The sequence below is a fragment of the Lynx canadensis genome, chromosome B3, assembly GCF_007474595.2.
Source record: "Lynx canadensis isolate LIC74 chromosome B3, mLynCan4.pri.v2, whole genome shotgun sequence".
Taxonomy (NCBI): Eukaryota; Metazoa; Chordata; class Mammalia; order Carnivora; family Felidae; genus Lynx; species Lynx canadensis.
The window spans coordinates 78,793,739-78,865,827 of NC_044308.2; positions in this window are offsets into that span (position 1 = coordinate 78,793,739).

The following is a 72,089-nucleotide window of genomic DNA, read 5'->3' on the forward strand; positions in this document are numbered from 1 at the left end:
ATGTGGTCTCTGTAGCCCAAATAGGCTTAGAAAATATGACAATAAAGCATTATTCGTGAACACTGAAATAAGAATTGCATACAATTTTCACATATCATGAAATATTACTTTTTTTCTCAAACTATTTAGAAATGTACGCACCATTCTTGGCTCTCAGACAATATTTAAAAAGGTGGCAGGCTGGATTTGGCCCATAGGCTGAGGTTTGCTGACTCCTGCTCTTAGTGATAGATCTAGAGAGGGTGAGGGGGAGGCATCAATGTTTCATACAAAGACAAACACCTAGGGCTAGGCCAATACTCTTCTGAGTATTGCCCTATACTCTTCTGAGACAGGGCAAGTCTGTGTATATGTGTGTGTATTGTGTGTGAATGTAGGTGTACATATGGTGAGCGTGCATGTGTACATGTTTTAAGAGTGGGCAAATGTAGGCATGTATATGTGTTCATGTCTACGTGTGTGGGTGTTTATATGCACAGGTGCAGAAGTGTTTTTATGCATGTTTGTGTGTTTATGTACCATTGAGTAAGAACTCATAAACAAATCTTACCTTCTTCCCACAAGGTATATGAACAAATGGTTGTATGTTGATAATTTTAAAATGGCATATACGACTTCTATCTTGATTTGAGGATCTAGTTCAAAATTATACTTTGCTATCTTCTTTCAAAAGAGTCTAGATATGCCCCTTTCAATAGCACTGCTCTTTTGACCAGCTAGCCAGAAACTGAGTTGTCACATACATATCCAGACAACTACACCACGTTTAGTGCCAAAATTTAAATGTCTGCACCTCCAAGTCATGTCTCTATTTATTCCCAGCTTTAAATAAATCTTATCTTAAAAGATATGTCTTCCTAGGAGTTATGCAACTTAATGTCTTCTGGTTACAATTTTTGTTGTCTCTTTCAAATATGTTATTTAACTTTCTGAAGTGTTTGGAGGCGCTCTGAATAAATGAGGGAAAATATCAAGTGAAAAAGTTTTTTTTCATCCTGTATGACTATATGCAGGGAGTGACAGGTCAGCACACATTTTCTTGCCAATTCCATATGTGAAATTCATGGGATACTCAGAAATAGTGCGCGCCTCCATCTACTCAGCTGGAAAGTTGGATTTTAAAAAATGGCGTGCAGAGTGAATATGGAAGGTATGGGGTCTGGCAATTGAAGGTGTCTGTAGGAGATTCCCAACACATTATATGTCTCAAATGATGAGCACTCCAAGTAATCTAACAAGGAGAGAAAGGTTATTATCAAATACAGCCTTAGTCAACAAGAGGATTTCCTGCTGTCTGTGGACACAGAGGGACGAGAAAACATGAAGTCACGGTGAGTACTGTTTGCTCTAAGATATTTAGAAGTAATTTTATCATAAAATTTACTTCTATACTGTAAGCTGCCAGAAACCTTGGAAAGGAAACAAAGGTTCCTTTGGGTGAAGGAACAGTCCCTGGATCCATCATGTATAAATCTCTCCTAATAATATATATTTTTTATTCAACATCTAATTATTTCAGGTTTGTGGGCTGGCTTTTTTGGGTGGTAAAGGGGAATTTTTGATCTCTTTTTATATAAAAATATTATCTTCTTTTATTTCTGAGATATTCTGATAATTGCCTTTTACCCTTTTTTGAAATTATAGCATTTTTTCTTACGTTATGCTTCTAGTAATACATGACAAAACAGGAAATCAACTTGATAAATAATGTATCAAAATTTTCACCTGCACAAGTGACTTGCCTGGCTCAAAGAGGACAGATTTGTACCTATAATTAAAGGTAAAAGAAACTGCTGGCTCCCAAATACATGTATGCGCCTATGCTTCCTGAAGACAAGAAAAAAAAAAGTCAACCTGATAAATTAAAACAACAAGAATGAATATACCAATCATTATTTGTAACTCTAAGTATAGAGAACACAACATTCCCATATATGGGAAAGGTGTAAAGTCCTACAGTTATGATATTGGTGAATGATCTTTATTTTTTAAAGCTTATTTATTTTGAGAGGGAGGGAGAGAGAGAGAGAGACAGCCTGCACACATGGGGGAGCGGCACAGAGAGAGAGAATCCCAAGCAGGCTCCTCACTGTCAGTGTAGAGCCTGGCACAAGGCTCAAACTCACGAAATGTGAGATCATGTCCTGAGCGGAAATCAAGAGTTGAACGCTGAACCCACTGAACCACCCTGGCGCCCCTGGTGAATGAGCTTTAAATGCACAATTTCTGCTCGCTGGAATTGTTTCTAGGTTAAAATTACCAGTAATAGGGGTTTTCAGAATCTGCAGAAAATAGATTCTGAATTGCAACTGAAGGTGAGTGTTTACTTCCATTCTTATTTAGATCTGAAAGCCAGTTCTGTTACAGGTCAGGTGTGCAAAGCTAAATAAAGTTAATACACGCCCCTCCTCCCCAACCAAACTGCTCAAATACCAACTCTGCGTGTTTGGCATCCTTGAGAAGGTAAAGAAGTGAAAGCAGGAGATCTAGAGAAAAATCTACATTACACTACATTACACTTAATTAGCTCACAGATTGATCAGACACTGATCTCTTGAGTTAACTGTGGGTGACTTATCCTACCTATCCCCAGATTGGGCCTATGTAATCAGCCACTATTTCAGAAACGCCCACACCCCATGAGTGTGTCTGTCTCTTTAAATGTCTCAGTTTGATATGAAAAAGAATTAGAGTTTACAACAAAAATTAAATATATAAAAATTTAATGCTTGATCTTAGCTGAACCTGTAAGTTTTCCTTCTGTTTACAGATAAGGACGTTTTCTCCTAAACTGTTAGATTTTATCATCTATATGAAATACATCTTTTCATCTCTATACTATGAAAACATCCATATGGATATGCATCATTGCTTTTCAGGTGTCAAAATTTGTTGATAAATATATAGTTCATAAGAAGCATATAAGTGGCAAGTAAACAACTGTGACTAGTAAACTAATATGAAATTCAAATAAAAATGCATGTGTGGTCTAACAAAGCTGATGGCCCAAGTTCAAAGTTAGGAATGAACTAGTTCTGTGGGTAGAGCTCTTTTACCTAGACATGCCTGTAGGACAGTAAGAAAAAAAGCAAGAACTTATTGCACATTACAAATTAAGTCTGGGTTCTTGATAAATCAGTCAACATCCTTTGTACTGAAATTCTCTCTCTCAACACATGATTGTTTCCAGTTCATGTTATGCTTACAGAGGATAGATTTTCATCACATCGAATGGTTTAATTTGATTAATTGTGTTTCTTTTTCATTATACCATCTGTTTGAGTCAGGGTTGGAGATAACTGAACTACTCTGGTTATTTTAAGCAGAACAGGATTTAATGCAAGAATTAAGTTTGTACAAACTTATTGGAAAACCTGAAAGGCAGGCTCCACTACTATAGAAGTAATCCACCAGGTGAATCTCTTCCTCTATTATATTAAGAATTTAGGGCACTGTCATTGCAAACATAGGATCCAGGAATGTATTATTATAGCTGTTGCAATCCCTAAATTATAAAACCATGCATGTTGACTCTAGAGTCACATTATTCCTATATATTGACAAACATGGATACCCTGAGTTTTCTTAATGTTCACAAATTAATTATGGGGCACCGGGATCTCTGCAAATGGTGTTACAGAAAAATCCAGGGCCTCTTTGAGTAGGATGACAAAAAAAAATGGCAGAAATGGTAGACCTGTGGCCTCCCCATTTCTTCCCCTTCCTTAGATATGAATGTCGCCCAACTGTCGAAATCTAAACCACATTCTGAGCCCCGTTTTCAAAAGAGATTTACAAATGCAGGGTTTAGCTTCTCAACCTCAGAAGTGAAGGAAAGAATACTAGGAAACCGGTGGGTGGATAATGAGCAGTGTCCCCTGACCATTCAGGTTTCTCTTTCCATACATAAATTTCCAAACAACAGTAGCAGCAACAACTGATTTTCATTCAACACAACTATTCCCCCGTATACATGAAAACATATTATCCTGCCCCCAAGAGAATAAATTCAAGCTTCTATTAGTCATAGAATCCTTCTCTAGATGATGTTCCTTCCTCCTCTGGTTCACTAGCTTTCCCATCTACATACCCTACAAACTTATCAAAGAACAATATATAATATAAAATGAGGAAACTGAGTGGCAGAAAGGAAATATACTTACATAGACATAAATACATAAAGAACAAGAGGCTCTTCCAGCTTTAATTTCTTCACATGGTCATAAGATCATGTTTGCTATTTAAAGCATGATTTTACACACTCTGAACCCATGTTCCCTCAGCTGTTTGAAGTTAAATGATGGTTGGGTTAAAGGAAACCTTCATTCCTGATAGCCTGGGGCATTAGTGGTCCTGCCTGTTTTGGATTGCTGGGATTGTACCAGAATTTATACCTGAGGACATGGTAATATCAAGACACATCCCTAAATACCCCTCCCATTCCACATACTCACATGCTACTGCCCCTGACACATCTTAACAGCAGCTCTATGTCTCTATAGAAGCAATATTAATCTTCTTATCCAACAAGAGAAACCACTTTTTTTTCCTCCTGTTACTTTAAGGTCATAAGGAGTCCACAAATGGCCTTGTGGCAGACTCTTCTTCCAGTTCTAGAAACCAATGTGTCATCTGGCAGAACCATTACTTTCCTGGAGATTACAGCCCCTAAACCAGTATAGGTAAAAATTGTGAGAAGAACAAGGAAATTTTTGCAAGAGGATACACCCTCCAATCCCACATTATAGGGGCACCTGGGTGGCTCGGTCCATTAAGCGTCCGACTTTGGCTCAGGTCATAATCTCGCAGTTTTGAGTTCTAGCCCCACATCGGGTTCTGTGCTGACAGCTGGGAGCCTGAAGCCTGCATCAGATTCTGTGTCTCCCTTTCTCTCTGCCCCTCCCCCGCTCTTGCCCTGCCTCTCTCTCTCTCTCTTTCTCAAAAATAAACATTAAAAGAATTTTTTTGAAATTCCACATTATAAATTTGCATATAGAAGATGCACCCAAATGAATGTCGGACACTTTACTTCTCCACAACTATGAAGTTGAGAACACTGGGACCAATGCTGCCACAGTAAAGTCCAATGTCACCATGACCATGCTTGCCACCAAAACAGCAGAAGTAACGGAAGCATAGCTTCACTTTTCTTCTACCTTCCAATGTCATATGAGTCCCTCTGATTCTCTTACCCTAGATGACATCCAGACTCTACCTGCAGGGGAGTCTGGAAAACACAACACACTGGAAGGAAGGTGGAATGATCTTGAGTATCAGCCCATTCTGCCCACCACCTTATTTAATTTTACCACTACAATATTCGTTTTAATTCAGGTCATGGGTCACCCAATTCTAAATTTTTTTTAAATGTTTATTTATTTTTGAGACAGAGGGAGACAGAGCACGAGTGGGGGAGGGGCAGAAAGAGGGACACACAGAATCCAAAACAGGCTCCAGGCTCTGAACTGTCAGCACAGAACCCGATGCAGGGCTCCAACCCACGAACCATGAGATCACGACGTGAGCTGAAGTCGACGCTTAACCGACTGAGCCACCCAGGTGCCCTGTGGGTCATCCAATTCTAAAAGCCAAAGGTCATGAATTAGTTTTCTGTTTATCATTCAAAATGGCAAAAAAATCCTTTTTCTCAATGGGCTCCCCAATTATTCAGCTGCTTTTATTTATTGCTTTACCTTAGATACTAATTTTGCTTCTGCCAGGCAAGCCTTCTTGTCCAATTTGAATTTCTTCACTTGGCAACCAAGATTTGAATATCATATTATGTTTGCAATGGGCCACCTCAGCTTATCTTGCTCCCAAGCTCTTATTTGTATCTCCTTATTGTCTTTTGCTTGTCTCTTTTTAAATAATTTCCCAAATGAAGTTTTCCTGTGCCTGCTCATCCAGATACCAGCTACCTAATTCCACAGACAACACTAGGTATCACTAATTATCTTTAGCCAAATACTGCATATAGATGTATTATTAAATAGTTTTGAAATTTTTACTCTTGAATGTTTCATTTATATAGTCTCCTTTATATAAGTATAAAAACTTTTTCTTTTTTTCATTCAACAAATGTTTACTCAGTGCTATCATGTGCAGAATGAATTAATTGTGTCCATGGCGATAGGAAAATGTACAGCCTGATAAATATGAAACAGCACTGTATACATGCAATTTTCTGAGTAATTAGGATTCATTATATTACCTAAAAAGTTACAGTAGAATGATGGTCACAGAGACACCAATCATATAAATCTAACTCATGCATTTATAAAGTTAAACATCACACTTCAGATTGAAATCTAAATGTAAAGAAATGAAGTTTAATGGGTTCAAATATTTTTTACTTTGCTATCCAAGTATTTAATCTTATAAATGGAAATAAACACTACATAGGTAGGTATTAAAAAAATTCACCTACTAACAACATTATTCTACTTTATATTGCCAGTTTCATTGTTTAGTTCTTTTGAATTGAAGGATTATTCCACAAAGGAAAATTTATTTTTTTAAAGATTTTTTTAAAGAATAGTTTGGCAGTAATTGATTCTTTTATTTCTCCTTTCTGCTTAGTGGGCTTCAGGAAGTCAAGTCTCTTCATAAAAAGGAGATAAAAACATATCATAATATTACCTTGTTCCTAACACTGCTTTTAAAATATCTAGTAATATTTATTCCAAAATAATTTGAGTGCATTTTCTTTATGTCTTGGTTGGTGTTTGGGGCCAATTTGGCTCAAGATTTGAAGAAAGAAACTTAACTGTCCATATAAGATTATAAGATCTACAAAATGATGTAAAATGATCAATGACTATTATATTTATATGTCTATATTCAGATATTCACATTCAGATAAAAGTGATCAATAAGACTATATATATATATATATATACATATATATATATATATACACATACATATACCTATATGTCTATATAGCCACACACACACATGCATTAAAATATGTTATTTGGGGAAAATGCTTTAGAATATACCAGGTGACTCCTTAATTTCTGCCCCCATCTATCCAGTTCTTAAAAGGAGAAATTGCCAGTAACTTCCTTTCTCCCAGAAATTAAATGAATAATTATGTGCCTACTAAACTGATTTTCTTACTTCTCTTATTTACTCATTTAACTTATTCAGACTGTAGAAATTTTAACTTCTTCAAGGAGACACAGTTAGCCTATAGCTAAATACAGCATATGTGTTAGGAAAAGAATAGTAGCTGTAGATTCAAGCTTACTTTAAAATATTTTAGGTCATAAACAGGAAATATTCAAGTCCAATCTTAAAAATTTTTTTTTAATGTTTATTTATTTTTGAGAGAGAGAGAGCACAAACAGGGGAGGGGCAGAGAGTCAATCTCACTAGAAATCATAAAACACAATCAGGATTGTGTTAGCCTATTCACATATAAATCAGTTAACAATGTAGAACTGTAGACTCATATCTTTATGTCTCTGTAATTGTCAACTACTAGTACAGGCATCAGGGTGTAATTGGACTGTTTCATAGTGTGAAGTGGTGAGGTCTTCTTTTTAGGTCCTTGTACCTGTAAATCAGAGCAGGTAACACGTCTTAAAACTGAGGTGGCAGGACTGACGCATGCGTTCACACACACTTGGTGTAAGTGTTCACACTACGTCCTACAGAGTGCTGTAATATCTGTCAATTAATATCACTGATACTTAAAAGCTTTAAGCATATTTAATTTCCTCAAAATTGCTTGGAAAAGTTTAGAATCACAGACAAGAGTCACTTCTTGAGTCTTGGTCCATTACTGGATTTTAAAACTAGTTTCAGGTAGGCCCAAGTAACTTAGTAGATGGAGAAGGGTCAAGTCTCATGAGAATTCTGAGCTCTCTTGTGCCTTTCTGCAGCTCTTCTCATTAGTCTGTTGTGGAACTTGAGCAACGGGACCAAACTGCAGGTTAGTCTTCCAAGGAACTGAACAAATTATGATTCATCTGCACATATTCACAAAATGGATTCATTCCAGTAAAAAGCTATTTATTTTCTAGAGCTTTAGAATATTTCTTGATGTGTTGAGCATTAATCAGCTGCACTGGTGTTATAGGACTCATTGGTAAAATGCAGCTCCTGTACCTTACCCACAGATTAGTGTATTAGACCTTCTAACAGAAGAAGAAAGAAGTGGTTCTTTTATACTCCACAGTTTAATTACTAACAGAAAAATGAGAAGCAGTTAAGGTTTACATTATAGAGCACTTTTAGATAGTGGGTAGACATCAGTATGAAGAGTTTGCTATTCACATTCTCTTGGATCTGGGCCCTGGGCCCAACTGATGTTTACCAGTGACACAGTGCTCTTTGGTTTCCACAGTCTAGAGGTTATGGAACAGCCCAGGAATTACAAAATGGGAGCCTCAATAAGCAAGTCCTATTGTGATATAGACACCAATATCTGATAGTTGGGCTATGTTATTGAATTAAGATTAGAGTCAGGAAAAAGTTAAGCAATATGTTGACTAATCATGTTTGCAAAGAAAATGGAACCAAAATAAAGAACGGATTAGGAAGAATAGTGAATATACTGAATTTTATGCTTTTAAATTGGTAATCATAAAATGGAGATGAATTATATATAGGATTTAATTTTAAGAGTACCTCTAAGTCATACTGAAAATATCACTGGAGAAGATAATTCTATTCTCTAACGAAGTATAAATTAACTAAATGTATTCCAGGGAGAAAAAGATGATGCTCCTCCCCAAAAGCAAACTATTTCCTCTCTCCTTATAGCATCAAAATTAAATTAATCATGAAATTTTGGTTCTTGTTGATGATAGAATGGTCAGATTGTTAAATCATTTTTAAAAGTGTAAAAATACTTTAGTATCTATATTAACCAGCAAAAATAATCAAGACATTAATTTATAGAAAAGGTCTTCAAAGTGTAAATGGACTTCTCTTTGGTAGATAAATTACTGAGCACGGATGTCACTTTGAGACATTTATGGCCTGAATATAGAATTACAATGGCATTTTATTTTAATGCTGTGGTAATTAATGCTAAGTTATGATGATAAAAGTACAAATAGCAATGAATAGCAAATGAGCTAATACAATAAATAGCAAATGAATCAGTCCTGACACAGAACTTATCAGACTGATAAAGTTACAATTTTTTTAGTTACTTGGACATATTCTTTGAAACAAAAAATTTTTACAACAAGCTATAGCTTTTGATAGTATAATTGTTACTTCTTTCGAAGGGATTATATTTTATAGTGTCTTTCTTTTTTTATGTTTGTTTATTTTGAAAGAGTAAGAGAGAGAGGGAAAGAGCAAGGGAGAAAGAGAGAAGGGGCAAAGAGAGAGACAGAGAGAGACAGAGAGAGAGAGAGATAGAGAGAGAGAGAGAGGGAGGGAGAGAGAAAGAGAGGGAGAGAGAGAATCCCAAGCAGGCTCCATGCTCACCGTGGAGCCAGACGCGAGGAGTGATTGTCCCGACCACGAGATCATGGTCTGAGCTGAAATCAAGAGTCGGATGCTTAACCAACTGTGCCACCCAGAAGACCCTTATAGTATATTTCTGAGTGATGATTGACCTAAGAGTACCTAAGGATTTCAGCCTTTCAGAGTGCACCAGGTAAATAAAAGTTAATCTGTTCACAGGATTAAAAACAACAGTATGCCACATCCATTTTATAACCAGTTCTGTATCTTGACTCCTAAAACATATCCTAAGTAGCATTTTTATGGGAATAGAGTCATGTTGTTAGCCCTTTTTCTCTGCAGAACTTTTCCCCATTTGCCTATATGACATTTGTAGGTAGTTGTAGCACATTTCTTCTCTATTAGGAAGGTATGGACCTGAGTCACCAAAAACTCCTCAGCCTCTAATCAAGTACCCACCAGGTACTCAGACAACGCCCCTGAGACAGCCCTCTACTTTAATCACAGCCCACTACAGAGGGGTCTATGCCCTGAGCGCTACATGCATTTGTGTGTTCCTCTCTATCGTCCTAAAAAAGACCGTTTAGGACCAAGTTGAGGAACGAGTGAAGTGGCTTGGGGTGAGGAGGGACTATGAGGAGGAATTGAAGGGATGAGAAGGGATACAACCACTCCTTTTGCCTATGAAGAGAGTTCATAAACTCACCTGATAGACTGGAAATTATGCTCTTCAAGGGGCTGAGATCTAATGTGTAACCTTAAAAGAACTGAAGGGTGGAGAAACCAGGGAAGCCAATGGTGAGAAATAATGGGAAAGAGAAGTGGGACACAGTGTAAAGAAATCCTGATGCCAAAAACCGGAATGCTTTCTCACATTGTCCCTCTGTGGCTGTGCCAGTGTGTGATAGACTTACTAAAATATTATACACACACACACACACACACACACACACACATATATATATATATATATGTAAATAAAAGTTTCTCAACGGCCATGATTTTACACATTTCATTGGGGTCTATAACACAACTTTAAAAATTGCATGTTCTACTACTGTTATTAATAAAACTTCGTTACATCTTCTCCCTTTCTATCTCTTGGCTGCAAAAGATTTGAGTATACAATTAACAAGAAAAATTCTAGCCAATAAAGACATGTATTGATTCAGTCTATTTCAATATGGCAATTTCCACACTCTTTCCAGATTAAAGAGAATTTTGTTACACTTGCATGAGTGGGAAACACAGAATTGCAAAAAGCTGCAAATTGGTAAGACATTTCCCATTTTATTACCAGCATTTTCATTAAAGGAAAACATTAAATGCCTGCTCCTTTTTGAATAATTCATATTCGTTTTGTATTATTAAACTTTTGCTTCTCAGATTGATCTTCATTCACAAAAGCAAATTTATATAATGGCTTGGTTGGTGATATATAGCAATTTCAAAACCACTTTTCATAAGACTTTAAAAAGAGTTAACTAACTTCCCTTTCAAAATACATTTCTCCATGTATAGACTATATTGACATTAAATGAACATGATAGGGCAGTTTTTGATGTAATACAGCAGTACTAGACAAAACAGTGTTTTATGAATTAGTGCTATATATTAATAACTGCTCCTCATGATGTATCTTTCTGTTATTAGTGTCATTGCAAGAGCAGTTTAGACAAGGTTAAAAATCCACAAGATGACATCAGTTAATACAGTGAAGACAGCTGAAAATGTAGAGCATTCATACAGGAGACAATGTATTGTAATGGAGATTTCCGTTTCGTCTCTCAGCAGAGAGCAGCCACTGTCTTTGTGTTTAGACAGACATATGGATATATGAAAAATTATAGAATAGGATAGAGGACATGGTAATCTAATGAGTGTTCTGACCGAATGTTCTAACCTATGAAATTATCAGTCCATAACTACACGTTCAGAACTTATGAGCAACATTATCCTGCATTATATCAGTAAGCACATTAAAGGAAATAGCTGAAGAATAAAATTAAGAAAAGTAAAAAAGACTTTTACTTAAAAAAGCTTCTTTTCAGGAATGGTAGGAGTTTTTCCCCAAACCATCTTAATTTTAAAGTGGCTTTAAGAACCCAGAGAGTGGTTCTAAAAGTAACTAAAAGTCTCTTAAGAGGTACTCACTGTTCAAAGCTATTGCTGAGATTCAAGTTAAATTAAGTGTGCGCAAAGAAAAATGTGTAGAAAGTTATTTTAATAACCTTGACTACTTGCTCTGATTTAGACCCTTAGACTTCTTTTTTTCTCTTCCGAAGTCCACATTAATGAAATGTTAAATCTTAAATCAAGAAGCATGGAAAGGAACACATATATCACGGACTGTAAACTTCATTCCTATTAAGAAAAACATTAAGTCCCAGTATATACTGTAAGGACTCGGTTTTGTTTTGTAGAATGGCTTTGGTAAATAGAAGTTGCTTTTTTTTAGGGGCTTAGAGGTGGGTGTCACATCATTGATTGCTGGGTAATGGAGAGAATATTAGTTACTTGACAGTGTTTGTTGCTTCAGCATAATTACGAGTATGTAGTTGTGTTATACCACACTCACTTGGTGGATGTTCTGTTCAACTCAGCAGGAAATGTTACCAAAAATACACGAATGTAAAATTAGTGGGTAGAAGTTATGTAAATTAAACTATATCATTTAAAAAAATATTCTTTAATCCTTTTAATTCACTATCCACTCAAACCACACAGAAGCTGGATTTATCTAATGCTTTAGAATAGCCATGCACATGACAAGCAACAAAGGTGAAATACTTTTTCCACACCTGAATAGAGGAGTTGGAAGCCTATACTGTTCTAACTCCTGTGTAAGGATTAACCTACAAACAATATACTTTCTATTTGTTTTCTTTTGCACATTTACTTTCAAGTGTTGTCATTTTTAAAATTATGCATTGATTCATTCAATAATCAGCTATAGCTGGAACCTCACATGCCAGGCATGGGGTGAGATACTGAGGGGTCAGATACTGAGGGTCCCCACCAGAACTTCCATTCTGATCAGACAAGGCCAGCAAAACAAATAAAGACCTAAAGAGAATTTCAGAGAAGACAAGATATAAGCCAGACACAGAAAAAAAAAATACTGCACAGCATCATATGAAGAATGTAAAGTAGTCAAATTCACAGAAGCAGAGAATACAAGAGAAGGGGAAGCAGGGAAAATGAGATGTTGGCCAAAGAGCACAAAGCTGCAATTATTTAGAAGGAATAAGTTCCAAAGATCAAAGGTACAACACGGTGACTATAGATAATACTCTATTATATACTGGAAATTTACTAAGAGAGTAGATCTTAAGTGTTCTCATCACACACACACACACACACACACAGTAACTATGTGAGGAGATGGACAGGTTAATTAGACTGTAATAATAATTTCACTAGGCATATATACTGAAAATGTCATGTTCTGGATGTTAAATATACACAATTTTTATTTCAAACCAGTTATAAATGATAGAAAAACTTGGGGGACTTTGATGAAATATTGAGGACTAAAATAGGAGATCAACAGCTTTTGAAATCATGGACTCATTTTGTATGGTGAGGGAATAACTTTTAACTATATTTACTCCTATGACTTCATGTGATGTGAATCTACCGAAACTGTTCCAGGAATACCTTAATTTGGAACTGATTTTTAAAGTTTATGTGTTAGAAAATGCTTGGTTTAGGGCAAGAGGTGCTGTGGGAGCAGCACCTTCAGATTAGATGGTAAGGGAAGGCCTTTCTGAGAGGACATTTGAGCTAAGAACTAACGATGAGAAAAGGCCAAGCATGGGAAAGCCAAGGGGAAGGATAACCCCAGCAGAAAGAACTGGAGGAACAGAGGCAGAGGACAGCAAGGGGGAGGAGCCGTTCAGGAAGTGAAACAGGTCAATGAGGCTGGGGTCAAGAGTGCTAACTGGAAAAGGTGTAAAAAGGTAAGAGAAGCAGGCAGCTGACACATTATCAGCAACTTTGTAACCCATGATAAAAGTCATGGATTCTATTTTAAAGCAGTGGGAAGCTATTATATAATTATAGGTGGTAGAGTGAGGTCGTCTGAACTATGAGGGTTTCTACTTTGTTAATGAAGGGAGTGAGTTGAGGAGGAGTGCAGATGATTTGAGAAGAAAAGATGCAAAACCGCTGTTTAGAAAACCAGAAAAGAACATGCTCAAGCAATAATGGGGTCTAGTTGAGATCCGTAGGGACAGGATCAGACCACTGTTATTTCATGTAGAACGAATCAGCCTGTAAAGAGTGACAGTCTTTATCCCTCTCTGCTGACTCTTCTTTTCTGTATCAATGACTTGTTCTACTTCACGTTAAAATTTGTTAATGCATTCAACGATGCTTCCCCAATTTTTATAAGTTCCTTGAGGACACAGATGATGTCTTGTACTTTATCGTATGCTCTGCTGTCCCTAACAATACCTTTAAAATAGCAAAACACTCAATGTTCTCAAATGAGAACAACTTGTAGTTCAACTGACCTAGCCTCTGTATATAACATGTTGCATCTAAGAGATGAACAAGATCGGTGCCAAAATACAAATTTCTTTTAGTGCCACCTGCAATATTTTCCGAAAGAAATTGATGAATATGTATGCACAGATTGAAATGCTGGTCTTCAACGGAGTATTTGTCATTACATTTTCAAATGAATCCATAGCAAATGATCTCAGGAGGATCTTCCTCTTTGACAAACTCAGCTTATTAACACACGTTTTGTGTTCAGACCGGAAGCTTTAAAACTCCATTGCTCAATAAAGACACTTAACTTTATTCCTTTCAGATTTTAATATGACCAATTACTGGACAGAAGAGATGTTAACTAACATAAGCTCAAAGAGCATGTGTAGCTCCAGGAGATTCTTTAATTCCTGTTCTAACTTTGACACCTTTTTTTTTTCCTCCCATATTTCACTCAGAGGAGGAAAAAAAGGGAGGGGTGGGTTGTCTTTGTGTTTGAGAGTAATCATGGTTTCCTTCAATTGTCAGCCATTATTGACACGATGTTGCTCTTTCAAAGAGTGCAGCAAACCATTTTCCTGGACAGTATTTTAGTGAAACTTGATATGATGTCACAGCATCATTGAAAACTTAGGGCAGAAAGGGCCCCTGTTAAGTCAACTGCGTGCATCAGCTCCTGCTGAATGCTGATGGATTCCAGTGTGTACATAATAGACCTAATTGGTCTTAAAAACTACAAATTGAAAATTTTAAATGTTTTTTTCCCTTTCACATATAGCCAAGGCTTTGTTTTCTGTGGTTGACCTTTCTGTTCAAGCGTTTTCTACTACGTAAACTGGTATTCTACAACAACTCAAATCCAGTCTTTCTGATGATCTCATCGCCAGAGAACAAAAATAATTCCCCTCCATCTGAGAAACGTTATTTTATGTATTTTATGCTAACATTACATCCATCCCTCTTCCTCTTCAAATCATCTAGGCTGCATATTTAGTTGCCATGCATTCTTACATTTTATTTCCTTTCTGTTTGTCATCGTCTTTGTTTACTGATTGGGTTATACAGCTGCACCTATTAGCATTCTGGGCCCAATTATGACTTTAATTTCATAATACTCTGTTGCTTTAGTGGGAAAATAAAATCACTGGCTTCTGATATCACATTAGGACTTGTGTGGCAAGCTTCTTTCCAACAATTTTACATCTGCCATATTTGTAAATCCTAAAACACATTTCTGGTATAGGACTTTTTTCCCTCCACAGCCCTACTCCTCCCACCGTATTATAGATGGATAACAAGAGGAGTGAAAAGGAGAGTGAGGTTAATGGAAGATGTGAAACAGCTCCCCAACCCTAAGATGGCCATTTATGGAATAGTGGTCAAGGGGGTGGGCTCTGGAAGATGACAGACCTGAATCTAACCTTTGGTTCTGCTATTTACTTCTGCCACCATGGCAAGTGACTAAGTTTTGAAGATATCAGTTTTCTTATTTATAAAATGTCTGCCCACTGATTATAAGTTAACATAGAGCTCTTTCTGATATCTCTTAAGTGTGTGCTGTCTGCTCACCTCCCCAGGATCACCTTTCTTTCCTGTTTTCTTCGTTATATTCCACGATACCTTTCTGATGATACAGTGCTGATTGATGTTTCCATGCATTACTTCATCCATTTCCTCTGCCTGGTTTCCCCATCTTTTTTGTTCATGTCGTCTCCTTTAAGACTCAAGTCGAACATCATATGCTTAAAAATAACTTCCCTCTCTGATGCCTCTCTAGATGGACTAATTTTCCTTCTTTTATGTTCCCCTTGCACCCAATGCCTCTCTCTATAATTGCACTTAACAGGTAGTGCTGTAATTCCATGATTATCTGTCTGTTGCTCTCCTGAACCGTAAGCTTAGAGGACACAGGCCAAATTCTGCTCATGTTTGTGTATCTAGTGCCAAGCTTCAAGTGACCTCTTTACTTTTGCTAACATTAGGGAAGTCAATAGAAATGCCACTGCCATTGAGTGGCAAACACATTAATATCAAGTCCTTCAGAGATCTCCTCAAACTATTTTGACCTCTTAGAGTGAATAATGTCTCTGCACCTCCACACACTTGAGAGGGAAACCTGTGTTGACCCAATAATGAGATATTCCGAAAGAACTGTGGGAAAGGCCTTTGAGGATGTGGGTAACTGCTCTTTCTCCCTGGACTGCACAACCCCCTTTGCTCATTCGGTTAAATCTCTTCAAAACCTACTAATTCTGACTTTTCATTAGCTGCCCATGATTAGCTGTTCCCTGCTCTGTGCTTCTAAGAAACTTTGTTTATCCATTTAGTTTAGTCTTTACCACATAACATTGTAATGATCTGTACATGTCTATCTCCTCCTCTGGGACATAGGTTTCCTAAGAGCACGCAGGGCAGGTCTTCCTCATTTACACTTTGCAACTGTTATCAGGCCCAGCACATCATAAGCACTCAAATACCAAATAGACGATTCAATTCTGCCAAGCGCCGTGCTTGGGTGAGTTGATTCAATATTACCTGCTGGTCAGGAGGAATAAGAGTATATCAAGATGCATTTCAGAGAGCAAATAGAAGACTAGCTTCTCAGTATGCTGAGTGTTTTCAGTGCCTTCTTAAATGTCAAAGGGTAAATCCAGATCATGATGTTCCCAAGAATTTAGAGCAGGAAAAAAAAAATTATATGTATGCCTTAGATATTCCAGGACTCTTATATTTCCGATTTTGAATGGAACTTTTCTGTATAGTAAAGAGACTCTACTCATCTGGATATAAGGGAATTTTCTGAATATACTGGATCCTCAAGTTGCTGGTTGTGATTTTCTTACGATTGTGGTGCTTGCTTCCAGGTTCTTCCTGTTCTCACTTGTAGTGTGTTTTTTGTTGTTGTTGTTTTCTTTAAAGTAGAATTCACCTGAAGCCAGTTTTCACACTGCAGAGCTAATTTCTATGCAAAAGTGAATGATGTCTCACATTAAATATTCCTTAGAGCATAAAGCTGACATCGAATGTATAATTTTAAGCAGCTCAAGCAGTATTCACGGAAGGGCTGACACAAGAACCAGGATCACAGGAAAATGTAGGTGAGAAGAGAAAGGATGCACACGCTAAGGCTTTTCCCCTCATCTCAGCACTGTCATGCCCTCATTTATCTCGCTTTATACATGGGGTTCAATTCTTATTTTTTAGAGCTGGGTCATATCCCTTAGGGAGAGCTAGAGCTTTGCACAAAGATTAGGGGTCTTGAGATTCGTTAACTCTTTGAGGCCACCGGGAAGATGATGTTGCAAAAAAGGGCAGTAGCACAGTTTACCTTATAACATCTTAATTGTCTGAAATCCAAATGAAAATTTTTCATTACCAAGACTTGAAAGGCAAAGCAACCACCTCATGTTGAAGGTACAGTTGTTGACATGTCTAATTCCTACATGGACATGTTGGTGAAGAGACCTGCTTCACACAGCGGACTCACAAGTGAGTAATTCTAATAATTCAGAGCTGGCGGAAATTCCACATTTTATGGCATAAAAGAGTTAGATACCCTGTACCTAGGACAATTTTGGATTTAGTTCTAGCAAAGGCATTAGTGACTTAAATAATTGGAGACTACTGACCTTTTGCAAAGTGTATTAACTGAAGGGAAGAGTGTGCCTTTGGTTAATTTCATACGCGGCCAGTTACGAAAAAACTATGAATCCTTTTAAATTCATATGTAACACAATGTATCCATCTAGATTGCCCTTTGTATTTGAAGGTGACGCTGCTGTTATCGTCTCTGCTATTTTCTGTGTGTTCAGATCTGGCTGTTTGATTGGCAATTCCTACTGTGTACCGTCTGTGTATGTGTCAACTAACAAGTGCAGCCATTGCCTAGAGGGCTTGATTGCTGGGTTGTTCAATATTTATTAAGCACCCAAGAAGTGCTAGGTGCTGTATTGAACAGTGCAAGTGTCTAACTGACACTTCCCTCTAAAAATTCTATTCCAAGGTGACTAGTGGAACGCACATGCTTCTTGGTTTTCTTGTGTGAATTCACTGAAACTATGTAATTAGAAAACAGAACACTATTTACCAGCTGTTGTCCTGAGAGAGGTGGCTAATGTCTTTCCTATTCACTTGAAGTGTTCGGGTTAGAAGTCCATGTTTGAAAGAACCTACTCTAATGGTCTATGCCATGTGAAGACCAAGGAAGGGTGATGTGAAAATCTGTTATCGTTAGGGCAGAGTAAGATTTGGAAAGAACTGTGAAACAGGGGAACTTTGTTTAGAGAAAAATGGAGAAAAGAATACAGTAATGTTTTCAAGGTTTGGTCATAGTAAGCTTCTGGGTCAAATTGAGCCACCCCACCTTTGGCCACTGCTCACACTGAATTCTGATCTCACTTCCGTATATTTTAATCCTAATATTTATGTTGGTCATGAGATTTTATAAGATAATAATGGAAACCAGTGGACTCAAATGACAGTATTTGTTTTTTTAAGTTTGGGTGCACTCCTAGATTTCCTCAAGTATTTGACACCAAATCATAAAGTTTCCCCTTAGTGACAATTGAATTTAAAAATAATTAAACAGGAGTTAATAAATAGGATAGAGGTTTAAGAAACTGGTTCAAGACTATGCAGTGCTGTTTACAGTCAATGTTAACCCAAGCATGTCATTAAAAGACAAAAAGGTACTTCAATGTATACATAAAATTGCTCTATTTTTCATTTTTTTCATGCTTATTCATTTTGAGAGAGAGCACACACGTGAGCAGGGTAGAGAAGAGAGAAAGGGAGAGAGAATCCCAAGCAGGTTCCACACTGTCAGCACAGAGCTCAACTCAGGGCTTGATCTTACAAACTGTGAGATCTTAACCTGAGCTGAAATCCAGATCTGGATGCTAAACCAACTGAGTCACCCAGGTGTGCCAAATTATTATATTTTTAAATGTACTTCTCTTAACTCAAGCCTGAGCGTAGTTATACTCAATTGAGTTATTTACAAGTTGTTTACTAAATATACTCAGAAATATATTTAGCCAATATATTAGACTTTGAAGTGTTTTTGTAGAAAACATGACGAATGATTTTGTATAGATTTGAAAAATGTGTTGCACTTTCATTGCAATTGAAGGAGAGCATATTTAAGTTTAAAGTTTAGAAATTTTTGTTTTGATACTTTTCAAATGACAAAGATGTCACCTACATAATCAAAATAACTCTTATTTTTACATTCAAGCAATTTAAAGGCACTTAGTTCAAAATACCCTTAATAAGAGCTGATAAAGAGTGCTAATGCAATGTCTTTTCTTCAGTCATAATTATTACAAAGTGAATGTTACACAAAGAAGCCTTGGTCAGGACATGAGGAATGATGTAGTATTGACAGCCAGACTGCACTCTCTTCATATTCTGGGATTTAAGGAAAGTGTAAGAATGCCGACACCCATTTTGCAGCTACTAATCTAAAAGCTACTCATCTAATGGGTTATGCATTAATTCTTTTAACTGACTTAAATATTATCCACATTTTAGTGTAATTATATGGCCATAACTTCTCCTGTAACTATGGGAGCAGAATTAAGAAAAATCCAGAAACCAGTTAGAGCTTTGATACATGAGCTGAATAGTTGCAAAGGTAAAATGAAGAAAGTGAAGGTGACAGACGGAAGAGGAGGTGACTTGAGAGGGTGTGAGTCAGTGGAGAGAAGATGGCATGAAGGAACTGGTAAAACAAAAAACAAACAAAAACAAAAACAAAAATTTGAATACAACATGGAATCTTAAAATGTTTTCTCTTCAGATGTAGGGGGGTTCTAAGTCTATGTAAATAAAACACTATTGTTTCAGTACAGTTATTTTTTGTATGTTTTGCCTCATTTTATCGGCACATTTTTTTCTCATACATCATGAATGTAAGTCTTAGTTCAGAGAGGCATGGGTAATCTCCATTTCAGAAACCTGTTAGTAGAGAACAAAGTATTTTTCTCGCTCTCCTAATCTTTCTCCCATTAATGAAGGCTCTAATCAAAATTCTATGCCTTTACTGAAATAATCAAAGAGATCAAGGGCCCTGACTCCAGTAATCATGGTAACACTATCTTTTTGGAGGCTATTTGATAAGATTTTCATCACACACAAGAGGAAATAAATTATATGAGGCTGCCAAAACTCTATGGGTAATAAATGTAGGACCCAGAGCCAGAACCGAGGAACTGAGGTCTGTTGCCATCTTGAAGAAACGGGTTTCTAAACAGTCATTGACAGAGCTGTGGGATTCTCAGACTCCTTTTAGTAACAGTCAGGATGTAACACAGAGAGAGAGGTAACTGGATCAAAGAGGTGTTCTCCACATGGCTCACTTCCCTAAGAGCAAAAGCACTTTGATTCGTCAGATATGCTGGAGCTTCCCTGGTTTTATTTTTTGAAGAAAAAATAGCAGGACTAAATAAACTGGTCCAAAGTATTTAGGTACTTTTTTGCAACTTTCTGCCGATCTGAAACTGAACCAATACATCATATAGTACATCTAGGAGTTAAATATAGTTAAGATTTTCATGAGTTCAGTTTTGCAGATAAGGTAACAGTGGCACCGAGAAATAAAGTGCCTTTCCCGGAGTCTCAAAGAGAGTCAGAGTCCTGGATGAATACAATTTCCGAAGCCAGGCATCTCTAGTTCCGTGTTCTAGCCACTAGACAACACTACCTCTTTGCTTTTACAGTTGTTTATATTTGGTTTAACAGCAGTTTCCATTAATGCCTCTTAAATGATTGAAATATAGTTTTAAAAACCTGAATTGTTACAACTGCATTGTTACCTTTGTCTTTATTAGTAAAACAATCTTTTTCTTGTTTACTCTGTTAAGTGCTAATGTAAATAACAGCTTTTATTTAGCATAGTTTTGCTGACTGTTTTTACACTTTTTTGCTACCTCTAGCCTAACCATATTTGTCTCATTCTTTTGCAAATCTTCTAATTCTAAATTAAATGAAGCTAGGGTTTATTCTAAAAGGAATGGTACAACAGTGCTCCTGTTTTCCAATTCCAATTAAAACCTTCAACTCCCTTGCAAGACTCCCTTGCGCTTACACTTTCGTGAATTTCATCACTGCTGTGCAAATTCTATTGCAGTTCACACGGGAAGAGAATTAAGATGATCTAATATATTGTTTGCTGAGAAACTAAATGTATTCTCTTTAGACTCTCACCAGTTTAACTTCCAGGTATCAAAAAAAAAATGTTATTTATCAGTTCGTGGCTCCTAAAGAGTATTCTTATTCTTGGTACAATCATCTAAATATTTTTTTTTCCTTCCAGTATTTCCTGATTGCTTAAAATTACAATTCTGGTGTTAATAAGCTGTACCGTTCTAAAAAAGCCACTTCATCTCCTCAAGGCTTTTGTTTCTCCAAAGGGAGATGTATTAGAGAAACACTCCCCACCTCTCTGTGGTACAGGGTTCAGAGAGGCACTGAAGGGTGCTTCAACCTTACTACCTTTCTATCTGGGTTCCGGAGGGTGAGTCCCTACCCCTTTGGAGGTAAAGCTTCCACACAGGCCAAATTAGCACCGGAGGGGAAGTGTTTGTTTCAGCTCATGCTGAATCAGTGAGCCCAGAAAAGTACACAACCATGGGCACCCAGTTGTAGCACCCTTCTGCTTTGGGCATAAATTTTAGTGTCCTCATCTTGGGGGCAATGGTCATTAGAGGCAAAAGGGACCACTGTCTGCTCAATTGATAGCAAGGTCTTTAAGCAATCTGAGTTCCAGTGGAACAGAAAGGTAGATGTGTCTGTACCTGAACATAGGACTATCTCATTTTCTGGAACAACAGAAATACGGAGCCATCAGACCATTAACCTGAAGTAATAGCTACCAAGGACAAAGGTGAACCAAAGTCAAAGTGCAAAAGGTGGTTGTTTTCCTATCCTGTTCAGAAATAGACCACACAGGAACCATTTAAGAGAGATTCCTCAACTCGTCCTCAGGGACTAATACCTTGGATCATACACAGGGTCCCTCTCACAGGATGGGTGCTTGGTATCTGTGGGCTTCTCCCACCTTCCTAAGCCAGCCTTATGAACACCAGCCTCTCTGCCCCTGCACAGTTGCCTCTTCAGGACAGGAGAGCTCCACCTCATCCAAAGTCAGGGCTTTACTGGCATTCTTTTTCTTCTTCAGCACCTGTCACTTACTCATTTACTCACAAGAACAGTTAAAAACAAGAGAAACAGATGTTGTTGAGCTCATCAAACTGTGCACTTTTCTTCAGTTGAATCTCACTTAGCTTCAAATGGGAACAAGATGTTCTTTCTGCTATGGATGTTCTTCTACTGCTAATTTCGAATTCCGACAATTTCCCCAGGTCTCATTTCAATAAAAGGTGTAAGTCCCTAGTAAATGGTGTCTGTATGAGGGCAAAACCTTCCTTTCATGAAGAAGAGCCTTTAGGAATGGATACTTATTCCTTGATAGCAATTCACACTTCTCAAGCAAAAAAAAAAAATGTAGAAGTACAGACTTGTACACAGTGGGAAAGAATGAGTAATTTTCAAAATTTTTTTCCCATGAACCTCACTTTGCAACAATTGCCACGTGGTAGATTTTGATAGGTATCTCAGTCTTTAGGGTTTTTTTTCCTAATAGCCTCAGTTTCTCATGCATTCTGGTCTTCCTATTATTTGCAGGTTTGAAAGCTAGAGGAGAGGTTTTCAAAACATGAAGATTTTAGAGGAAGCACCCTAGGGTGTTCTTATTGTCTAATTCACCGGTGTCATAGGAATTCAAATCTAATGTAATAATCTAAGGAATAATAGTTATTATTATTCAAGAACTCATAATAGTAGCAATCATTTACTAAATAATATGTGCAGAATCTGGATTAGAATTGTTCATTCAACAAATATACATGGAAAATATACTATTCACTAGGCACTGCTAAAAACTCTTGGAATAGAACTGTGAGAGAAACAAACAAAATTCCCTACCTGTATTGTGTGGTAGGCAGTCTCTAAGATGCTCCCCAAGGATCCCTTCTTACCAGTGTTCACCTAGTTGGGTAAAACCCTTCCCTTGAATGTGGGCTGGACCTAGTGACATACTTTAATGGAATATGGCAAAAATGTCCCTTTAGAGATTGCAAACACACTGTGGCTTGCATCTGGGAATTCTCCCCCACTCTTGTGCTTTCTCTCTGAGGAAAGTGAGCTGTCATGTGGTAACTGTCTTGTGGAAAGATGTATGTGACATAAAGCTAGGGGAGACCTCTGGCCAACATCCAAGGAAGAACTGAGTCCCTCAGTCCAACAGTCCAGAAAGAAGTGAATTTTGCTAACAACTGTCTGAGTGAACTTGGAAATGTGTTTTTCCTGGAGCAAACCTCAGAAAAGGTCATAACTATATAGCTATAAACTTGACTGAAATCTCTTAAGAGACTGAACCGTAGGTATCTAGCTGCACTATGCCAGGAATACTGACACTCAGTTTTTTTATAAGCCACTATGTTTTCGGGTAAATTGATAGAATATGCCATGACAGATAATTAAAGGAGACAGAAGGGAGGTAAAGGAGAGACGTAAGTAGTACTGGAAATGGGGAGTAAGGAGGCGTCACATTTAAATAGTGAGGTCACAAGATTTAGACAGTAACATATAAGCAAAAACCTGAAGGAAGTGAGAGGGTAAACTGTCATTGTATCTGGGTAACAAGTTCCTAGACAAAAAAAAAGAAGAGTAAATTCAAAGGCCCTGAGGCAGAAGTAATTCTAGAAGACTAAAAAATGCAAGGACACCAGTATGACTAAAAAGGAAGTAGTGAGAGAGAAATTACCAAGAACTGAGGTGATAAAGACAAGGAGAAGCCGTGTGTGTGTGTGTGTGTGTGTGTGTGTGCGCGCATGCGTGCATGTATGTGCATTTTGGAGGGAGGCGTAGAAATTTTGGTGCTGTTGGTTCATTGTAAAGACTATGGATTTTTATAAGAGCAAGATTGAAAAGCTTTTTATGTTTTTTATAATGATTATATCAGATGGGGAAGCCAATCTGAAGCACTGTTAAGGACATACAATGCATGTTAAATATTATTTAATTTACTCCTTAGAACCACGAGATACACATAGCACTAACTATACCTTAAATGCAAATAATTCAGAACAGCGAGGGGACATGCCCAAGGCCATAAAGCTAAAGCGAGAATCACAATTTGAACTCATGTTCTTCTGTCTCCAAACTGGAATCTGTATTTCAGAGTGATATCCAGCATATGTAAAATGCTGAAAGATATACAAACTGGAAAGAAAAAGAAAGAACAAGCAACAAATAGGTTGAGCTAGATAGGGAAAGGAATTACCTAATTTTTCTACTCAGTAGTAGTCAAGAAGTACTTCTTTGACCTCTTTTAAAGCTGGAAACCTTACACGTGAAGAGCTCAGCCTATGTTACGTGACTTATCTAAAAATCACTGAAGTCAATAGAAGGGACAGAAATAGAACTTAGTTCTCTGAACTCTCAATTTCTTGTTGAACCGCCAGAGAACACGCCTTTCTATTAGTTCACCTGTGTAAGGTATTTTGCTGATGAAAAGTGCTATTACCTTGGAGCTTAAAAAAAAAATAAGACAAAAAAACATTTTTAAAACAATTATAATTGATTATGTCATCCTTGTACTTTAGCTGAAGTTCACCAAATTATAGTGTACTAATAAATGAAGATAGTACTTCGTTCAAGACTTTAGACATTTTCTGAAATGAATTGAAATTAACAAAAGGATCTAAAGGGTGAAATGCAAATCTTCTGTAAAGTTCTTTTCTAAAACTGTTCAAAAGCCCAAGTGATTAATACAGCAGATTAGTATGAATTTAAAACAACACAAGTGAACTTTGAAATCAAATAATGAAGAGTTTTCACAATTTTTTTTTATGTCCAGACACTGTTAACTTATCACAACATAGATTTTGGCTGATAAATTTATTCTGTGTAGGAACACAGGAAAAAATGATCTTTAAGCTGAGTCTATCCTATTTCTCTGATAAAATATTATTAGTGGATGGATACCTTTTGGTTTATTAGATAAAGCCTCTAAGTAATAATACCTAGTAGGTACAGGCACTGTGTGTAACTCAGGACATACATCGCTTCTAATCTTTCCAAACAATACTAAAAATATTAGCTTTGTTTAGACAATTGAGAAAATGAGGATCAGAAAAAACCGTCACACAACCAATAAATGGGAAGGCAGGATTTCTGGCCTGCTGACTTAACCACCAAAGTCCATACATTACAGCTAAGGTTTTTAGAGAGTAATAACTCTGGGTGATTTCCTATTTATTGTGTGCACATGCGTTTCTGTGTTTCTGTGTTTGTGTGTATATATACATGAGAGAGAAAGAGAGAAAAGACCTTATAATATCTGAATTTTAAGTACCTGTTTATATCTCCTCTGTCTCAGGTCTAAAACACCAAGTGGTAATCAAAAGATGTTGCCTGGACTTATCTATCTGGATTATTCAGCTCAGCCTTTCATGACGTTTTGTTGCCTCATAGACACCTACTCAAAATGTCCTCCAAGAAAGCCTCCTTTAAGTAAGTCAGTCAAGGTACTAGTAAATTTCATTCGTTGCTGATTTTAGCCTCAATCTTACTTGCCGGATGTTGCTCTTTGATGCTTTGAAAACCTTTACCATTTAAAAATCCTCTGTATCATTACTATGATTCAAACTACTGTGTCAATATTGTTACTATTGTTTTATTTTTTTTAAGTTTATTTATTTTTGGGAGAGACAGAGACAGAGTGTGAGCAGGGAGAGGGGCAGAGAGAGAGAGAGAGGAACAGAATCTAAAGTAGGCTCCAAACCCAAAACAGGCTCGAACTCACCAGCTTTGAGATCATGACCTGACCTGAAGTCAGACGCTTAACCGACTGAGCTACCCAGGTGTCTCTATTACCATTATTAAAATCAAAAGAAGGCTGAGCTACCCAAACAGAGTGGCTCAGCTGTAAGCCATTACCCCTCCATTTGTTGTTTTCATTTCAGAGACCTCATAGCATTTCCAAAATTATCTTCCACTCTAGTCCTACACACACTTCTTAACTACACGGCTTCCCTTTGGGAAAGGTTAACTGAATAGTCAATTCCCCAAACTATTTTTTTATATTAAAATTTGAAAAATTGAAAAATTTTATTTACAGGACCCAGGGCAATGATGGAGGTAATAGACGTCCCAAAACTGTTTGCTGGATAAATGGGATAATTTAATGCAAATAAAGTATTTGTTTGCTAGGAATCGAGGTTTCGTTTTCTAAAACATTTCTGCAAAAACACTAAGCTCAATCTCCCCATACTGAGGACAGCTTTTAGAAAAGGTGAGCTTTCTCCTATCTGAAGACAGTATCTGTTTCTTCAAGGCCCACATTACATGGCGGTCAGAAGTGGGATCTGAAGGAGATGAACCCCTAAGGAATTAAGGATCCTGGCATGGGAGGCTCCCTCTGGAGCCCTTTGTCCCTCCACTTCGGTCAGTTGTCTTTTGCCCTTTGGTTCAGGAAGCTTCCTATCAGAATTGGGCTCCCTCCTTTTGGTTGACCTCTCCAACTTTAGTAGGAATTTCAAGGCTTCATCCTCTCTGTTTAAAGTCTTTGTCCCTCTGCTAAACACTCATTTTTGTTTTTATTTTTCAACATCTGGCTCAGAATAATGGGACCTCAACCTGCTAGATTCTTCCAAGAGGGTCCTCCTTCCTAGGACCTTGACAGATTTTATGTTTAAAAACAAAGATTACCCTGGGGTGCCTGGGTGGCTCAGATCATGATCTCAAGGATAATGGGTTCAAGCCCTCTGTGGGGCTCTGCATTGATAGAGAAGAGCCTGCATGGGATTTTCTCTCTCTCCATTTCTCTCTCTGCCCTGCCCCCCACTCTCTGTCTCTCAAATAAACTTAAAAAAAAGTTCCCCCTTCATACACATTTTTAACTAATTGAACTGACTTAACCAAAAATATATTGTAATTCCAGTGGCCATTATGAGGAAATTTCAATCTTCCCAAACTTGCTTTTCTTAGAACCAGGTAAGACAAGATCGCTAAAATAAAACAAACACATGCCTGATAGAAACCTATTTCAATTGGTATCCTGAGGGTCCAAACATATTCAGGTCACTAAAGTCACTTCTTTACAAAATACTGTTTCTAAATTAACAGAGTCAAACAATTGGAAAAAGAAAAGAGATAGGAAAGTATCAGAACACTAGCTCTTTCACCTCCATTACTAACATCTTTTTCCCCTACTACATCTTCCGTTTAGTCAAAGATTTTCCCGAGGTAACAGAGAATTCTGACAGAATTACTGAAGAATTTAAGAGAGTCATGCACACTCACCCACCAGAGTTCTCAGATTTATACCGGCTAGTTCACCTGCTTGTTGGAAGGGGCGGAGCCCAAACCCACATCCAACAAGGGAAAAAGCAACCAATACCATGCCTTGTTATGTGATCAGGTTCAGCAATCACTAAATGACTTCACGTGGCAATCTAATCCCTGGGGCTTTCCCAAAACCTTTTGACAGGAATAAGATTCAGGCTCATACTCAGAAGCCCAGTGAGCCCATGCATGATTATTATAGCCAGTGCCAAATTCTTTTTAAGAAAAATTGTGGCCTTCCTATGGGTGTTGAATCCACTTGGATAGCTTTCAACTCTACGTTCATTAACAGGCTAAACTGACCTCTCTCCCTTCTAGTTCAAAAGACCAGGATGGAATGGAAAACTGTGTCCACACTAGATTTAGTTAATTTAGCAAATCAGCTTGCCTGCCCTCTAGATGATTCAACTAAAAGGAAAAACACTATAATCCTTAATTTTCAATTCCAACAAAAAAGGAGGCTCCTAAACAAATCAAACTTTCCTGGTCTTTGTTAATACTGTAAAGAGCCAGGACACTGGCCTACTTGCAGGACTCTGAGGAACTACAGGGGCTTTTCTCAATCTTTCTTCTCAACCGGTTTAGAAAGACAACTCTCCAGATTGAGAATGAATCTTACCAACACTGGAGATATGCATAGTCTTGGTGCTCAATCACACTATTAAACAGTGCCTCAGAACTAACAGCGCCTGAAAACTAACTAACATGGTTCTTATTTCCTCCACCCCTGTTCATTTACTGGGCTGAAATTTCTTAGAGGAATATCATGGCAGACTTTATTTCTTCTGAAAGGGGAAATAATTCTCGAATTTGAGAGTGACACCAAAATAGTCAAGCAGGTGAAGCAAATGAGCCTTCAACATGTTTTACTGGTTCCATCTCTGACAACACTAAAGCTAATTTTAAGGATGCTATTTGTGCCTGTTGGGTCAGCTGTAAGGCCTAAAGCCCCTAAAAGATGGTTATAAGGCTCGGGGCCTCATTATCCTGCACTAGTATCTCTGGTCACCTCACTGTTCCAAATTTCTATACTTCCTTAGCCTCCATCTCCACTGAAAGCAAATTTTTCATTGTGATTTATTCACTACCACCTTCTCTAGCATCCGTGTGGATAAGACCAGCAAATATCTCTGCCTTTACTTGAGAGGGAAAAAAAATCCTTCCTATTTCTTATCAACTTTAAAAGCTATTTGGATGTGTAGGCCTCTTTACAGAAAGATAGCATGCACCTGTTAAGCTTTTAACTTTAAGAGACAACAGAGTCCCCAAGCAGAAATTGCAGTTTGCTAAAACTCACAATCCATATTGGGACACCTAATCTCAGAAAAAGGGCTACATTTAGATCATGGCATCCCGAACTTCCCAAAACTGAAACTAAGAAAAAAAAAAGACATGACCCTATTATTTTGGAAGATCAAGATGCCTTAGTCTTTAAAGCCCTAAAAGAAAGCTTGATAAATCCCCCTACTCTTGGATCAGCTTCCCTTTTCCCTTTTTGTATTTCAAAAGGCAGGAAACAGCCTTGGTGTACTCATGCAAAAACAAGGGGTCAGCCATCAATCCACAGCCAACAGCTAGACCTCATGGCACCAGGATATCCCCCTTCAGAGCCATTCCCATCAATGCCCTTTTAATTAAGATCACTAAAAAGACATTTATGGAATCCCCTATAACCATCTTTGTTTTTATTGTTGTTTTAGTTGAACATCTTATTCTGGAATATACTTGCAAAGATATGTGAACACATGCACGCGCAATTCGATAATGATGATAAAATAAATATCCACATATCCGCCACCAGGTTAAGAAATGGCACTTGCCTAGTGCCTTAAGAGTACCTTGAGTTGTACCCCTCTGATAATGTTTTTGAAATTGAAGTATAGTTGACACACAGTACTACATTAGTTTCAGGTGTACACAGTGATTCAACAGATTTATACTTTATGCTATGCTTACCACAATGCTTACCACAATGCTACCACAATGTCACCATATAATACTGTCACAATATCATTGACTATATTTCTTATGCTGTGCCACTTATTCCCATGACTTACTTACTGCCTAACTGGAAAACTGTACCTCATGCAGTAGAAGCTCTTCTGAATTCTCATTATTCTCAACACCTAAGTTGTTATACAACTTTCTCTCTGTAATAATCTTAAAAAATTTTTTTAAATGTTTACTTATTTTTGAGATAGAGAGAGACAGAGTGTGAGCTGGTAAGGGGCAGAGAGAGAGGGAGACACACAATCTGAAGCCGACTGCAGCCTCTGAGCTGTCAGCACAGAACCCGACACAGGGCTCAAACCCACAAATGGGAAGATCATGACCTGAACCAAAGTCGGATGCTTAACCAACTGAGCCACCCAGGCACCCCATCTCTCTGTAATAATCTTAACCCTGCCACCCTTCTTCCCTCCTCTATGGACAACCCTCCTGATGACTGTTTGACTCAGACAGATTACCTCTTGATAATGTTTTTCTTGGTTTACCAATGGCTCTTATTTAAAAGGTGAAAATGGTAACTATTATGCTGCCATAATGGTAAATAGTATTCCATTGCAACTCTATGAAGTTTTTGAGGCAGCACCTTTGTCCTCAGCTACCTCAGCCCAAGTGACTAAGTCATACACCCATGGTTGGGCCTCCATTTAGCCAAAGGCAAAACTGCAAATATCTATACTGACGGTATGACATTGGAGTAGGTCATGCTTTTGGAATGCTATGGAAACATCGAGGCTTCCTCACTTCCAGTGTGGACAAAATTAAAAATGCCCTTTATGTCTAGGAATTGTTAGGTGTCATAAATTTACCAGCTGCCTTCATCATTATTGAGGCTGCTGGGCACTCCAAACTTGATTCCCTGGAGGCTAAAGGAAACCACCTCATTGATATCTCCACAAAGAACACTGCTCTCAAAGGAACCAATGACTTCTGTCATAGTCCAAAGGGATGCTCCCCCAAGTGATAATCTATGAAAACTGACTAGAGATGTCCAACAATTGGCCCCAGAAAATGAAAAACAATATTGGAAACTTAATAACTGTTGATTCAATTTAAACAAGAAAATTCTGGATTGGGCCAAATAATAATCCAGTCTTGCCAGAGATTCTAAAGTTCCCATTACTGACTACTATACACTGGCCTACTAATACAATGATAACCTTTATGAATCAGTATTTGTGGGGAAGTATTAACAAGGCACAGAGTGCCTACTTTGATTTCCCCACCTGCCTGAAGTAGAATTTAGGAAAACCTGTCTGCACTGCTCCTAGACACTTTAAATTGCCCAATGGACCATTCAAGTTTTGGTAAATGAACTTTGTATCGTCTTCCCATGGGTATAAAAATGTCTTGTTAATGGCTTGTATCTTTTAAAATTTCATCCCTGGCAACCTCACCCCCTCAAACTTCACAGTGACTGGAGAATTCATTTCACTAGTCAGTGCTTTAATAGATCAGTGCTATTTGGCCAATTTCATGACACTTTCACTGCACCTACCACTCTCAATTCTCTGGGCTAGATTAAAACACTAATGATATTATTCAAGGTTTGTAGAGATGCTCCAATACCCTGGCCAAAGGCACTGCCATTTCCTTCTAGTGTACCCTTTTTGGAACCCATAAACTCCAAACCTTTGAGATAATCACAAGATGCCCAATGCACATGGCCCCTGATCTTTTGATCCACAGCTGGCAAAATGGGATATACTTCAATATTGCAAATGCTTCCTTGAGAATAATCATACTTTAGTAGAACAGTCTTTCCTCCACATGCTTCCAGAAGACAAAGATCTTAAACATTATACCTAGAGTCTAGAGAGTTTGTCTACTGAAAAAGATACCTCTAGAAAGACTCTCTTCAACTTCATTAAAAAGGAATCAAGCCTTGTGCCATCAAACTCCAAGGAATAGATTCTTGGATTCATGTGTCACATCTGAAAAGAGCATCAAAACCTGACTGAGTCTACATAGCAACTGGTAACCTGAAAATAAAGATTTCCATGAACTGAAGCAACAACAGCTGAAGGAGATAGCTTTCCAAAGATGACCAGATCAGGCTTACATACCCTTTTCTCACTGTTGCTTTCCATCTTAATGCCCACTTGTCTTTCTTGGACCAATCTGTTGCAATAGGGGGACAAATTTTTGATCTTTAAATAAGTTACAATAAAATCTGATCTGTCCATAATGTTGTAGATACCTTGATCTTCGATCCATTCCTCTGCACTCAAGAGAAACATAAGCAAGCTAAATCTTCTTTTCAAGTCTTTTAGGAAAGATCCCTTTAGTCTGAGATGGTTCCTTGCAGAATGCATACTCCTCATCTTATTCTGTAGAATCATTTTACGTTTTGTATCTGTTGACCGTCAAATTCTGTAGAAACAATGTGCCAATAGGGTGACATTAGCTCAGTGTTTTGAGATGATCTCCATCCAAGATATAGATCTCAGATAGGAAATGCCTGAGAGTTCTCCTTCCTACCCTTTCTCATTACTCAATCATGGCCCCATCAGTTTCTAACCTGTGCACTTTACTTCCAGTGTGGGACATGACAACCAGGAAGGGTCCTTCCTGGCAACAAGGGTTCAAACCACTTTAGTAAACAAAACCACTGAATACAAAAACCAAACCAAACCAAACCAGACAAAACAAAGGAACAAAAACCAACCAACCAAACAAACAAACAAAAAAACAAAACTGACTCTTGATCAGTGACATTTTCAAAGAAAGATCTTGATCAAAAAAGGAGAAGTGTGAAAATAAATAAAGGAAGCCTCATTTAAAATGGATTCAGGAACCTTGGCCACAGCAACTTCTTACTCAACATGTCTCCCGAGGCAAGGGAAACAAAAGCAAAAATGAACTACTGGGACCTCATCAAAATAAAAAGCTTCTGCACAGTGAAGGAAACAATCAGCAAAACTAAACAGCAACTGACAGAATGTGAGAAGATATTTGCAAACGACATATCAGATAAAGGTTTAGTATCCAAAATCTGTAAAGAACTTATCAAACTTAACACCCAAAAAACAAATAATCCAGTGAAGAAATGGGCAAAAGACAGGAATAGATACTTCTCCAAGGAAGACATCCAGATGGCTAACCGACACATGAAAAAATGCTCCACATCACTCATCATCAGGGAAATACAAATCAAAACCACAATGTCAGAATGGCTAACATTAACGACTCAGGCAACAACAGATATTGGCGAGGATGCGGAGAAAGAGGATCTCTTTTGCACTGCTGGTGGGAATGCAAACTGGTGCAACCAGTCTGGAAAACAGTCTGGAGGTTCCTCAGAAAATTAAAAATAGAACTACCCTATGACCCAGCAATTGCACTACTAGGTATTTATCCAAGGGATACAGGTATGCTGTTTTGAAGGGGCACATGCATCCCAATGTTTATAGCAGCACTATCAACAATAGCCAAAGTATGGAAAGAGCCCAAATGTCCAATGACTGATGAAAGGATAAGTAAGATGTGGTGTGTGTATATATATATATATATATATATATATAATATATGTATATGTATATGTATACATACACACACACACACACACACACACACACACAATGGAGTATTACTCGGCAATCAAAAAGTATGAAATCTTGCCATTTGCAACAATGTGGATGGAACTAGAGGGTATTATGCTAAGTGAAATTAGTCAGAGAAGGACAAAAATCATATGACTTCACTCATATGAGGACTTTAAGAGACAAAACAGATGAACATTAGGGAAGAGAAGCAAAAATAATATAAAAACAGGGAGGGGGGACAAAACATAAGAGACTCTTAAATATGGAGAACAAATAGAAGGTTACCAGAGGGGTTGTGGGAGGGGGGATGGGCTAAATGGGTAAAGAACATTAAGAAGTCTACTCCCAAAGTCATTGTTGCACTATATGCTAACTTGGATATAAATTAAAAAAAATAAATTAAATTTTAAAAAATGTCCCATTAAAAATTAAATTAAAAAAAATGGAGTCAGGAAGCCCTGAAGGGAGAGCTCTCACACACTACCACTCACTGTTAAGAAGCACACCTTTTGTTCCCCAACAGGAAGAAGATTATTTTACATACTCCAGCAGGAGGAAGGAAGAATTTCTCTTTGTCCAGAAACACCACCACACTCAGCCAATGAGAAGCCATCATAGTTCCCTTCCATAGTCCTCCTTTCTTCTATAAAAGCAAGCTCCTCTCCCCTGTTCTCCTGACTTGCCTATGTTTCGCCATAATGTTTGCATGTCCTGAGTTACAATTTTCTGCTTCTCCCAAGTAAACTCTTTGCTGGTACAATAGCTGGCTTTTTTGCTTTTTTAAGGTATTATATTATATATAATATCATATTATGTTTTGCAACAGAAAACTTTTTGGATATATATGTATTTATGTATGTATATATACATATATATCCCCCAAATTATTCCATCTGGATGGAGAAGAGAGTAAGCTAGCAAGATCTCTTACTGTTTGAAACATAAGGTTTCTTGTACTCTTTTTGGTATAGGATTCTCATCCCAATGGTTCTCAAGGGTAATTAAATTACAGAAATTAGGGTAATGGAAAACTTTTGGGCATGGAAATACATATAATGTTGTCTTATTAATTATATCATTACTTATAAAGTTATCGAAAATCTCTTCACCACTATGCCCATCCCCCATCTTTGTCATATTTTTTGAGAACAGGGTCAGATTGAGAGAAGATTAGGCAATTTGGACCTATAAAAAAATCTTAATATCTCTCTGAATTGAATCTTGAATCTCTAAATTCAATCTTAAATTAAGCCAATTTTATATTCACATATTATAAACCATGTCCAAAAATATCTCCTATAATTCTAGCAATTAATAGTTTCTTTCTTCTTTTACATTTTTCTTAGAAACTAAGGGGCAATGACTACTGGGGTGCTAAGTCCTGGAAAATTAACTCTCCCTGACTTTTGTGTATTTGTTCCCAAGTTTCTTCTTAGTCTATGGCATTCCTTAGATTGATTCTCAGTTACCTACAGACAATAATCAATCTCCTTTCTTTGTTGACTTCTTTTCAAGCTTCACTTCCTGAGAAGAGCAGTCTAGAAAGCCAATAAGCCTACTAGAAGAAAATGAACACCCAACACATATTCTATTTTGAATGAACAAGGTTTAACCCAACTGTGACCACATTGGTTACATAGCAATTGTGGAAGGACAGCATATAGTCCTGAAAGACATATAGCCTGATATAGTAAAAAAGGACAGAATCAATTCTGTTCCTAAGATGACTTGGTAGGAGTCTACCTAAAATCCTCTATCTTTATCCACCTGGTGACATCCTGCTATCCTTCAGGATGAATTCATCCTTCATATGAATTGCTTTTGCAGCCTCTCCCAGCCCTCCCCCAGACTCAGTTAATACCAAGTGTTTCCTCTGTGCTGTCACTATTCTTTGTGTACATATTATTATATGTCTGTTAGCCCCATTGACTGTAAACATTCTATTGAAAGAACCATGTTATTCAATTTCATTCAGTATATATATTTTAAAGCAAGAAGAGTGGGGAGGATGAGGCACAGAAGAAGAAAGACATAAAGACATAAAGAAGGGAAACAAGGAAGGAAAGATAGAAGGAAAACATACTAGGATTTGGGCTGGAATACTGTGTTGTCTGTTTTCAGGACTTTGGCACATGTTTTTTTTGTGTGATTTGTCTCTATAACCACAACAACTAATAAATTTTGGAGGAACATATGTTTCAAAAGGTCCACTGATACTAGTTCACTGATTAGAAATTATTAGAGTGCAAACAAAAAAAAATACGTAACTTATTTGTTGTTGTTTTTCTTTGATAGTCCTTATATTATGATGGATAATGTCAGCACTGAAGACTGTTACATAAATTTAAACAAAGCCTGTGTCATTAAAAATTCACAACAACAAATTTGGAAAGTAAAAAATAGCTTAACACATTTGGTTGGAATAAAAATTATGCTTTATGTATATATATTGGAAATTTACATTGAAAAGTTTATTCTCCCTATTGGATAGGAATAAAACATTTTGATTTAACAGAAATGATTAATCAAACAGTAGTTATAATGGCTGAAGCATTAATTATTGGTACAGTCACAGGGAACACGAATCCTTGTTCTTCTATTTGTTTACTCATCTACCTATATTTAGTAGGTTGAATGCATTAATGGATTGTCTCCACTTAAGGTGCCCCCATTTTGTTCTAATCTGAATCTATTTGACCTTTTAAGTCAGACTTTTCTCTGTCCAGCTCATTTATGTTGCTTTTCCAGTCCAGTTACAGACCAATTTATAATCCAAAGAGAATGCTCTTCATCTAAGGCCTGAAGACTAATATTGTAATGTATTCTGAATTGTCCCACATTTAAAACATTCTCAATCCTTTTAATACCTATGCAAACTTTTATACTAATAGTTTACTTTTATTATAAAATGTATATTCTTTCTTTTTATGTATCAAGTACATTATTCATATGTTTACTTTTCTTCAAACTAGAATGTGTTACAATCTGTTTCTACTTAGCATGTGATAATAGCACAGAACGCAGCACCAGATAAAGGAACAAAATGAAGGAGAAAGTTGGCATTTATCCAGTTTATTTGATTACTCTAGAATGTTGTTCTGTATAATTCAATCTCCATAGTTTTATTTTTTTTAACACTTGATTTATATAGTTCAATCATCTGCTAATTGTTAAGCAGATAATCATCTTTTATTTTAAAGCAACAAAGGTCTTCAAAGCACTGGTTTTAATTTTTATCAGGATAAATTGTGAGAGTTTTAATGTTTAAACAGTGACAAAATTGTTTAAAGCGTCATAGAAAAAATCAAAGCCCTGGGGAAGCTATTAACGATTTAGCTTTTCCAATGCGTGTGATAATATGAATTCTACTTTCCTAAGATAATTTTATAGATGTGTTTAATAATATAAGGCCATCTCAGCTGCCAGTGGGCCTCTCTGCTATGTGTCCTTGACTCTATCATCTGACATTATCACCACATGTACAGGTCTTTCACCAGGCCTTAAATAGTTTGTTCTATCAGCCAATTTATACACAGGCTGATTGGCTTAATTAATGAAAACAGAATGAGTAGAAAAAGTTAATATAGACTCCTATGGAATGTCAAACTTTCAAATAACTTACTAATTCTGAGAGGAAGAAAAAGTGGTTTAAATTCTAGTTACACTTAAAAAAAAACAACTTTGATTCTGGACAAGACACTTCACAACTATGGACTACAACTTCCTAAGGTATTCTGTAAATGGGTTGTGCTTTAAATCTTTAAGTTTCCTTCTGGATCTAAAATTATTTGTTGTATTATAAAGCATCATATTATATCACACTATATTGACAATTCACTCATTCAGGAAATAAGGATGTTGTCCTGAACTATAAATGATTATACTTAAGCACATTTTGAAATCTGATGTAAGAGCATCAGTAACAAACATGAATTTAACAATATTTAAATAAGCTGTATTTCCAACACCTTTCTATAATCATCTGATCTGATCTCAAAATACCTATCAAACACGTTTTGCTATTATCCACATTTTGTGGATGAGGAAAGTGAGGCATGGAGAAGTTAGTATCAGACTTCAAAGTCTACACTGTCTGCATCTTGGATCACAAGATATTGTTTGAGACAGTTTGTCCTTGCAGCCCACTGTTTTGAAATCTACCAACCAGGCTGTCACCATTAAGAAGGATGGTAGGGCCACCTTTTACATAGAGAGGAAGTATTTCTAGCAAACTTTCCTAGCTTCATGGTACTAAAGTACTCTTCACTCATGAATGCAAAGAGGCCAGCCCACAGGGCAACAGTTCTTTCCCAGATTTCTGAAGTGACAATTCTTCAAATTAGCAGATACAGAATCTGACTTTGGTGCTCTATCATGCATAAAGGTCAAAAGAAAGACAGACTTCATTTTCCGCTGGATAGTTTTTCAAGTTTACATTCTCTTTTAGAGTTTTTCCTTTAAAAGCCAAAAATTATGGGTAACTTTTACTTTCAAACATCAGTGCCTTCATTCTTTGATTGCCTTGGAAATATTATACAACTAATACTTTTATGTGTTTTGAATGAATTCTCTGTCTCCTAAATATTATCTTTCCTGGATTATAGGTTGGGATCAAGTCATAGAATTTATAAATTACAATTGGGGAGGGTGGATTCAACCTAAGAGTTAAATGTAGAAAAACATAAAATTTCTCATTTTTGTTATGTTGAATAAATTGAGTGCTGTATATTGATGATCTAAATATACATGTAATTACTGCTTTAATTATACATGTGATTGCTGCTTAACTTTATTATACATTGTTACCATGGAACTGAGAGATTTTAATTTTAAAGAACATTTTATATTAATTTCTCTTCATTTTACGAATTTCTTTCTTAGCAGCATGTTTAAGAAAAAAATGCCACATCTATTGTGGCGTTTATATAGTTGTATACATAATGATCATTTAGATTCTATTTAATGTTCTTATAATATTGAAGAAAGTTTTCAGCTGTGTAAAGAATTGTTCTAATTACCAAATGAGATTTAATATTCACCATTTCTTTCTAATTGTAAACACTGAAAACTGGTATGGGGCATATTTTTCCATACCATATTGAAAACGTCTGGTGTTCAGAAATGCATTCACATTCAGGTGAATATATGACATATAATTAGCTATATTTTCCACCAAGATGGTATTATTTATGAAGGATGATTTGGCATTGGACAGATTTCTTACTCTCATTCAGAAGTAGGTATCTCCCCTACCCATATGCTTTTCCCACTTCATAAGAACCAAAGTTCTACCTTGTAGAACTTGTTCTAATGGACCTACATATATAAATTATGCTTTGAAAGAACTCCCGGGGTGTCTGAGTGGCTCAGTCGGTTGAGGTTGAGCGTCAGACTTCCGGTTCAGGTCATGATCTCATGGTTCATGGGTTTGAGCCTCGTGTCAGGCTCTGTGCTGACAGCTTGGAGCCTGAAGCCTGCTTTGGATTCTGTGTCTCCCTCTCTCTTTGCCCCTCCCCTCCTTACACTCTCTCTCTCTCTCTCTCTCTCTTTCTCTCTCTCTCTCTCTCGAAAGTGAATAAATGTTTAAAGAATTAAAAAAAGAAATAACTCCCATTATCTTTTTTAATAGCTAGTTTTTCTCCACCAATAATAGAAACTAAATTATTGGCCAAACTTTCAAGGTCAAGAGCAAGCAGAGAGCCCAGATAGCTGGGGAGACCTTGCAGAAGGGTGACACAGACACTATTGGGTAACAAGCCCATGGCAGTTCCCGCACTTGGCTCTGCCCCATGGCTTAAATCCTTCAAATGAGTTCCTTTCTGTATTTTATTTCACGTGTGTGGTGCAAATATAAGGCTGCAATTGGATGCTGTTACCTTGTCTGCCATTCACAGGAGGGAGACTTCCCTCCTGAACTGTGATGTAAAGAGTGAGCTATATAATCACTGTTTCTTTTATCCTTATTCCATGAAATTCACATTTTTCTTCTCCATTCTGGACTGTTGGCACCTTCCTCTCTCTAGGAATACAGTGCTGTCCTTCCTGTTTCTGCCTTTGGCTGCTTTCCCAATAGGAGAAGATAGAATTAGCACATACTCCCTGAGGAGCATGGGAGGGGACTCAGCAGGGTGCTTCCTCAGTCCCTTCAACCACTGGCAGGGAGTATTCACTAAGGCACCACTGGAACCAGCTAACATTGTATTTTGTGATGAGTAGTACCAGTGCCTCTGTATTCATGTACAGCCAGCTAAGGGAAATAATACACAAATATTAATTATTTAGAGATAATAATATGTGTACAGCTCTTGATCTGTGTGTACAACTCCCATTGATATTCCATTAAGAAAACAAAAACACATTCACAGTCAGTGTTTGCCCAACTTATTTTTAAAAAAGTGTGGGTGTCTGCTAAAGGGAAAGGTATAAAGAATCACTGCTTAATAAAAACACATGCCTGTGTATAATTTTAATAGTCAAAGTTAGACTATAGCCTTAAGTGTTTTGCATGCTATTAATGAGAAATAATGCTAAACTACTTTTTCTGTGTAAGCAAAATATCCAAATTAAATGAATAAATTTGACCAAGTTTTGCTTACATAGTCTAGATCTGCAGAATAATCAAGAGGAAAGAAAGTGAGTTATAAAATAATTATACATAGAATTGGACAACAAATCATATGGAGAAGGTTTAATATACTTTTTCCAATGGTATGGGGTGGCTGTATTTCTAAATGGTGTAGCTTATTTTTCATCTCTCCCAGGTTTACTTCCTGGGGATAGTCAATGGGATTTCTAAATACAGTGGTGTCCTATGATTTTCCCCTCTGCTAACACTGGTAGAGGCTTCTCTAGACATTCTTACTAGACCGATTTGTGATAGCTCCATTTCACATCTCTGCTTCAGTACAATTCCATGCTGATAGATCTCTCTGGAGAGAAGAATGTGGCAAAGAGGCTTCTGACATAGCTGGAACACAACTAACTAAATTAATTAATTAATTGTTTGTGGTATTAAATAATGTTGGAGAGGTTATGGAGGATCAGGTGATGCAGGGCCTTTAGACTATGGTAAGCTCTTCATTTTTCATGCTGTGTGAAGTGGCTAGCAAATGGAAAATGTGGAGCCTAGAATTGATTATCTCCTGATTTTTTCACCCTGGCAGTTCTCAGAAGTGATTATAAAGGAGTATGGTCAGATGAATAATTGTCCTCCCAAAAGATGCCCAGGTTCTAATCTCCAGAACCTGTGAATGTTACTTTTTATGGCAAAAGGGATTTTGCAGATGTGCTAAAACTAAAGATTTTGAGATGGGGAGATTATCCCGGATTATCAGGGTGAGCCAATATAACCACAACATATTTATAAGAGGGAGGCAGGAGATCAGAGTGAGTAGTAAACTGATGTGACCATGGAAACAAGAAGGGGTGACACAAGGAAGGGGTCATGAGGCAAGGAGTGCAGTTGGCTTCTAGAAGCCATAAAAGACAAGGAAATGGATTCTTCTTCCAGATCCTCCAGAAGGAATCAGCCCTGCCAACATCTTAACTTTAGCCCAGTTAAAACTAATTTTGGACTTAACGATCTCTAGAATGGTAAGAGAATACATTTACATTGTTCTAAACCACTAAGTTTGTGGTCATTTGTCAAGGCAGTCACAGGAAATGAACCAGGGAGCAAGGATACCACCTGGAAGGCCAGCTAAGAGGCTTGAGTCTGGGGACTGAGATGGTTTGCACTAAAGTGACAATGGTGGAGGTGGTGAGAAGAGGTGAGATCCAGGATTTGTTTTGAAGACTTCCTGGTGGCATTTGATAATGAATTGGATATGGAGTGTGCAAGAAAGACAGGAATCAGCGATGATTTTAACAATTTGGGCCTGAGCAACTGGTGGGGGGAAATTTCTATGGCCGAGATGGCGAAGACTGGGGAGGTCACGAACAAACATTTATTTGTGTGCCTACTAAGTCCCAGGCATTGTTCGATGGATGTGGAGGTAAAGATAGACATGCCTTCACAAAATTTGCAATCCAGTATAGTGTTTCTCAAGTGTGCCCCCTGGAACACCTACATCAGAATCACCAGGGTGGAGGAGGATGCTTAATAATACAAAATTTTTAGACCTTAACCATAGAGAATACATTAGAATCACTTGACTTAGGGCCCAATGCTATGCTTTCTTGCCTCCCCCCCCCATCTCTGGATTAAATTTTTATTTACCAGTTTCACAGGTGTTCAATGATTACGAAAGTAATATATTTTCTTTGTAACATGCCCATAGTTTACTGAAAAGCACAAAATAAATCCCTTGTAATTCTATCATTCAGTGAATAACAGCTGGTAATTTCAGTGTGCAGCCTTTCAGACTTTATATGCACATACACACATATATGCATATTAAGAAAGAAGGAATCATAGTTTAATAATGCCATTTTTACTTGATGATGGTCTTTTTAAATTTTTTTTATTTATTATTTTTGAGAGAGAGAGAGAGAGAGAGAGAGACTGAGAGCAAGCTGGGAAGGGGCAGAGAGAGAGGGAGACACAGAATCGGAAGCAGGCTCCAGGCTCTGAGCTCTCAGGACAGAGCCTGACGTGGAGCTCCGACTCACAGACTGCAAGATCATGACCTGAGCTGTAGTCGGCCACCCAAATGACTGAGCCACCCAGGTGCCCCTGATGATGATCTTTCTAAAATAAAGCTATTGTGTTTATGAATAGTCTCGTTGAATTCTATTTTATGGACATTGCCCAATATCATAAACTTGTACCCAGTATTTTAGTCTTTTGATCCCCTTTACTCATTTCTCCCACCCTTCACCCCTACCTCTGGCAACCAATCTGTTCTCTATATCTTGGAGCTTGTTTTCTAGCAAGCTCCTCAGAGCTTCTCATATTCACGAGGTTTGTGGAATACTGATCTAGTGGCTCTTTATTATTTTAATTTTATTTTAGAACACTTGGTTTTCTTTTATTGGGATGTAGACATATCATTAACAGGTTTATTACAAAGGTACTGTTTAGCTCTCCAATGCAACAGGGTTTTTTTTTTTGTCTTTTGTGTGTTGGAGCAATGGAAGAAGCAAAAGGAATTAAGATATACAACTACCTGCTTAAATGATATTGCTCAGGGTGGAATTAGCAGAAATGTGAACAAGGCAGCAGATACGTGATTAGCTTGGAAGAAAGCGATGTGGAAACTGCAGAAGGTTTGAGCAAGATAGAACTGTTTTCATGTGGGGCAAAAAAAAGGGAGAATAATAATGTGAGGTTAGGGGATATGTGTGATCTAAATATGCATAAATCTGAGTGGGTTTTTTTCCCCTTATTCAGCTCCATTGTACTTTTAGTCAGTTGCAAAACCAAATACCAGAAAATGCCCCTTTGTATATGTTAGCCCCATACTAACAACTAAGAGGTAGGTAGGTGGCGGTGGTGACAGCTGCTGATGGAAATGGGGTTGAGATCATAGGATTCCTTGTTACCCTTGTTGTACAGATGAAATAGTAAAGCTAAAGAGAGAGATAATGCAATATATTTATAACATTGCCATCATTTGAAAAAACAACCTAATATTCTGGTTTAGTATAATGTGAACAAATCCTTTCTCAAATTGATATATTATTGCATATTATGTCGCTGTAGATTGAGAGTATCTTAATATTTTTCTGTGGCTTTTTTTTTCATTACATAAGAGTATGAAGTGGCATGAAAAACTTGAAATTCAAATCTGACATATTAGGTAATGATTTACTTTGGGCCATCATGATGATTTTTTTTCTGTAGCTATTTTTTTTTAAATGAGGGCTTAGGGGAGCCTGTTTAGTCAGTTAAACATCCGACTCTTGATTTTGGCTCAGGTCATGATCTCACGGTTTGTGAGGTTTGTGAGTTCAAGCCCCATCTTGGGTTCTGTGCTGACAGTGCAGAGCCTGCTTGGGATTCTTTCTCTCTCCTCTCTCTCCATTTCTCCCCTGCCTGTGCTCTCTCTTCCTCTCAAAATAAATAAATAAACTAAAAAAAATCTTTTTTTAAAAAATGAGGGCTTAAAACAGCCATTAGTGAAAAAATAGGTAGCACTTCCCAGTGGAAAAAAAAAATGATACCAAAAAAATGTGTTAAGATGAGAGACTGATTTACAGATAGCTGGTAAGAGCCCTACAAACCAACTTTGTGCCTAATGTTCTGAAAAAAAAAATCTACATATCTTTTCCTTGACACTTCAAACTCTAAACCTGGTTCATAATCTGGATTTGTTTAAAGTTTATCAAGTACTTACTATATGCTAAACACTGTGTCAAGCAATTTACGTGAAATGGCTCACTTTATCCTTGTAAAGTGTTTTTAGTTAGATGATACGACCACTTTATTTACTACTGCTGCAGAACTTGTAGCTCTTGTATCAATGAAGAGTCTCACAAAATTCTCTAGGTAGTCTCACGGAACATTAGAGAGACATTCATTCAGGAATTACATGTGGAATTGGAAACTCCCCTACTTTAACTCCATAATGTTGAATTCCCCATTTTATGTTTGTCACTTGGTTCTCAAAGGCCAAAAAAATGTGGGAAACCTCTATGTTTGGGCTACTCCATTCCAACTTGGGCTCTCTGACATTTCTATGTTTTCGACTTCTCCACCAGCTAGGACATAGTTGGTTTAGTCTACCCGGCAGTAGAGTTAACCACTCTGAAATCTGTGACTTATACCTGCAAAATTCACCGCAACATTGTTGGGGAGGGTCCTAATTTCCCTTCATCATTTTCTCCAGTCATTGGTTACTCTTCCCCTCTCGTCACCCACCAAAGCCATTTTCTGTTGTTTCTATTTTCTCTCATGTAACACAGTCACCTTGCACTGATGGGCAGATATGTTTTCAAACAGGGCCTCTCACAGTGCTGTGGAAGGTACGATGGTTATTCTGTTTAACCTGGACCATTGCCTTGTATGCACACTATTCCCAGAGCATAGGAATTTAAAACCTTCTGCGTGCCTCTGAAATAAAATGCACTGCTTAACCTATATATTCACAACTCTGATATTGAAAGTGTAATCAACCTCAAAACAAGGTTATTTTTTGCAATTACAGCTTTACATTTATAATTGTATATTCATTGCAAACTATAGCTATAAAGATATCACAAAGAGAGAGAACTGATACTACCTAAAATAGCCTGTATTAAGATACGGGTTTGGCTGCCTTAAAAAGTGATTCCAAAAGAAACTGGCTTAAGAATAAACATTTTGATAAAGTCAGAAGTGTTGCAAGGGAGAACTGAAGGCACCCTGTCCAGATCAACTCCCCAGTTTAACTACCTTAAAAGAAATACTTTTAAAAAAATCCATGACCTCTGCATCAACACCAGCACACTGGCCTGTTAACCCCCTGCCCCCCAAATATGGTCTTGGTAACCAGTCAAGAAAGGTACAACAGTTTGATGGCACTGGGGATTCTTGCTATTTCTGTGTTAGTGTTTCACTATTACCCAAGTTTGCTCCCATATATAACCGAAACAGGTCTGTAGGCCAGTATGATGCAAAGAAGAGAGGAGAGGATACAGTCCTTCCCTCTAGGAGCATATCCTAGGAGTTGCCCATATCAGTTCTTTCACATTTCATGGATAAGAACCTACTCCCATGGGGACACCTAAATTCAAAAAAAAGCTATGCAACTAATTCTTTAGATAGATTAACCTATGCTCAGCTAAACTTCTATTACTATAGAAAAAGCAGACATCAGATATTGGCAGAATAACTATTAGCCGCAGCCACAGAGGAAATGAACATATTTTGCATCACATACTGTGAGGTTTTCTCTCCTTTGCATTTCACTCTTTCCCCTACCTATGCTGCCCCTTATACTTTCATCTGTCAAAATGTGACTGAATCATTGAGGCCCAACTTTCATCTCCTTTCTGAAACATTATGTGGTAGAGATAGTCATATTTACCAAGCGTGAAATCTATTTGTATTTCCCAGCCATCATCTCACAGTACATTGGGGATGGGAATGGCTGGAGGGTGGTGGGAAGACTGACTAGTTCTGACTGATGGGCTGTGAGCTGAAGTAATGTGGGCCTCCCTGCCCATTCCCCTATCAAGGTCAATGTGGAGATTTGTGTTCCAGATGAGGGGACTAAGAGAGGATAGAGGCTTCTTTGGTCAGGATTCCTGAATGGCAAACCAACTTGAGTTTGATGTTGTTTATTGCCTCAATAGCCAAGTCACTCTTTAGTCCTTCCAGTTGGATTTGATTGTCCTCTCCTTTGTATACATATATGGGCTTTGCCCTTATCACATTATACTTCTTTTTGTCTGAGTGTTTCCGGTTTCTTGAGAAAACTGGTCAGTTCCAATGATGTCTGGAAAACAGAAGAGCTCAATAAAAAGGTGATTGTTTAGACAGTGTTTTATTTATTTATTTTTTTTTTAATTTTTTTTCAACGTTTTTTATTTATTTTTGGGACAGAGAGAGACAGAGCATGAATGGGGGAGGGGCAGAGAGAGAGGGAGACACAGAATCGGAAACAGGCTCCAGGCTCCGAGCCATCAGCCCAGAGCCTGACGCGGGGCTCGAACTCACGGACCGCGAGATCGTGACCTGGCTGAAGTCGGACGCTTAACCGACTACGCCACCCAGGCGCCCCTAGACAGTGTTTTAAAGCTGAAAGTGGAAGCAAGAAGCAAGGGGTTATCAGAGAAGATGAGATTTAGACTGAAAATAGGAGAATTTTATGTAGCAAAGGTATGTCATGATGTAATAATTTAGATACCTACACTTAACTAGAAGGTAACATTCCTGTTTATTGGCCTCTGCCTCCTTGAAAACTGGTAGACAAGATTACCTTTATACTCTTTCTGATGGATAAAGTACCTACTTAAACAATCTTTTTAATGTTTATTTGTTTTTGAGAGAGAGAAAGACAGAGTGCAAGCAGGGGAGGTGCAGAGAGAGAGGGAGACACAGAATCTGAAGCAGGCTCCAGGCTCCGAGCTGTCAGCACAGATCCCAACGTGGGGCTCGAACTTATGGACAGTGAGATCATGCCCTGAGCCGAAGTCGGACGCTCAACAGACTGAGCCACCCAGGCTCCCCTAAAATACCTACTTTCTAATGCAGCATTTTAAATAAATTTTTAAATTGCTTTTGTGTTGAAGGATTACAGTAAAAATTATCCACCTGTTTTAGTGCTATGAGGGCTTACATATTCTAAAATGATAGAGTTATTCTTTCTAATCAGGAAACCAGAGCACATGATACAATACTCCAAATAAAAATACTGCACTTTGTATACTATCGTGCCTGCTATCACCATGATTTGGTGATTTAGGAATTATCATTATCCTCATTTCATATATCAGAAAACAGATTGGATTTTAATGCTGTGGACTAGATGTCTAGATTATCATGGAGCCATTCAGTAATTTATGCAATTACTTCACGCAATAATACAAAAATTTATAATAATATAAATTTCAACATTTGAGGTATTCTTTTCAATTTACCCTGACTACTCAATATATTTCATTCATTTACTTTTTTATCAATAATAAAAATTAAATTTCTCTACCTTGATTTACAATTTATACTTGAAATATGAACTACTTTATGAAAAGATCAACATATACCATGAAAAGTATAGAACCGTTGTCTGAAGGGTTATGCTTAAATTGTTTATCACATTGAAATACTCAAGGATAGCCAAGGGAGGAAAGAAGTAACCCCAGAAGTTAAAATGATCTTTCTTACAGACATTTAAAAAGAACAAAGACCTGTAGATTATATCAAAACTTGTCTGAGTTTATCCACTCCCCACATGCAAGTGGGTTTTATAACTTGTATTTACTAAGATGATATAGTAAGAAACCCACAGTTTAACTTGATGTTTTATCAGCAACACACAGTTGTTTAAGGCTAAAATTAAATAAAAGAACTTGGAGCTGCTTTTCAAGTCAGAGTGGAAGAAAACATTTTAAGAAACTGAGATGTAATTATTTAAACATAAACCTGGCAAAAGAGAGAGAGAGAGAGAGAGAGAGAGAGAGAGAGAGAGAGAGAGAGAAGTCAGTCATTTCATCTGGTTTCTTTTTCATATGACATGAGGACTGGCTTTCATCATTATTTTTATCTATCCTTTTCATTCCATGAATGTATTAAAAGGCATTAAAAATTGTAGCATATCCTCAGAAAGAGAAAAGGGAGAATGTTCCACTCAGTGTAAGATTTATGCTTGCTGAAGGCAGCAAGAATTGCAGTGAATATTTTAGAGAAGAACTTGGATCCTGGCTACAAAAGTTCAAGTAACCACTTAGAATTTCTCATTGAGAACTACCGTATGCAAACACATGAGCTGTGGATTGATTCTTACTTAATTACCAGACCACCAACTTTGCCAGTGCCATTAGCTGCAATACAATCTGGGACAATGTGAGAAACCATCATTTTTCCTTCTGATCTCTCTGGTATGTTTCAGACCATCTATGGAAGCTCAGAAGTAGTACATATAATTTCACAGTTATGTGTCAGGTTGATGGAAAAAGTGGGCATGCTACAATGCTTTCAGAGTTACAATTCAAGTGAGAAACCCAACTGCATATTAAATTCATGGATGAACAATGGAAACTTGAAAGCCATAATTTGAAGTTTTATTTCTGTAGGTATGGGCATATGACACCAAATTATTAAATCTAGCACAATATAAAAGTGAACACATGAGAGATTTACATAGAGAAGAGAGAATTGTGAAGCTTGGGAATGCGAAAAACTGCAATACTTTCATAATAGCAAACTTTAATATAAAATAAGCTGAACAATAGTTTTCAAATACAACTCCCTCCTGATTCATATGGTAACTTACCTATGTTGTAGCCCTCATATAAATGCGCAAGAAAGTACTGAAATGCAAAAACAATGTGAAGTACCACATAGACACTTGCTTTGGTTGCTTATGCATACGGATAGCTAGTAATCCCACACAAAAAATACCTTTAGCATACAAAATTTTCTGGATAAAAGGGGTGGTGATGGATTTTCATAAGTAATACTCTGTCCAGAAGTTTTTTTCTTTGTGCTTCAAACTAGGGAAGTTTATAAATCATTTCCCTTATAATGTCAGCAGTGAAGAGAGAGAGTATGTCATTGAAAAAAATATTTCTGCACTTTTATAAGATGGCAGGTATATTTGCTATAGCAAATTAAAAAAAATCTATTTAAGAAATATAGCTGACAAAGAGTTTGTTTATTTTTTTTAATTTTTTAAACATTTATTTATTTTTGAGACACAGAGAGACAGAGCATGAACAGGGGAGGGGCAGAGAGAGAGGGAGACACAGAATCCAAAGCAGGGTCCAGGCTCCGAGCTGTCAGCACAGAGCCCGACTCGGGGCTTGAACACACAGACCGCGAGATCATGACCTGAGCAGAAGTTGGACACTTAACCGACTGAGTCACCCAGGTGCCCCAGACAAAGAATTTAAAGCATAGATCATGGGTCAGAAGACTTAATATTGTTAAGATGGTGATATTTACCAAACTGATCTATAGATTCAGTGCAATCCCTATCAAAATCTCAGCTGACTTTTGTAGAAGTTGACAAGCTGACTCTAAAATTCATATGGAATTGTAAGAGATCCAGACTAACTGAAACGATCCAGGAAAAGAACAAAGTATGTGGACCCAAATTTCCCAGATTCAAAACTCACTACAAGGCAATTGTAATCAAGACAGGGTAGTGCTGCACAAAGATAGATAGATAAATCAATGGAATAAAATTGAGGGTTTAGAAATAAGCCCATGTATCTACAGTCAAATGATTTTTGACAAGGGTGACAAGACCATTTAATGGGGGAAAAATAATCTTTTCCACAAATGGTACTGGGACAACTGTATATCCACATGTAAAAGAATGAAGTTGGATCCTTACCTCATACTATATAAAAAATAACTAAAAATAAATTTAAAAATCTACATGGAAGAGCTAAAACTATAACACTTTTGAGAAGAATATATAGGGGTAAATCCTCAAAACCTTGGATTTGGCAAAAGATTCTTAGATAAGACACCAAAAGCATTAATAACCAAAAAAAAAAAAAAAAGTAAGTTGAGCTTCATCAAAATTAAAATCTCTGTGCTGATTCAAAGCACACAATCAAGAAAGCAAAAAGATATCCCACAGCCTGGGGGAAATATTCGCAAATCATATTTGATAAGAAGTTTTTCTAAACTATATGAGGAACACTTACAATTCAATAATAAAAGGATAAAACGCCCAATTAAAAAGTGGACAGAGGGGGAGGCTGGGTAGCTTAGCAGTTAAGCATCCGACTCTTGATTGTGGCTCAGCTCATGGTCTCCTGGTTTGCGGGATTGAGCCCTGCGTAGGGCTCTGTGCTGGACATAGAGCCTGCTTAAGATTCTCTTTCTCTCTCTCCTCTGCTCCTCCCCTGCTCGTACTCTCTTTCAAAAAAAAAAAAAAATGGGAGAAGACTTCAATAGATACGTCCCCAAGGAAAAACTAAATATGGCCAATAAACATGTGAAGAAAGTCTAAGCATGATTAGCAAGCAAGGAGATGCAATTCAAAAGCACAATGAGAAACCACGTCACAAGTACCAGGACAACTATCATCAAAATGTCAGATAAGTGCTGCTGAGAATATGGAAATGTCAGAGCCCTCATGCTCTGTTGATGGGACTGTAAAATGGTGCGGCTGCTTTGTCAGTTCCTCAAACATTCAAACATAGAGTTAGCATATGACTCAACAATTCTACTCCTAGATTATATCCAAGAGAAATGGAAATATATACCCACACTAAAAGTTGTATACAGATGTTTATAGTAGCATTATTCAGAATAGCCAAAAGGTAGATACACGCAAATTCATCAACAAATGAATGCATAAATAAAATGCCATATATACAATGGAATACTTTTTAGCCATAGGAAAGAGATGAAGTATTGATACATGTGCCAACTTAGATGAACCTTGGAAACATTACCCTAAGTGAAAGATGCCAGTCACAAAAGTCTACATATTACATGAGTCTGTTTACATAGAAGTCCAGAATAAAAAAAATCAATAGGGACAGAAAGTAGATGAGTGGTTGTTTAGGACTGGAGGTGGGAGCAAAAGAGGAGGGAGTGGAGAGGTGGTAATGGCTAAAGGTTACAGGGTTTATTTACAGGTGATAGAAAATGTTCTAAAATTGGGGTCAGGGTTACATATGTCTGTGAATATACTAAAATCCATTGATTTGTATACTTTAAATGGTAAAATTATAGCAAGTGAATTATATCTTAATAAAACTGCTTTTTAAATAGAAACATTGGTAGTTTTGTTAATTCATGCTATACATTTAACTCTAAGGCTAAACAGCAACTATGCAGAGACATATAATATGAATTCTGGGGAAAAAACATATATGGTAATGTGTCAAATTACAGAACTGAATATTCAGCTTCTATTATACTGAAGCAAATTATTTGCCAATATTAAATAAATGAGGTAGGAAGAATAGAAGCCAAGGGTTGGTTTCTATTGTAAAAAGTAATTATAAACTGGAGGCTATCATGAACCCTTATTTACTACCATTGAAATTCAAGACAGCTATCAGAGATGGCCTCTGAAACAATACATTCAGAAATAAATTCTCCAGAGAAGAAACAGAGAAAGAAATAAGAGAGAGAGAGAGAGAGAGACCAGAGATTGCATCCATAACGAAAAGAAAGAAAAGGTAGCTGAGGTATATGTGCTATGTAATCACTGAGATTTTATATTCAAGAGGGTATGTATGGTTGTAAACAAAGCAGACCAGAAGATCAAGAACACTGCTGTAAGTGAGGAGCATAAATGGGAAAATCAAAGCATTCCAATGCACTGTACATATAAGCTTGAAAATACATACAGTCAACACTATCAGCTTCAAGGCAGTAAAAGTCTGCTGGTGCCTAAAAAATTTTGTTATTTGGTCAAAGGCACACAGAGGAAAGACTGAGGCACTTCCAGGATGGGTGGTGGGTGTTTTAGGGGAGATTCTAGTCCTATTAAAAAATATGGCTTCATTACTAGGATGTAGGTGGGCCGATATTTACAAGACTGTGTTTTTCATAAGTAGGATTTAAAGCTCTTTATGAATAAAACAGAGAAAACTGAAATGTTATATTTTTGGTAACAATCCAAATTTATATTAGAAAATGGTTTTATCTAGAGTGATACAAAGACTAATGGAAACACAAAAGCGGCTTATAGTTTTCACTATAGAACCAATGTCAACATGGATACATAATAAAAAGAGAATTTGGTGGAGGTTATACTCAGAGTAAATAGAGGTAAAATGACCATGAAATGTAGCATAAAGTAGTATAAGGAGAAGGAGTAATGTAGAAAGATAGGCCAATACAAGACGTTAGAAATATTGTCCCACTGTAATTTATGTGTATAGATTTTCTTTTTTCTTTCTTTTTTTTTAAATGTTTATTTGAGAGATAGCGTGCTTGTGCATGGGTGGAGGAGGGGCAGAGAGAGAGGAAGAGAGAAAATCCTAAGCAGGCTCTGCACTGTCAGTGCAGCGCCCAATGCAGGGCTTGATCTCACTAACTGTGTTGATCTCACCAACCTCGAGATTGTGACCTGAGTCAAGATTAAAAGTGGGAAACTTGTGATTGAGCCACGCAGGTGCCTCGATGTGTATAGATTTTCTTAAGAGTTCAGCCCTAATTTAATCCTAATTTACATTGAATCTGGGTAAATGCTTACTAATTATAAACTGAATGAATGAATTTCAATTACTACACTAGAAACATACTATTTATCAGAATTCCTTCTTTCCACAGTATTCCTCATTCCTTATCTTCCCTCTCTCCAGCAGAGTGTAATAGAAGGTGTGCTTGCTTTGCATCAGAGAGGCCTGGGTTTAAATTTCAACACTCTGACTTACTAGCTCTGTGATCTTAATGCTCTCAGTAAGGAACTATTTTAGCATGGTCATTTGCTTACCTTCTCTCTCTGTAGAGGTGGAGATGAGACAAGGATCAAGGACAAAAAGATGTGGGAAAGATGACTGGTTGGATGGAATTGAAGGGAGAAGGAAGGTATGACTATAGGTTAACTAAGAGTTCAGTTGCTTGTAGGGGCCTAGCTAATTCAAATCTTCAGCAGTGGTTTATGCTGACTCTGTATGCCCATGACTCCTCATTCTGGGAGTAAACTCAAGCCTTCCTTTCCTCCCCTCTCTTCACAGGAGCTCCATGGCCTTTGCTGGATTGTTTTTTCTTCCGTTCATCCTAGACTCTTCTGGTTCACCCTGATAAGTACTGTAACATCCTAGGCCACTGTCTTAATGATGAAAAAGCAAAAGGCTATCCCCTCCCCACTACTGTTTTGTGGGCATAACTTAAAAGTGGATGTCTTGACAATACATGTGCCTTTGCTCCCTGTCTTTGTAACTGATTCCACAATTTCAGGTTAGGGTGGCAGCAGGGTGGTGGGGGAACAGGACAACTATTTTGCTGCTGATGGGGACTTCGTTGGTATTGCATTATCATATCTTTTAGAGGCTACACTACTCTGAATCTTTCCAGGAGAATACAACATAACTGATCTTTCCATCACAGGATAACCAGAAATACACAAATGCCAAACCTGATTGTATTTATGAAAACTTCTGTTCATTCCTCTCCAGGTCAGAGACCATATGAAAATGGGAAGCACTAAAACCCACTTTGAATATGAACAGGTACCTGTGAAAGACCTGTGAATTATTTCTCCAATTTCTCTAATCAAAACATTGTTTGATAAGAGCTAGTTGATAGTCAAGTAGCCTTTTAAACGATATTACTTAAATCAAGAAAGGTGACTTGGAAAGCCTGTATTATAACACTGTCGAGGTGATTAATATTATTATGTATGCTCTATCAAAATTCACTTCTGCAACAAAGGGCTGTTTGTGTAACATCTCTTTTCATTTTCAACAAAGTGCTTTAACAAAGAAACAGCAGAATTCCAGCCTCAAGACATTGTTGCATGGTGTGGTTTTTTTGTTTGTTTGAGCTTTCAGTTTCCATTATTAAAAAAAAAAAAAAAGATTTAGCAGATGGTATAATCCCAATATAATACATAATAATCTAAAAAAACTTTCTTGAGATTAAGTCTTTTCTAAGTAATAAAAGGAAAATGAGTTATTCTTGAATCAATGACAAAGCAAAATTATGAAGACAATCGTGCAAGACCTGAAATTAGACCAAAATTACATCTGTTAATGTGATTCCATTAAGAGATGTATGCGTTTATACAATATAATTCAATTAATTTTTAAAAACTTTAACAGATTTATTTTCATTTCTATTTAGCGTTGCCAGATTACATACAGAGGCCCACTTAAATCAGAATCTCAGATAAAAGCACTTTTTTGGCCTAAGTATACTGTATGGCCAATATGTGGCCTGCATTGTGTGGGCTATCCTAATACTAAAAAAGTCATTGTTTATCTCACATTCAAATAATTGTGTGTCCTGTATTTTATCTGGAAGATAGTTGGTCTAGAAGCCTTCTTCTCTCCTTTACTCCAACCTATGAATAAAAAACAAATCCTAAAATAAAGTATCTGTTTTAATTTAAATTGGTGCTTGTCTCTTCACTAAACATCATGTACATATTTCTGCTTTTAGGTGTATATCCATTTTCTTCTTTCCTTTGTGTTCTGCCTTCTTCCCTCTTTCCCTTCCTCCCTCCTCCTCTTTCCCTTCTATCATTTCTCTTACTGATAACGATTTCATTTTTAACTCCACTCTTAAAAACTACCCTTCTTTCACATATATTTAGTTTCTGACACACTTTCTCTATAGGTTTTCCCCCTGGATCGTTCTTATGAATTAATTAATTGCTAAGAAATCGTTGATACTATTAAACTTTATCATGTATTTCATTTTAGGAAGCAACTTACTAGAAAATGTAAAGAAAATAAAGTATTTTCTTGAATTAAAAAAAACAACATTTAAGACCCTGCCTTAAGGAAGATAAAATTAGAGATAAAATATATCTAGTTTCTACCAACTTACAAAATGCTAATAACATATACAAATATATGAGACAAAGGATAATCAATTTCCCTTTTATAAGAGAACATTTTATCTTGGGAAGGAGATGTATGTTTTAAACTGGGAGCTTGTATTGAACTCTTGTTCTCAAGCTAATTTCATGCAGTACAAAATAATATCTCTTGATATGCTCTCAAAGAGCAGCAAAGAGCAGCTCACAGTATTGAGACTTACCATCATTATATTTCCTTTGTTGCTTTTGCTTAGGTGATACCCCAATGCACCTTTAGTGTTTAAAAAAATGTCTGGTCCAGATGCTCTTTCTGCACACAGCTTCAGGTGTACCTTAGACCTCTAACTCCTTTTCTACCATATTTTAAATTTAAGGTGACATACACTTTGAACAACAGATCTATGAATTCAAGTAGCCTCTTTTCATTACCCCATCTACCCCATAAAGGGTAGGAAAGAGCAAAAATAGACCAAGAGAATAGATGCTGTGTACAATGAACTCAAGATGCTCCTAAATTGCTCAGAATTATAGGGCAGCACTCAGATTTGGACTGCAAGATTACTTTCCGTAGACCACCCATTTGACTTTGACTAGAGTGTTTCATTATCAATTTACCTATAGCTATCAATTATCTGTAATTAGGTATATATCCTAAGCAAGTTATAAATAAATGAACTTATCCATACTCACCATCAGTATTATTTTTAGCTGACATAGTATTGCAGTTTTAAAGGTTAAGATTTCCTTTTGATTGCAAGGGGGGTATTGTATGAGAAGCAGTTCAAATCTATTAGAGGCTTTTGTTAGAAGAGCAAAGACTCTTCAAGACCACCATGTATATAAATATTATACAGTATGATAATGAGAAACATTGAGAATTATTTTAAAACTATTAAGAATTCAGAGGAATGTAGGGGCACCTGGGTGGCTCAGTTGGTTAAGGGTCCGACTTTGGTTCAGGTCATGGTCTCACAGTTCGTGAGTTGGAGCCCCGCAATGGGCTCTGTGTTGAAAGCACAGAGCCTGGAACCTGCTTCAGATTCTGTGTCTCCCTCTCTCTCTGCCCCTCCCCTGCTCACACGCTGTCTCTCTCTCTCTCAAACAATAAATAAATGTTAAAAAAATTAATAAGAATTCAGAGGAATGCATATTATAAATTAAGAGATGGAAAAACATATCATACAATTTTAAGCAATTGTAGTATTTAAAAACTGTTTATGCATTAGGATATTATTTTGACAGAATTCAATATTTAAGCCTCTGTTATCTGAATTTTCATCTAGACTCACACAACATAGGAAATTGATGGTTGTAGAGTACAATCATTGTGTTAAGCAATTTACATATTTCTTCCTAATAACTCTGTGAAATAATTTTTTATAGCCATTCTATAAACAAAGAAATTAAGGGCAAGAGAACTCAGGTAACTTCTCTATGGTATCAGAGCTGTTAAGCAGCAAAGCTGGATTTGAATTCAGATTGAAGATGTGTTTTTTCTGCTACATAATGCAAGTTCTGAATTTCACAAATGGAGCAGCATGAGGAAATATGGAATAAATAAGCAATTACCATGGCTATATTCAAAAATTTCTAAAGCTGTTTTGGAATTTTTCAGAAAAACCTGGATTTTTTGCACAATATCTAAAGGAGCTACCTGGTAACTCTTTTAGTATAGGCACTAAGTTAGAGAAAGAGAGGGAGAGATAAAAAGAGAAGGGAAGAGAAAGAAGATAAAGTAGAAATAGAAATGATACATAGGGGAAAATATCATTATTACTTTTTAAGATGATTTAATAAATATCAAGAATTATGGTGAAATGGAATATGAAAAACCTGATGACCTGTAGTTTTATGACTTAGATACTGAACTTTTCTAGTGTTATGCTAAATAATAAGGGAAATATAGTAATTATTACTAGTTTCCTCCACCTGAGGGGTAGGCAGGGGCTGCAGCTAATCAGTTGGGAGAATCAGGAAGGTAGAAACATCCATGAGAAAGGCAAAGGGAGCTTCTTGAAAGTCTCATGTGATACTCATGCTAAAGGTCTGTGAATATCAGGAAATCTTTTCCCTGGCTGGGAGTGGGACTGTGTCTCTTACTCTGCAGGTGTCTGTTAGCATCTTTTTGTCAAATTCATTATCACCCACATGTGGCAACTACACAGGGCCACAGAGGACAATGCCAAAGCCAATGAAGGAAAATAGTCAACAGTAGGCTCACCTGTTGGCTACCTCACTCGAGGTATGATCCTCTTACTACCGAATCAACAGACTTTCTTATTTCCCGTTCTTGCTGTATTAACATTTCATATTCTTCCTAGAAAATCATTTCCCCCTGTTTCCATATACAATGCTGTCCTCATTCCTCATCTACCCCTTTAAGTTCTTTTGCTTCATTTGCTACTCAAGGCTGTGAATGTCTTCTGAGAGTATATCATTGGCCCTTTGCTCTCTCTCTTTTTGTATGTACTTAATAAAATATTCAGTCTCATGGCTTTTATTCCTGTTCTGTGCTAAAACTAAATTCACATTTCCTTTCCTGACCCATCTTACAAGTCTACTTCCTCTCCACTATCCTGCTTTTACTTCCAAGTCTATGTGTCGAAAACCAAAATTAATATGTACTCCAATAAAAAATGCCAAGACACAAACAGAAATGCACAAGATGAAAAAGAAAAATGACTAACAAGCATAAGATATTCAAAATCACTAGTTATCAAAGAAATGCAAATCAAAACAAAAAAGGCAAACCATTTAGACCTATCAAGTTGTCAAATACTATTTAAAAATTATAATACAGAGTATTGGCAAGAGTGTAAGGAAATGGTCACTTTTACATTCTGTTGACAGAAAAGTAACTTGACAAAACTTTTCTGAAATGACATTTGGCAATATGTATCAAAGCCTTAAAATGATGCAGTAAATATAACCCAGTAATTTCATTTCTCAGCATATATTTTAGGTTAAAAATATGTGATTGATATCATATATCTCATAACATTGTTTATATAAATGAAAATCAGAAATAATGTAATTATGCAACAGAGGGGATTGCTTAAGAATAATGGTATATCTACACAATAGAATATTATACAGCCAAATAAATGCAGTTATGGAAGAAATGTGATGTGAGAAGATGTTCTTGATACATTGATGGTCATGGTATGTTCATGTTTAGTTTATATAAAATGGAAAGTGTAGGCAATAGTACAGTGGATAGAATGTAACTCCGTATTTGTAAAAACATATGTATATCTGTATGTTTATATATATAAGACTATATATCTGTAGAGAAAGATGGAGAAAGGAAAAGATTTGGGAGAATATATATCATAGAGTACAGTATAGTTGTATACTACGTACACATAATTTATGTTAGTTTCTCTTTATTGTATTTTCCATTTATTTCCATGATGAGTATATGAGTGTGGTTTTATAGTAAGAAAATAATATTTTTAAAAAAACAATTCATTTCCCTTCCAAAATTCAGCCTTTTTCTGAATTTCTAGTGATGCCAATGGCATCATCATTCTTGCTCATCCATAATCAAAACCATTTTATATTCATCTCCCTGACACATATATACTTTTATCCAAATATCAAGTTTTGTGAATTTGTTTCTATTCTGCACCCCACTGAGAGATTCATCTTTAAATATTTTTTTTCAAATCAATTTCTATGCTGAAAACCTGTCCCATGCAGAAGGGAGAAGTTTTGGGGTTCTGATTTGCATGTAGTTAGACAGTAGAGGCATGTTCAGTTTGTGAAAATTTATCCACTTCTATACCTATGATTTGTACTGTATTGAGTGTATGTTATACTTTGATAAAAAGTGAACAAGCAAATCAAAACAAAAATCTGCATGTTACCTACAAGGTAAATTCCAAAATCCTTAGCTTAATATTGAATCCTTCTATAATCTGATCTCAATCCTCCTTAACCAGGATCATCTCCAATATACCTCATCATAAAACCTGCTAATAGCATTGACTATGCGGTTCTTAAGCACTTTATATCAATTGTCTCATTAGATTATCCTAGTCCTCTGGAGTATGTACCAGTATTATCCCCATTAAACTAATGAAGATATGGAGACTGAGTAAGAGTAAGTTACTTGTAGTTGTGGAAATTTACTAGCTTTGTCTACTTAGTATGCATTGCGTTATTTTCTGGTAATAGCTCCCAGTTTCATAACCTAGAAGATCTGTCATTCAAGGTGATTTGCTCTCTTCAGCCAAAGAATAGAGTGAGACTTTTCAGATACTCTCACTGGATACAAATTTCAAGAGCAATAATAAATAGGGTGACTATGGCAGCATATTGTGAGAATGCATATTAGTTTCTGCTACAAACCCACCAGAGACTCCAGGTTCCTGCCATTGGAGCGAGATTCCATTTAAGTCCCTTAGTTACCCCATATCCAGGGACAAATTCGTTCCTTCCCTTCTCTTCTCTTCCCTTTCAACCTCCCTCTCCACTCTCTTTCTCTTTCTTTTGCATAAATCAACCAAAGTATGTTTCTATTGCCTACAATCCAAGGAATTGAATGTGACACTTGCTCTAGAGTATTCAGCCAGAACATGTGTTAAGTGCTGAAATTTGAACTTAAGTCTAGATAACTCCAAAGTTTGTTTTCTTAACCGTTATATTTTATACTGTGACTGCAATGCTCAAGTGCACCTCTGGTTATTACTGCTTGAATGCATACGTATTCAGTGTTATCCAATTTTGCACAAGCTACTTTCTCTACTAAGATAGGCTTTCTTGGGGCGCCTGGGTGGCTTGGTCTGTTAAGCGTCCGACTTCGGATCAGGTCATGATCTCACGGTCTGTGAGTTCGAGCCCCGCGTTGGGCTCTGTGTTGACAGCTCAGAGCCTGGAGCCTGTTTCAGATTCTGTGTCTCCCTCTCTCTCTGCTCCTCCCCTGTTCATGCTCTGTCTCTCTCTGTCTCAAAAATAAATAAACGTTAAAAAAAATTTAAAAAAAAAACTAAGATAGGCTTTCTTTGCTTTCCTTTTCCTCCCAGTTCTACTGAAATCCTTCCACTGACCATCAGAGTACCCACTTCCTCTAAAATACTGATTAAATTCTTTAAACCATAGAGACACTCTCCTCATGACAATTATTATTTACTGGTGTAATTTGAGGCAGAAGGATCAAAGCCAAGAATAACTCTTTAGCTTGAAAAACCACCATTGGTTCCCTATGACTTGCAAGATAAAATCTAAATCTCAGAACTTCACATGCAAAGCATTTTTCAGTCTGGTCCAAATCTACCTCCCTAGTTACATCTATGCTACTTCCTCCCTTCCTCCTTCTCCTCAGCCTTCAAGGGCTTCCTCTCCAGCTACAAAAATCAGCCTCTTCTCATAATCAGGTGTAAATCTGTTAGCCTTTTACACATAATGCCCTAACAAACTTTATTGTAAAGCTTCCTTGTGACAAATCTTTTTTACATTTTCTTGTATCCTCCTCCTCCTTGTAGCTAAAGTGGTATTTATTTATTTATTTATTTATTAGATTTATTTATTGAAATAAATAAATAAATAAATAAATAAATCTGAGTGAATTAACATACAGTGTAGTATTGGTTTCAGGAGTAGAACCCAGTGATTTATCACATATAACATCCATTGCTCTTCTCAACAAGTGCCCTTCTTAATGCCCATCACCCATTTAGCCCATCCCCCCATCTTTCCTCCCCAATGTTGATAGCAGTACTATCAACAATAACCAAATTATGAAATGTCCATTCACTGATGAATGGATAAAGAAGATGTGATATCTATACATATAGATATAGATTAGATATATATAACAGAATGCTACTCAGCAATCAAAAAGAATGAAATCTTGCCATTTGCAACAACATGGATGAACTAGAGTGTATTATGCTAAGCGAAGTAAGTCAAGCCTAGAAAGACAAATATCTTCTGATTTTCCTCATATGCGGAATTTAAGAAACACAATAGATGAACATAGGGGAAGGGAAGGAAAAATAAGATAAATGCACTGTCTTGCATCCTTGCATTGAAATGCACTGTCTTGCATTGAAATATTTACTTTCATGTGTGGTCTAGAGCAAAACAGACACCATTCAGGCAGTGAAAAAACCAGATTAGTTAGCCGCTTCTGATCTGAAGGGTTTACATAACTTATTACTCTATTTTTATAGCTAGGAATTCTAATTAATTTATTAATTATGTGGAAAGTGTATGGGGAGAATGGCTGTTAACATGATAAATCTGAGTTACCCTCAAAGGAGCACTTACTCATTCTATAGAGAAATCATACTATATCATTGTTTAAATCCACAAATAAATATTATAACAGAAACAGTGAAAAAAAATTCACATTTTTTGACATTTTATTAAAACAATGCCGAAGCTTATGTCATCATTACTGATATTTTGCCTCAAGGCTTTTGGCTCTTTGAACACAACATCATGTTGTACAAAATACAATGGAATATTTTCCTATAGGTTAGAAGGAGTATGGTGTAAACTGCTGGAAATAAGTTATCTGAGAATAAATATATTAGGAGATACAGAATGCCTTTTGTATGCTTATAAAGAAGACATCAGATGCCTAGAACTTGATGTTAACAGTTTATATAGTAAATGCAACACCTCAACTTGTCCTTGAAGCACGACTTTTAACACAAGACTTAAGCAGTCAGTCATAGCTTCTTTTCTCTACTTTAAGAGAAGGTGGAACACGTTTGCTGCTTTCTTACTTTGGTACTGATTCAAATAAATATTGGTGTATTTTGGGTTTCTAGATTTTTGGGGCATGGGGGTTGAGCATGGGACTTCTTTGCAACCGTGTCCCCAGATGTTAGGACTTTTTCCACTGTGCATAGAAATATGAATATATTTATATATCGGAGTGACACTTCTACAGGAAGCCTAGAGACCTATCTGTTTACTACATGTCACTGAAGTTGAAGTGTAAGTGTGGGTAAATTTCACTGCTTGTTTAGGCTTTAGGAATATAATTACTCAGTGTTAGACAATAAGAAATGGAAAACACTTAAGTGGCTTTCTTATACCTGGATCTGTTGATTTTGTTTTGTCAATGAGGGCTTTCATTAAGAGCCACTGAAGGTTAGTCTCTCTCAATTGATGTAGTGGTAACAATTTACTCTCTCCTGCCATAGTAAAGATAGAACCTGTCCTTCAATCTGTTTGTGGTAGAGATTTTTTTTTTTAAAGTATAAACATTGAATTCCTCTGCTTATTTGGAGATGGAAGGTCATTAACAGGGCACTTGAGCAGATTGGAATTACAGTCAATTGAGACGCTGAAACATCCTAAATGGCCTAATGCAGCAACTAAGTGCTTCTTAAATTCCAAAACTTTTACTTGAGCACAGCAATCATGAGTTTCCACTGCCTTTAGTAAATACTGTTTTTTATAGTTTTGTGTGAGGAAGCAACACAAATTTAAATTACTGAGTTCAGATTTTTTTGCTTACCCATATTCATTCATCAAGATGTAAATGTGAAATTTGATTCTAACTTAATTATATGGTTAAATCTTGAAATTAATAGAAAAGTTAGTGAAAAGTAATTTAGTGGTACAGCTAATGTCACTGCAATTTACTTGAACTGTTTGAGATTTTATATTAAGTTTGTACTCTTATAGCCATACATATGGAGAATATGTATATATGTATGTGTATTTCTTTTCTAGCTTATAATCTCTTAAATGTTGGTTTAACTCCTAGAAAAAGGAAACTCATTTCCAGCACACAAAGATAAAAAGATTTTTGTGGTTCAAGGTAGAGAATGGACTACAGAATATAAAGAAGGAAAACCCAACATAATACACTCAAACATTAACAGGTTACAGATATCAGATGTATAATTCCAGTGAGCAAACACTAGGAAACGTGCTACAGAAATCCCAAAGAGCCACTGATGGAAGAATACAAGGCCCAGAGGACAAATAAAAGAGCCATTTTTGAGTTAACAAGGACATCAGTTCCCCCACTTTTTTCTTTAAATGTTCTACTTAATTTTCTTCTATTTTTTAATTTTTTTGATGTTCTACAAATACGTTTTATGCATTTTTCTCTTCGTTGCACCTTTGATCTTCATGCCATAAAAGACAAAGACAATTAAAGGGAGGGAGCCAAGAAAGCATTGTGGAAGTGTCAGCAGCAATCATGTTTATCGAGGCCAGACAAAATACAGCATATGAAAATGATGCATATCTAAAGTTCTGCCATAAATAACTCTAGTAGATATAACAATGAATTACTAAGAAGAGTTGGATCTTAGTCCTGGTATCATCACTCACCAACAGTAAGATCAAGGTCATTTGACTTTTCTTGCCTTGGCGTTCCACATCTGCTAAATGGAAGGATCTCATTAGATGACCTGTGAGGTTATATACAACTCTAAAATCTATGATGTTAGGTGAACTTAAAAATTGCTGAAATTATTTCTTTGTCATTTATTCAACAAATTCAAGTTGCTAATGAAAATAAGTTAATAGGATTTTTGATAATTACTACAGTATGAATTCGAGAATGCAGTCTCTGTTAACAACAATGATGGAATAAGCGAGACAGGGAGAAGGGTAGGTTGTGAGGAAGGCATATTTAGTCTTACAATACAAACTAAAAAACTGAAATGATATACAGTGATAGGCACTGTATTGATAATAGTTCAGCGCTGTGAGTTCTTGAAAGGCTGAACTTTTGGAGATGGAAACTGTGAGCTAGGAAATAGGATGCCAGTGGTACAGGTGTAGACATCTTTCTGAGATCAGAGTTAAATGGGAGGCAGGAAATGAGGTGGCAATTAAGTAATCGACTGCTGTCAAGATTAGATTTTTTTCAAGACAGTCTAGGTCAAGGTCAAAGGTAATGGCAGGGTTGAACAAAATAAGAATCAGATTTTTTTTTCCATTTCCTAGATAAATATATCTGAAAAACTTCTATAGATTTTATTCTGGGGCAGCAATGCATATTTTGTAAACACAAATTTTCAAGCCTCATACTAGTAAATAATATGTTTGAGACTCACTTGTGCATACCTGGCATGGCCCCAGAATAGTACTGAGAAAACAACACCTCTTTTATCATGCTTGGGTACAAAGTCTATCAAATAATAATACGCATTTTTTGAAATGACTAAATATATACTTACATAGCAGACTATTCAAAGCCATTATAGAGTAGTAAGCAAATAATAAATGTTCAAAAGTCCATAACTACACATTCATGTAATATACAGCTGTCACCTTCAATAGATTAAATAATGTAACTTCTCAACCATGGTTCTTTAACCAGTATCTGTAACAGCTTAAATAGATAACTTTTAAACCTAATCTTGAATATGTAGAGGAAAAAGGTATTTACCTTTCTTATGTAGAAGTTGTTGCAATTACTATTTAACTGTTTGTTGCAACAACATTTAACTGTTGTTTGCAAAACATTTTGATTTTGAATGCTATTGTTGTAAAATGTTATTAACTTTTTTAATGTTTATTTATTTTTGAGAGAGAGAGAGAGCAGGGGAAGGGCAGAGAGAGAGGAAGACACAGAATCTGAAGCAGACTCCAGGCTCTGAGCTGTCAGTGCAGAGCCAGATACGGGGCCCTAACTCAAGAACTGTGAGATCATGACCTGAGCAGAAGTTGGATGCTTAACCAACAGAGCCACCCAGATGCCCTGTAAAATATTACTTTATTGCATATAAAATATATAATAATGAAAACTGCTCATAAAATAAATTATTGAAGGACAAAGAAAGACCATCACTTTTAATGTGTTCATTGATAATCAGTAGGGATTTGCTTAAAACAAAATGTTTTTGCTGATGATGTGAACTTGACCCGCTCCCTACCAGTAGGTATAAAACAGGAATTTACTTTCCCATGGAACTGTGGTTGTTATCTTCAATAATTCAAGAGGATATGTTTCCAGAAAAATTTTAATGGGTGATAAGGTACTTACTTAGATCTTAGAATATTTTAAACTATATTTAAGAAATTCATTTTATCATTTCATTGTTGGGATTTATGGATAACTCTATTCATATTTCATATTAGTAAGTCAACAGATCATGATAACTTTCTGTATTTTATCAGGTCTCCATTCTTGCTCCAGTAGACAGCTGAACATTTCTTAGCACTCTCTGAAGGTAAAATAATCATATTCACTGCATTACCTATCTGTAAGTCTGTGTAGCAAACAATGACAGGAAAAGGTTAAAAAGTTATGGGTTGTTTTCAGTGCTTTCTTAAGCATTGTGTCATTTTGTTTTACTACTATTTCAGACAAAACCCTGGTTGTAGTCCTAGGTGGTGGCTTGGCAGTACATAGTTTATGCAAGTTGTAAACATCATAAAAAAATCAGTCTTAGGGCCGCCTGAGTGGCGCAGTCGGTTAAGCGTCCAACTTCAGCCAGGTCACGATCTCGCGGTCCGGGAGTTGGAGCCCCGCATCGGGCTCTGGGCTGACGGCTCAGAGCCTGGAGCCTGTTTCCGATTCTGTGTCTCCCTCTCTCTCTGCCCCTCCCCCGTTCATGCTCTGTCTCTCTCTGTCCCAAAAATAAATAAACGTTGAAAAAAAAAATCAGTCTTAGCAGTAAAGCACATCCGCCTGATGCATCTCTGTCAGAGTAGTCCCTCCATCTTTCTATCTCTCTGCTACTTGGAGTTTGCCTAATTTAAACCTACCTGTAAAACACAGGAAATGTTGTTCCTTAAGTTAAAAATGCTTTTAATTTGTGATAATCATAAACCCTTCCCAACACCAATATCAGACTGCAAGAGACTTTGCTCCTATTTAGGGAGGAAATTAAAGCTTTGGTGAAAGATTCATCTCAACCACCCATTCTCTGAACATCTGCTTTCTTTCTCCTACTCCCTTAGCCTCTTTCTTTCTAGTGGTGCCTTGCTCAGTCTAAAAACTTTTCCAATTCTCTTGCACTAAAAGTATTTTCTTTCATATATCTTTTGGCATTCACTATATTCTCTTTCCCTCCCACCCACACTTACTGAACAATTGGTTTCATCTCAGATGTCTATTACCTCATCCCACATTCATCCTTCAACTGCTTGCAACCTAACTTCTGTCCCCATCACTCTGAGAGACTATTTGTGCTGAGGTCACTGGGGATCAAATCCAATGTACAGTTCAATCTTTATCTTACCAGACAGTTCTTTTTCAGTGAATACTAATGATGACCTTCTCTCCTGAAACTTTTCTATTCCCTAATATTCCATGACACTATACTCACTTGGTTCTTCTTTTCCTGTCTCATTCATTTAGTTTGGCCCTTACATAACTGCTATTAAACATTACATCCACGATCATGATTTCAAGCATACTCAACCTATGTGTAGATGATTTCCAAGTCTCTATCTCCAGCCTATATTTAATTTGTACTTTATTTAGGCTACATATTCTCAGTTGCAAACACCCCCTAGAGCGTCAAACTCAACAGACCTGAAAGGAAACTTACTTCCCCCCCCCCCCTTAAAGGAGTTCATATCCTATATTTTCTGCCTAATTTGCCTGGATCAATTTCTGTTCCATCACTTAAGCTTGAAGCCTAGTTCTTGACTTCTTTCACTCTCTTTTTCTCTCCACATTTGAAACCTTAAAGTATTGTATTTCAGCAATTATAGATGTAGATTTCACATTTTAACATCTCTGAAATCAGGATACATCTCAACAAGCAACAATTAATGTATTGTTATAGTTTGATTAGCAGAGATTTTATTCCCTCTTAGTGGCACAAAGAGAAATGTTGTATACTATGGTTCAACCCATGGTGCCTTACATTAGATGAAATACAGTACTTAATAAATCTATCTCAGTATCTCCAACTGCACTACTATTCCTAGAATTCAAAAGTCTTCCTGCTTTCTGTCTAACAATTTTATTCATTATTCTCAACATTTTGAGAGTTTTGTGTTTATAATGCAATCTGATTATGGAATTGTTCTATTTTAATCTTTCAGTTACTCCCTATATCACCTGGGGAATAAAGCCCAGTTATTTACATGGATTCAAAGCTGCCCATGCTCTAATCCCTAATTTTCCACATCAGTCTCCTAGGGAAAGATCTTTTCTCTTGTGCTCCCTCTCCTTGAAAGCTTCCCTTCACACACATGATGAACATACCTCTTTAAGACTCAGCATCTAGGAAAGGAGACACTTAATCTAAAGAGGATTAGATGTCCCACAATAATTTAGGCATATCTACATCATTGTGCTTCCCTCATGTACCATGAGTTTTATCAGTCTGCTTCCTTGACAGTGTTTTTTTTTTTTTTGAGGGCAGATTCTATATTAATTTTTGTATCTCTGGAACCCAATATAGAACCTGGAACCTGGAAGAATCATGGTAGCTATTATTGACTAAAAATACTGACTGGGATATATCAGTGGAAAAATGAAAGTTAAAACATTGTTGAAAGATATGACTGCTCATGAATAACACAAGATGGGAAAATAAAAGTTTAAGAATTCTGGAGAACACGCATATTTAAGGGGTGTACAGAGGAAGATGTGCCTAGAAAGGAGACTGTGAAATAGAGAGTAGAGATCTATAATCTTGATTGAATTAGTGGTGGCATAGAATCTTATCTTGTTCTGTCAACCATAGTTGTCCTTCCCTCCCAAACTCCCATAATCACCCCGTCCCTATTCCTCATCCATCTGCCCTGATGAGTTGATGCCTGAGCTATGGTCTGAAGGATATTAATCAGATTCAGAGCAAAGGAAAGAATATTTCAGGCAAACAGTCTGGCATGTGCAAGTTTCCTGTGCATGGCTGATGCAGAAAGGTGTGGGTGAGTATAAAATGAGGCTGGAGAGTAATTGGGGCCAGAGAATGCAAGGCCTCCTGAATCATATTCTGGAATTTTTCCCTTGGTGCCATGGAAAGTCAGAGGAACGTTTTAACTCTTAGCACAGGAGGTCATGTGATACATTTCCTCAAGGTCATCCTGTCTTGATTGGAAGGGAACTAAAGTGGACATAGGAGAACAATTAAAGGAAATCAGTAAGGCATAGAAAAAGGAAACAATGGGGCACCTGGGTGGCTCAGCTGGTTAAACACCTGACTTTGGCTCATGGCATAATCTTGCAGTTTGAGAGTTCAAGACCCGCGTCAGGCTCCTCTGCTGTCAGCATAGAGAGTGCTTCAGATCCTCTGTACTCTTCTTTATCTGCCCCTCCCCTGCCTGTGTTCCCTCTCTCTCTCTCTCTCAAAAATAAAATAAACATTTAAAAAATATTAAAGAGAAAAAGAACATGGGATTTATGGCTAAGCAGGCTTGAGATAGACCCAGATTGTGGCATTTTTATGACACTATGATTATTAAATGAGAAAACTTATAAAAAGCTTGACAAGCATTAGTTCTCTTCCACCTCTCCAAAGCCAGATTCTCTTTAAATGTCTGTCAAAGAACTATATGTTATGCACAAAGCATATTCACTTTCAAATTTAAAACTCACCTGCAGCTCATATTTAAGATTTATATTCTTCTGATATTATTCTGAATAGCTATATTGTTGGTACGTATCTTTATACTTTTTTTACTCTTGGCTTTGTATTTATTTAATGTAAAAAGTAAATTCCAGTCTTATGAATCAAAACAAAAAAGTGTGTAAAACTCACTATATAGCCTTAATAAGTAGGTTGAGGTAAGTAGAGAAGATTACAATTTGGGCCAACCAACATCAACTCTAACCCCTTAAACAATGCCTCTTTTGTGTACTGCACTTCATATGGGTATCACAGTAGAACTGTGTAATGACAGCCCTAATAGCTACCAGTCATAAAGAAACAACAGAAGAACAAATGTTGAGACTTGAAAGTTGGAAGGATCAATAGCTAGATAGCATTTGTTATATGAGAACTGAAATTAGATCTTCAAAGAAATACTGCCGAAAGCAAAATAAATTAGGTAATTTAGTATGTTCAAAAAACAACTTATTTTAAAGTTTGACTCCCAACACACGCTATATATTCCTGTCACTGCTCATCTGGTTTAAAGGATTTATCCAATCCAACTTTTCTTTATCCTCTGGCTATTTTTATAGTTCAAGCCACCCTATTTGGTGTAAGTTTTATAAAATACCCTCTGTGTTTTGAGGGTATGTGAGCTTCATCTTCTGTGGGTAAGATTCTTAAAGTTAGATATTATTTTTTATCCCTAGCATCTGAAAATCATGTAAAACATGGTGAATACATGAAGACATAGTCAGGTAAACATGTTAGTGTGGAGGGTCTCTGGTCAAACACTACAGCCTCAGAAAGCTCCTTACTATCTACTTTCATCTTCCCCTACTTTATGTTTCTTCCTGACGTTTATGGCACCCTCTCTCTCTCTCTCTCTCTCTCTCTATATATATATATATATATGTATGTATGTATTGATATATATATACTGATATATATATCAATATATATATACATACATATATATATATACACACACACACACATATATATATACACACACACACACATATATATATATATATTACGTGGACTCAGTGTCCCTCACTAGAACATATGCTGCATGAGGGTGGGGACTGTGTCTTCCTTCCTTCTACATCCCCAGGGCCTTGAAGAGAGCTTGACACAGAATAGGTGCTCAAATAAATTTGACAAATGAGTGAATAATCAATATTTTTAGTGTCTCCTTTTCATATTTGTCAGTACTTGATAAGATAGCAGTAATAATACTGAGAAATTATTATTCTCTAATTATTGGGATATATTAGGGATCTCCAGAGAAACAGAACCAATAGGTTATATATATATATATAAAATATATATACACACACATACATATATATTTGTATGTGTGTATATACACATACATATACGTATGTGTATATACACACATACATATATGTATATATACACACATACATATATTTATATGTATGTGTGTATATACACACACACATATATACATGTATACATATACAGGTTATTATATTAAGGAATTGACTTATGCAGTTGTGGGGGCTGGAAGTCTGAAATCTGCAGAGCAGGTGGCAGGCTAGACATTCCAGCAGGAATTGATGTTGCAGTCTTGAGTTGGAAGGCAGTCTGGAAGCATAAAAACAAGAAGTTTCAAGACTTCAGTCTTTTCTTAAGGCTCTTAACTGATTGGATGAGGCTCACCCACGTTATGGAATAATCTGCTTTATTCAAAATCTACTGATTTAGATGTAAATAACATCTAATAGCAACATCTAGATTGGTATTTGACCAAAAATTGGGCACTATGACCTTCCCAAGTTGACACATAAAGTGAACATGAGAGAAGACATGACTTTACCCTAATCCGTAAATCTTGTTTCTGTCACGGACTGCCAACAGGCAGCGTGAACTACCTATATTTTGCCTGCACAGCAGCTGCCAGCAGAGGGCAACCTCAGGCGCAAGTTTCTTAGGGTCTCAAGTCCATGCCTTATCTACTCAGTGGCATCTGCAGACCCCAGCAACCACACCACCTGGGAGAACTGCAGAGTCTCAGACTCCATCTACTACACTAGAATCTGCATATTAACAACATCACCAGGAAATTCCTGGGCACAGTAAGCAGCTACAGTGCTCTTCCCAGCGAATTTTGTACAAACAAGTCTTCATGTTCCACCCTCTCTACTTTACATATCTTCCTTCTTTGCACTTTTTATTTGCATTATGGTTGCTCATATAACCTGTCTGAGGGTAGAGAAGAGACCTACCTTAGTTGGCATTATCTGCTTTTCTCTACGTAGAAAGAACACTGGGGCCTAACAAAGATCAACAGTATGTCAGAAGCTCTACAAAGCATAGCCTTAACTTTAGTATCAGCCATCAAGGAAAAGGCAGTATGGTAGAAGGTAGACCGTACTATCCTAACAGGAGAGAAGGGTTTTTAATGTGAGTGCAACAGTTTCTAGCCATGTGACCTTGAAAAATACTTTATCTTTGGCTGCAGTTTCCTATCTATATATTGAGATGTTCGAGTAGTTTATCATCTTTGAGCTCAATCCAATCTCTAATATTCTGCTATCAAATAAGATAATTATATGAACGTACTCACAACCTATGAAAGAGCATGTTGAGAAGTAAAGTAATGATGAAGAGGACTGTTTGGTAGAGCATCAGAGTGTTCTCACAAAAGAGATCACAAAATATTGATAAATTCAATTTTTGAAGATTATGAAAAATTCAGCCTTAAAAAATCTATATGAATGAATTAAATAAGAGGATTTCTTTCTTTCTTTCTTTGTTTTTGGGTACAAAGTGGAGAAAGAATGTATGTGCTTTGAATCAGATGGGAGAAGAATGGGGACTTTTGGAGGGGAAATGATAGCCCAGGAATTAGATCTATGGGATCCATAAATCATGGTTTGGCTAGTGCTAACCATGTACATAGTTATATAAAAGCAGGTGCCAATCCAGGGTTTGGACTGAGTGGTTTTAGATGAGCCAAGATACATGATTCTTCTGTAAAATAAACAAGAACCAGTTTTTAGAGTCTCAGATTTAACTAAATCCAAATTCCTACATGATCTCAGTTCTTATTGGTATTGGAAACCCTAGGATCTTGGATAGAGTTGTTGTAATTAAATCTGGAAAATAAAGCTTGTGAAGGACTGAAGACTGGACTGGTTATGAGTTGAAGCAGTCTTATTCATACATTCACCTAGGTACCTTGACTTTCCCTCACTAACCATATCCACTCAGATAATACTCTATTCCCAAATTTATCCCGACTTTCTCCATGTTTCTCCATTTATAGGGCTGCTACAGATGAGAGGCCAGACTGCTATCATCTCTCACCTGGATGATTACAATAACTTGCAAACTAGCCTCAATGCTCGCCCTTGCCGTTCTATAGTCCATTTCCACAAAGCAGCCAGCTGGATCTTATTACAGTTAGAATCTTATCACATGTCTTTATTTTTTAATTTTCTATTGCACTCAGAATTATAACTAAACCTCTTCCTGTGGTATATCCTCCCTCCAAAATCACTTATTTCAATTTCCTAATCATTCAACAGCTTTCAGACATACTGATCTCTATCATTCCCCATGTACCAGATTCTTCTCTACGTAAGAGTCTCCCTACCTGTTAGCATCTCCCCAAAATGTTCTCTGCCACTCTCTACATGTTGAGCTGCTTCTCATCCTTCAGTTTCAAGGACTCCACATTACAACAATCTTGGCCCAATCATGATAGATGATACATAACAGTTTAAATAAGGGAAGCTTAATATAAAGAACTTATTGGGGCACCTCGGTGGCTCAGTTGGTTGAGAGTCTGACTCTTGATCAAGTCATGATTGCAGCGTCATGGGATCTAGCCCAGAGTGGGGCTCTGTGCTGAACATGAAGCCTGCTTACGATTCTCTCTCTCTCCCTCTGCAACTTGTGGTGACTTTATGTACAATTACATACATTTTAAAAAGAAACAAAGTGTGAACTCCTCAAATTGCATACATTAAATATGTGCAGTATTTTATATCAGTTATACCACAACAAAGCAGCTGAAAGAAAGAAATAAAAAATTATTCTATATTATATAATTTAAATAATTCTTAATGTGGGGGAAGTAACCTTTATATTTTCACAGGACACAACGGTCACTGGATTCTAATTACTTCACCATGTCATAGAATCATAAAGCTAGAAATCTTTCAACAATTAAAAAAATACTCAATAATGAACTAATATGCATGTATGAAGGAACATAGTCTGAAATACTTTTCACAGTTCTAAGTACTATAACCACTTATATATAAAAGTGTGGAATACATTCTGTTCTTATAATACCTGACCATGTGGCAGATGGAAAGCAGGGAAATATCCACTCCTTTTAGGCACATATATGTTTTTTTCTGCACTCACCAATCATATCTGATGATAGCACCTATCTTTTGGTGATTCCATATTTCCTACAAGTATGGTGCTTTGCTGAGCCAAAAGAGTCCATGGTTACTAATAGTTTAGTGTATGTTCCCTTTGCAAAGGCATCCATGTGAAGGTGAGGAAACAACATCTTTAAAGGGCAAAAGGGTAATGGAAGACAAGACTTGTAGGACAGAGCCTTGGATAATACTGAACAAAGGTGGATCAATACAAGGGGTCAGTGAAAGAGATAAAGAAGAAGCAAGAAGAAT